General features: G+C 38.1%; 2 protein-coding genes across 2 annotated transcripts; one reads left to right on the top strand and one right to left on the bottom strand.

Annotated features, from left to right (window-relative positions):
• Nucleotides 1–28,869: 28,869 nt before the first annotated feature.
• LOC102594928 (clathrin heavy chain 1) lies at nucleotides 28,870–40,874 on the bottom strand. The gene is made up of 30 exons (XM_006338762.2): nucleotides 40,568–40,874; nucleotides 40,162–40,366; nucleotides 39,086–39,174; nucleotides 38,900–38,978; nucleotides 38,622–38,749; nucleotides 38,049–38,147; nucleotides 37,849–37,957; nucleotides 37,644–37,723; nucleotides 37,314–37,541; nucleotides 37,168–37,233; nucleotides 36,789–36,905; nucleotides 36,442–36,639; nucleotides 36,211–36,327; nucleotides 35,955–36,014; nucleotides 35,547–35,633; nucleotides 35,334–35,417; nucleotides 35,119–35,253; nucleotides 34,973–35,035; nucleotides 34,789–34,893; nucleotides 34,527–34,639; nucleotides 34,190–34,442; nucleotides 33,969–34,105; nucleotides 33,604–33,882; nucleotides 32,515–33,517; nucleotides 31,902–32,387; nucleotides 31,622–31,792; nucleotides 31,348–31,533; nucleotides 30,659–30,781; nucleotides 29,631–29,741; nucleotides 28,870–29,419 (listed from the first exon to the last, which is right to left on the bottom strand). Exons 1-30 carry the CDS (start codon nucleotides 40,610–40,612, stop codon nucleotides 29,270–29,272), a joined length of 5,106 nt encoding a protein of 1,701 aa, XP_006338824.1. The 5' UTR covers nucleotides 40,613–40,874; the 3' UTR covers nucleotides 28,870–29,269.
• On the top strand, nucleotides 40,614–60,640 carry LOC107060538 (uncharacterized). Its single transcript, XM_015308540.1, has 3 exons — nucleotides 40,614–40,812; nucleotides 46,501–46,559; nucleotides 60,436–60,640. Exons 1-3 carry the CDS (start codon nucleotides 40,614–40,616, stop codon nucleotides 60,619–60,621), a joined length of 444 nt encoding a protein of 147 aa, XP_015164026.1. The 3' UTR covers nucleotides 60,622–60,640.
• The last annotated feature ends 422 nt before the right edge of the window (nucleotides 60,641–61,062 follow it).

Here is a 61,062-nt window from a genome sequence, read left to right as displayed (position 1 = left end):
TAGAAGAAGAAATCATGAACTTATGTAATGAGAATGATAAACCCAGAATTTCAACTTGAATTTCCAAACCAAAATCTTCACAACAAACTTAGGAAATTAAGAATTGCTAAAGTTGCCAGTGAATCTCCAAAGTCAAGAACTAGAATAAAAGAAATAAAGTCTAACCCCCAAAAATGAGGTTTACATACCCCTATATATAAAAAAACAAGTCCTAACTAAAAAGGAAATGAAATAAGGAAATAATGTATCAGGACGTGTCTTTGATCTATGACACTGACCTACGGACCGTGGATTGATCTACGGTCCGTAGGTCCCTTCCGTGCCTTAGGACTTAGGCAATTTTCCAATCTTCAAAATCTCCACTTCTCTGAATTAATCGACGGATCCACAGTACGGATTGTGGATTGATCTACGGTCCGTGGATCCTCCTCTGTAGCTCCTTACTTAGAATCTTCAAAATCAGGTACTGGAACCCCTCTCTGAATGATTTGACGGAACAATAGTACAGCCTGTAGGTCGATCTACGGTCCGTGGTTCCACACTTGGAAAAGAATTCCCTGATTTTCCTTCAAGCCTTGCCTGCCCATCTATGGAGTGTGAATAGACCTACGGTCCGTAGATCATCTCCATAGATGCCCTTTTCTGGACATCCTTCAGCTGTATCTCTCAATTTCCACGTCTGAACATATTTTGTGCAAACATGATAAAAATGCATTAAAACTAATAAAAAATGGCCCTAGACACACACAACTCTTTAAGTGAAATGTATTAAAAATACCGTTAACTTACGGTATATCAGGGTCTTATCAAGGAAACTTCATCCACCTCAAATTAACCTATAGGAGATCTACACCTCCTACCATAAAGAGCCTCAAATGGAGCCATACCAATACTCAAGTGATAGCTATTACTATAAGCAAACTCAATCAAAAGCAGGTGATCATCCCAATTTCCCTAGAAATCGATGACACGTGCTCTCAACATATCTTCCAAATTTTGGATAGTACGCTCCACTTTCCCATCGATTTGTGGATGAAAAGTTGTGCTAAGCTTAACTTTAGTGCCAAGACCCTTTTGGAAAGATCTTCAAAACTGAAAAGTAAACTGAGTACCTCGATCGGAGGTAATGCACAAGGGCACTCCATGAAACCTTACCATTTCCCTCAAATACAACTTAGCATAATCTTTCACCAAATAAGAAACCTTGACTGGAATGAAATGGGCCAATTTCGTCATTCTGTCTACTATAACCCAAATTGAATCATATTGACGCTGAGTTCGTGGCAACCCTACTATGAAGTCCATATTCAAATCTTCCCACTTCCAAATAGGAATACTAATGTTTTGGGAGTCAAATGGAGCCATACCAATACTCAAGTGATAGCTATTACTATAAGCAAACTCAATCAAAAGCAGGTGATCATCCCAATTTCCCTAGAAATCGATGACACGTGCTCTCAACATATCTTCCAAATTTTGGATAGTACGCTCCACTTTCCCATCGATTTGTGGATGAAAAGTTGTGCTAAGCTTAACTTTAGTGCCAAGACCCTTTTGGAAAGATCTTCAAAACTGAAAAGTAAACTGAGTACCTCGATCGGAGGTAATGCACAAGGGCACTCCATGAAACCTTACCATTTCCCTCAAATACAACTTAGCATAATCTTTCACCAAATAAGAAACCTTGACTGGAATGAAATGGGCCAATTTCGTCATTCTGTCTACTATAACCCAAATTGAATCATATTGACGCTGAGTTCGTGGCAACCCTACTATGAAGTCCATATTCAAATCTTCCCACTTCCAAATAGGAATACTAATGTTTTGGGAGAAACCTCTCGGTTTCTGATGCTCAACCTTCACTTGTTGGCAATTAGGACACTTAGCGACAAACTCCACAATATCCTTCTTCATCCCATTCCACCAATAGATCTCCCACAAATCACAGTACATCTTGGTGGCTCCTGAGTGAATGAAATACTGAGAACTATGGGCTTCTAAAAAGATATGTTTCCTCAAGTCATCAACCTTAGGAATACACAAACGACCTTGATATCTAAGTACACCATCTCCCCCTTGGGAGAAAACCTCTACGGACTTTCTAAGCACCACTTCTTTCAATTTAATTAAGGTCGGATCAAGACATTGCTTGGATTTCACATCTGTCACAGAAGATGATTTTGAACCATGGTGAACCAATCGAGCCAATCTATGAACGTCTCAAACCAACTTTTTTCTATCATCATCAACATGAGCAACTTTACCATAACCAACTAAGAGCATCGCTACTACATTCGCCTTACCGGGGTGATAGAGAATACTCATATCATAATCTTTCAATAACTTCTGCCACCTTCTTTGGTCAATATTCAAATCCTTTTGATTAAACACATATTGCAAACTCTTATGGTCGGTAAAAACATCAACATGAACACCATACAAATAATGGCTCTGAATCTTTAAGGCAAATATCACCGCTGCTAATTCAAGGTCATGGGCAGGATAATTCTTTTCATGATTCTTAAGTTTCCTTGAAGCATAGGCAGTAACTTTACCACTCTGCATAAGCACACATCCTAACCCAATTCTAGAGGCATCACAATACACCACAAAACCATCCGTACCTTTTGGTAAAGTCAACACCGGAGAGGAAGTAAGTCTATCCTTTAATTCTTGAAAACTCTTTTAACAAGCTTCAAACCATATGAAGTTAGCTTTTGTTTGAGTTAATGTTGTCAATGGAGAGGCAATAGTAGAAAACCCCTCAACAAACCTTCTATAGTAATCAGCCATACCCAAGAATTTTTAATATCCAAAGGTGATAGAGGCCTAGGCCAACTCTTGACCGCATCCATCTTAATAGGATCTACCTCAATACCCTTACTTGAAACAATGTGTCCTAGAAAAGCCACGGACCTTAGCCAAACCTCACATTTGCTAAACTTTGCAAAGAGTTGTTGTTCCTTAAGTATTTGCAACAGAATCCTCAAATGATTGATGTGATCATCCTCACTTCTTGAATAAATCAATATATCATCAATGAACACAATTACGAACATGTCAAGGTATTGTCTAAACACCCTATTCATCAAATCCATAAATGCCGCCGGAACATTAGTCAAACCAAAGGACATCACTAAAAATTCAAAATGACCATATCATGTTCTAAAAGCCATTTTCGGAATATCATCTTCCTTCACCCTCAATTAGTGATAGCCTGATCGGAGATCAATCTTTAAGAAGTAACTTTCCCCTTGAAGTTGGTAAAACAAATAATCTATCCTTGGGAGAGGATATTTATTCATAATGGTGACCTTTTTCAATTGGCGATAGTCAATACACATACAAAGAGAAGCATCTTTCTTTCTAACAAACAAAACTGGAGCACCCTATGGTGAGATACTCGGTCGGATGAAACCCTTGTCCAACAAATCTTTCAATTGCTCTTTCAACTCCATTAGTTCTACCGGAGCCATTCTATAAGGAGGAATAGAAATAGGTTGTGTATCTGGTAGAAGGTCAATATCGAAGTCTATTTTCCTTTCAGGTGGAATGTCGGGTAGATCATCTAGGAATACTTCCAGAAACGCATTCCTAACGGGAACCGACTGAAGAGTAGGGGTTTCAGAATCCATATCCCTCACCCTAACAAGATGGTAAACACAACCCTTAGAAATCATCTTCCTGGCTTTTAGGAAAGAAACAAACTGACCCTTAGGCATAGAATTTCCCCCATTCCATTCTAGGATAGGCTCAATAAGAAACTGAAACCTGACTACACAGGTTTCACAATCAATAGAAGCATAACAAGAGAGCAGTCAATACATACCAATGATAACATCAAAATCTATCATATCAAGCTCTACCAAATCAACAAGAGTAACTCTATGGGATAACGAAACGAGACATCTTCGATAGACCCTCTTAAACACAACAGAATCACCAACAGGGATAGAGACAGAAAAAGTTTCTAACAACACATCCGGAAGAATATCAAACCTCATAGCCACATAAGGCATCACAAAAGACAAAGTAGCATCGGGATCTAGTAAAGCATAAACATCAAGTTGGAAAACTTTCAACACACTGGTAACCACATCGGGAGAACCCTCTTGCTCCCACGAGTCTGAAGTGTATAGAACCTATTTTGCTTTGGAGCATTCGCACCTAACCACTTGGATCGGATTAAGGATAGGGTTGATCCCTACGACAACTATCTCCTTCAACCATAAGAACTGAAGGACAATTCCTTATCTTGTGATTTGTCTTACCATAACCAAAGAGAGCATTTGAACCCGCTAGACACTTGCCCTCATGCTTTCTTCCACACTTAGAACAACCTAGAAATGAAGACCCATCACCACCACCTTGAGGCTTAGGATTAGACACTCTCTCATTGTTAAACCTTGGGGGAGCCTTAGAAGAATCTTGCCCAGAAAACCTTTATCGAAAGTTTGAACGACCACGTCCACCAGACCTAGAGTATGAAGAGTTACCATCATCAGTTCTTGCCCTCTTTAGCTTCCTAGACCTCTCCTAAAGTTTCTCCTCTTCAATCTATTGGGCATGCACCATGAGATGAGAGATATCCATGTCATGGATAAGCATAGTTGTACCATATTCTTTCACCACCAAATCAGAAACTCGCAAAACGAACTTACTCATTCTTGACCTAGGGTCGGCCACTATAGATGGAGCATATTTCGACAACTGTGTGAACCTCAAAGTGTATTCCTTAACACTCATATTTACTTGCCGAAGGTTAATAAACTCAAGAACCTTAGCCTCTCTCATCTCAAGAGGAAAGAACCTATCTAGAAAAGCAGACTTGAACCCTTCCCATTCTATGGGACCCTCTTTTACCAGTCTTGCTTCTTTCCATTGGTTTAACCAAATCTGAGCAAAACCCTTAAGTTGTTAAGCGGCCAATTCTGCCTTCGCCACTGGAGTCACCCCTATAATAGCCAACACCTTATAGACCTCATCAATGAACTCTTGAGAATCTTCCTCAACCATAGAACCATATAATTCCGGAGGATTCATCCTTGTGAAGTCCCTCACTCTAGATGTTGTCGTACCCATATTTGGGTTCACGGGGACTACAACCTATTGGCTTGGGCCTTCATGGATTGAGCCAATACTTGAAAAGCAGTCCTAAACTCTGCATTAGTCACTTGCTCAGCCAAAGGGTCGACTAGATCTTAAGGAGGAGCTTCTTGATCCACATTGTGTCCCTCATTCCTTCTAGCCAAAGCTCTTCGAGTAGTTGATACGCTCAAATTACACCTCCCTAAAGAAGTATAAGCGATATTTATCAAGTAAAGAACCTAACTTGAAGGTTAGGGTCGATCCTACGAGGAATATGGTTTAGACTTAAGCTAACTTACAATTATCTATGTTTAGTCAAACTATTTCCGAGAAAAGTAACAAAGGGGGGATTTTGTAAATCAAATAACAGATTGTTGATTTGTATCAGTATGTAACAAGTAAACAGGATTTGCAATTTGAGATATCAATATGATATTGAAACTAAGGTATAAGTGTTCCCCACAAGCTTTTAATGCAGTATTCCTAATAATAGTAACTTTATCCTAGTGTTTGACATGCGAGGTTGATAAGTAGGATATCCCTAAGTGATTAGTCCTCCAAGTAGGGAATTTCACATCGAAACTTGGTAAGTCTACGGGTGTCTACTTTACTAACCCATACCTTTAACCCTGGATTAGCCCTCATGTTAATTGAGTTGGGAATACACCCTTACACCAATTGATTAAGGTCAAACTATTATATAGAGCGATTCCTTAACTAAATCCCCGTTGTTTAATCCTTTCCTCATTCATTACCCCTTTGGTAAGGCAAGTAGGAATGAGGCGAGTTCTAACGTTGCGCACCGTTAAAAATCATTCAAAACGAAAGGACTAACAACACATGCATAAACACTATTTAAGAATTACTTATTTATTAGTTATACTTTGTTAATTGTTCATGGTTCCCACAACCCTAGTTGTGGATTAAGCTACTCATGCTTGAGAATTAACAATTCATATTGTTGTTAAGAAGAATCATGAACTTACAATAAAAGTAGATGAATACCAAAATCTTGGATTGAAAATCAAAAGCAAAATTTCATAAACGATCTTCAAGAATTAAATTGCTAAATTGTTTGCAAAATAATTCCAAAAGACAAAAATAGTAGTCTCCAATAATGTCTAACCTATAAAAACATAAATTACAACCTATAGTTATAGTACCCAAGTCCTAAACAAAGTAGGAAACAAAATAAGGAAATAATGGCTCATACGAGGTTTTGATCGATGACAGGACCTACGGATCGTGGATCAACCTACAATCTGTGGGTTAGCACTTGGAAAGAATATCAGGCTCTTCAAATGACGGATGTCACCTATGGTCCGTCTTGTTCCTCTGTGGTTCAAGTACTGGAACTCAACTTTCTGATAACAAACGACGGACGTGCAGGACGGTCCGTCATTCACTCTATGGGGAGTCGTTTACCTCTGTGGTTCCACACTTAGTCGGACTTCCTTGAACTCACATCCAGGACTCTTCATCTACGGCCCGTCACTGGAACGACAGTCTATGGTTGACTACGTCAACTGCTACTGCTGCCATTTCAGTTCTTTTCTTTCTCAACTGCTCCGAACCTATTTCCTGCAAAAATCATATTAAAACCATCATATCTACTAACAAAATGCTCAAGACTCACACAAAACTACAAGTGAAATGCATCAAAAATACTGTAAACTCACGGTATATCAACACCCTCAACTTAAAATTGTTGTTTGTCCTCAAACGACACACTAAAACTCTAAACGACACTCATGTAGAAGTAAACATACAAACTCAAGCAATCACATGGCTTTCTCAATCAATTATTTCACTTAATGCAAATCTTTTCATTTAGACTCAACAAGCTAACTCATGCGGATCAAAACATGACATAGACAGACCACTAGATATCACCACATACACTTTCAACAATCACCAAGGTACCAACTATCCAACAATGTAACTAGTGCCCTCACCACAAAGAAATCCTTTTTCACACAAAAATCTCATATTTAAGCTTAAGGATTCGGTAAACACTCACACTCAGAAGTAAATTCAAATACAGTTTGTGCTCAATACCATAGACTTGCCCTTATTTTCACTGCATAGACTCTCCAGACTTGTCACTAGGATCACTATAGGACTTTCTTAGCTTGTAACGTAAGCTCAGGGTCATATAGGATACATTTGGGTATTTTTAGTGACTTTTCTGCCCTTCTTGACATTACATTGGCTATTTACCTCTTTTCTCAACCAATTTGGACATCTTTTTGTTTTCTGCTCTTTTCCTTGACTTATTTCAGCACAGATGTGGCTTTGACTTTTCATCCTTCTTTTTCGCTTGTTTTTCTCTTTTACTTCTTCTTTCTTTGTTATTCAGCATCATTATCACTCTCTCTTTTTTTCTTTTGAATTTAGTCACACCTTTTTCTATCCTTTTTCTTCTTCTACATACAAATTTTTTCATACCCTTTTTTTAGTTTCCTTTTTTATATCTACCCTCAACTTATATATTTTTCATGAGTTGAGGTGCACGATGTCCTAGGTTGGACTAGGGCTGAGATTAAGGTAACTTCTGAATTATCCACCCTCAACTTAAGCTTTTGGCCTAAGTTAAGGTGCACATGTCCAAGGAGGGACCAGGGCCAAAATAGTCTTTTAGGGAAGGTGAGTGAGGTGTATTGAAAGAAGTGGTATTCATTAGACTGAAACATTTGGATCAAAGGGAGCATTTATTTCTTTTGGTTGGATTCTTTTCAGGCTTAAGTGGACTTCTTTGAACAAAGACCTATGATCATTTCCCAATTCCCAGCCTATATTATCTTAACAGGACCAACGAGGCAAGTTCTAGATTGGCACATATTGCATGAACATACAAAATCACGTCACACACATTTGGCACATTGTTTCATTATCAGATTATTGAAGCACCTAGTTCCAGTTTTAGCTTATGTCATACTATCATATCGGTTCCTATCATGTCACATGAAGATCCAACACATTCAACTCATTAAGCCTATAGATCTAGCACATTTCAAAAAATTTAGACAGGTATCAATTTCATGCTTTTATGCCATCATTCTTTAATTCTTTCTATTTACTTCTACACACATACGATCCTACACATACCGGTTCAACAGAAAAGTAGAACAGTCCCTTGGGGAAAAAGAACACATGCAAAAAAAAACCCAAGGGAGGGATATGAGTTGGGTTACTCAGACTTCACCCTATCACTCATAATCCATTCACCCCACCCCCAAAAAAAATTGATGCAATTACCCTCAATGGAGAGAAATCAAAAACAAAGGGTGAAGCAAACCTGTGGCGCATAAGCGTCGAAGACCCATCAAGAAGCGGGTGGGTCTGGTTTCCCGGAGCCCGCTGGATCAATAAAAATGACGCTCTAATAGCGCCCTCATCAATAGTGGGAACACCATCAGTAGTGCTCTTAGAACAATATGCACCAACACCTATCTCACGGATCCTCTTCTGCCATAGCCCCTCATCAATAATGGACTATTTCTGGGTTGCCTTGACCTACTGCTTCTCTGTCTTCTTAATTCAGCCGACCTTTTCAGCATCTGAAGTTTCCTCAGAAGAGCGGTGGCGCTTCCCAGCTGCACGAGAAGGGTAGGGTGGTGGCATAGTATCGCCAAAGAGTGCAAACATCACAACTTAATCCTCCTCAACCTCAGGTGTGGGATCGAGACAGCATCGGCAAGAGCAAGTAGGGCATCAACATCTGACTAGAGCCTAACCAACTCTGTTTGGAAAGTAGTAACATCAATAGTGGATCACGGCCTCTCCAGTACTCGAAGCTCAAATGCATCTAAACGCTTGTGTACATCCTGAAACTTAGTGTCCATCATACGCTCCATGCGTGCCTCAAACTCCTCAATGGATCTCTGCATCCACGACCTCAGGTGTTGCAGCAAGGTGGCCATCTGTGTCTCCAAATTTTGGACTTGAGCTAGAGCAAATAAAGTGGTCCCCGAAGGGGGATTAACTCGTGACGAGCTCACAACATGACTAATGGTGGTGGAAGGGGGAGCCTTTGCATCAACTGTAGTGGCGGGTATAGAAGTGTCAACAGCCTGAATCTGCTCCACATCACCGGTTAGATTAGCACCCAGAGGAGGTGGGCCAACTTGTGGTCCCTTCCGCGGTGCCGCGGGATTACCATCATATTTAATAAGGCCAACTTCTATAGTCTTCGTCGCCTCGGTCAACCTGTCACAATGCCAAATAGGCATTGAAGCCTCCCTGCACAATGCCAAATAGGCACTGAAGCCTACCTGCACAGATGGAAGATAAGACAAGGGAAGGGCAGAGTAGTGGTGGTCTTGAACGCCCTTTCATGAATCTCAGCAATCAAGATGCCGGATAAATCCAGCTCTAGTCCCACCATAATCGTTTCTAACATCACAGCCCTATTCCAATTAACAACAGTGTCCGCCTGTGTAGGGGACAATCTAGTACGAACAATGGACCAAAAGAGCTTCGTGGTGAAGATCAGGGTTGTCTTTCTGATAGGCAGTATAGTATTTTGCACCTACTCGGTGCTCTCTCCATCCTCGGCTATATGATGAGCCATCCATCTCAGTAAGACCTCTCACTGCTCGGCATCTCTCTGAAATGCCCCACTCTGAACCACCCCCATCTTGTAGTCATACTCCTCTATATTAATCGGCAGAGTATGGGCTGGGCCATACATAAAATGGAAAGTAGTAGTTTCAGAGATGTCAATGGAGAAATTCCACACCAGTGTGGCCTGTAGTGGAGGTTAAGCTAGTGGCTTGGCCAGTTTGGGCATAGTGTTATGGATGATGGCGGCATAGGAGGCGTAGAACTCAGGCTCGCTAAAATTGCCTCGGCTCCATGCCATCCAATCATACTTGTGCCTCTTGAACATCTCCTCAATGGCGGGCACAGTATGAAGGCTCCCTGTCAGTACCCGACGCTCCTTAGTAATGGTCCTGGCCACCTTTCGGTGTTCTGTTAACGTCTTCTCGTCATCATATATTTGATACTTCCCCTCAACACACCACCTATTCGGCTTGGTGGTAGGGTAAACCGACTCAACTTTAACACCGAGAGGGTCTTGAGCATCCCCAGTGCTAGTGGCATCAGAGGCAGAATTAGAATCACCGTTGGAATTAGAGCTGAAATACAACTCAGAGCAGGACTGTGACTCTTTTGCATAGAGCCCCCTCCTCAGACTGGGGCAGTGACCTCGAACTCGTAACTCGATGAAATAACCTACCTAGTTCTGTTCCTCATAGTCACAAAGACAATGGGAGAGTCTCTAGTGGTCTTCGAGACGTACTCATCCTCATTGGACTCATTGATCAGGTGTTTGGATGGGGAAACAAACTTTAACTTCCCATTCCTTGAGTACACGGGAGCTTGTTTCGATGCCATGGTACCTGTGGAAGACTAGTTAGTACTTAAACAACAAGAAAATACCTAAGAAAAATTTTTAGAGCAAGATTCGGACTCAGATAAAAAAAATCCAGGCAGAAGATGTTTATGTGACCTACGGTGTGTACCTATGGACCATCGATTGAACGACAGACCGTGGATCCCCACCATAGGTCAGAGAGTCCATTTTTAGGTCTCTAATGTTTGAACCGCGGTTGTGCAGAATGGTCCATCGACGGAACTACAGATCGTAGTCCATGTTGTGGTTCAAAACTTAGCAAATATTTGTGTGCATTCCATTGACGGGCCAAGACCTACGGCCCGTGGGTTGAGGTCGTCGACCAATGTTGTGCAGACTTATGATTGTACTTTTCATTCAACACAACAAACAACAACATAGATGGTTTTGTTTTATATTGTGATACCTCAAAAATTGGGTTAGGATGTGTGCTTATGCAAAATGGGAAAGTTATTGCCTATTCTTCAAGGCAACTTAAAACTCATGAGAAGAATTATCCTACCCATGACCTTGAACTAGAGGCGGTTGTTTTTGCCTTAAAGATTTGGAGGCATCATTTGAATGGTGTTCATGTGGATGTTTTTACCGAACACAAGAGTTTGCAATATGTGTTTAATTAGAAGAATCTAAATCTTCGCCAAAGAAGGTGGCTTGAGTTATTGAAGGATTATGATATGAGTGTTATTTACCATATCGGTAAGGCGAATGTGGTGGCGGATGCTCTTAGTCGGTTGTCTATGGGTAATGTTGCTCAAATTGAGGACGATAGAAAAGATTTGGTTCGAGATGTTCATAGATTGGCCCGGTTAGGTGTTTAGTTAGTGGACTCTACTAAGGGTGGGGTTATGGTTCACAATGTATCTGAATCGTCTTTTGTGGCGGATGTGAAAGCCAAGCAAGATCTTGATCCAACTTTGGTTGAATTGAGAGAAGTGGTACTTAAGAAGTCCGTTGAGACTTTCTCCCAAGGGGGAGATGGTGTACCCAGATATCAAGGTATTTTGTGTGTTCCTAATGTTGATGACTTGAGGGAACATATATTGTCAGAAGCACATAGTTCTCGATATTCCATTCACTCGGGAGCCACTAAGATGTACTGTGATTTGCGGGAGATCTATTGGTAGGAATGGAATGAAGAAGGCTATTGCGGGATTTGTGGCTAAGTGTCCTAATTGTCAACAAGTGAAAGTTAAGCATCATAAACTGGGAGGTTTATCCCAATATATTAGCATTCCTACTTGGAAGTGAGAAGATTTGAATATGGACTTTGTTGTTGGTTTGTCTCGCACTCGGCGACAACATGACTTTATTTGGGTTATAGTAGATCGAATGATGAAATCGTCTCATTTTGTCCCTATTAAGGTTTCTTATTTGGTAAAGGACTATGCTAAGTTGTACTTGAGGGAAATGGTAAAGTTGCATGGAATGCCTTTATCCATTATCTCCAATCGTGGTACTCAATTCACTTCTCAATTTTGGAAATCTTTTAAAAAGGGCCTTGGTACTCAAGTTAAGCTTAGTACGGCCTTTCACCCCCAAACCTATGGGAATGCGGAGCATACTATCCAAAATTTGGAAGATATGTTGAGAGCTTGTGTGATAGATTTCAAGAGTAATTGTGATGATCATTTGCCTTTGATTAAGTTTGCATATAACAATAGTTATCAATCAAGTATTTGTATGGATCCATTTGAGGTGTTGTATGGCAGGAGGTGTAGATATCCTATTGGTTGGTTGAGGTGGATGAAGTTTCCCTAATAGGTATCGAGTTGGTCCATCAGGCTATGGAGAAAGTTTGACTTATTAGAGAACGGTTGAAAATGGCTCAGAGTCGGCAAAAGTCATATGTCGATGTTAGGAGAAGAGATCTTGAGTTTGATGTTTATGATTGGGTTTACTTGAAAATTTCACCCATGAAAGGTGTAATGAGGTTTGGAAAAAAAGGGAAGCTTAGACCCCGTTATGTAGGCCCATATCAGCTTTTGAGTCATATTGGTAGGGTTGCTTATCAACTTGAATTGCCTATTTTATTGGCATCGGTACATCTAGTTTTCCATGTCTCTATGTTGAAGAAATGTGTTGGTGATCCGACATCTATAGTTCCCTTAGAATGTTTGGGAGTTAAGGAGAATCTTTCCTATGAAGAAGCTCCGGTTGAGATTTTAGACCGGCAAGTCAAGAAGTTGCTTCCGTGAAAGTGTTGCGTAGGAATCAGTTAGTTGAGGGTACTACTTGGGAGGCCGAGGCCGATATGATGTCCCGATATCCTCATCTCTTTCCTTCTACTCCTATTCTAGCTTGAGGTATTTGAATTCCTCTTGATTTACTCTTTCGGTGACATGTATCTTAGATATTCCCATCATTTCCTCATTTATGCATGTTCATGAAAAAGCTTAAGTTTGAGAAAATGAGAACTTAATTGAGTTCTACATGTTTATGTTCATTTGAGTATGAGTTGCATAGAGACTTCATGATCTGATGTTTTGAGCATGCTCTAGCTTGGAGTTGCTGTTTCTTCCTTGGATATGTTCATTTATGTGATTGCATCCATGATGGGCCATTAGTTTTGAGTTCTTATCCTTCATGTGATGTCTATATTCCCATTCGAGGATGAATGTTCCCAAGGGGGGATAATGTAACACCTTGGAATTTAAAAGTCTATAAAAATGAGTTAAGAGGGAGGTCACCAACCCTCCATTGAGCCATGGCACCCTTCATGGTGCCCCTCACGGGCCGGGAAGGGCACCATGGCTCGTGGTTAAGTGAACAGTGTCCTCCCCAAGGCAGGCACCTCTCACAAGCACCCAGATAATGCGTGAAGAGCCAAACGAGTTGTGGTGGTAGCCGTGGAGGAGAGATAGAACAAACCCCAAGGAAAGCCTCTTCCCACGAGCCCCTAGACGGCTCTTGAAGGGCCAGAAGGCCCGTGAAGGTGGTGTGACGGGAGGGAAGGACTTCCCTAGACACTGGTCTAGGGACTACGACTGCCCAGACGGCTCGTGTGGGCCTCTATCTGGAGGTTCTCATGTCACGACCCAGGGGTACACCCTAGAAGTGTACTTGACCCCAAAGGGGTCTCATACAAGCCCTTAGCATATCATAACATAAGATAATAGAAAATTACGGAAATTTAAAAACTTTTATCCATACAATCGAAGTCTTTCATAAAAGCAAGAGGAAGTCTTTATTGCACTTTTGTCTCAAAACCATCTAAACTCAACTTGAATTAAAACCTTTGGGACACATCACTTTTATCCATACAATCGAAGTCTTTCATAAAAGCAAGAGGAAGTCTTTATTGCACTTTTGTCTCAAAACCATCTAAACTCAACTTGAATTAAAACCTTTGGGACACATCACATAAAATAGTCTCAACATGAAAATAAAAGACATAAAGGAAATAGTGGGATTTTTCCTCGAAGCTACAAGGACTCACCAAATCTTCAACTCATTTGCTCATTAGAAACCTAGCCTTAAAATTGGAACTCAAATCTCCAAACCCTACATTTGATGAGAATGTAGGCAAAGTATGCGTTAGTACAAAATGTACTAAGTATGTTAGCTAGCATAACATCATAAGAGCATGAGATAAGGGTTAGTCAACATAAGACATAATCCATAAGCATATGAAAGTACTTCATGAAACATCAATTATAAGCATAAGAGACAATATCATAATCATAAGTAAATCTTCAATATAGACATAATGTAAGCATTAGTCAACTCTTAGTCATTCATATCATAATAAGACCATTCTCAAGTAACCTTAAAGCATACTTGTGCAATGCAAGAATATCATCCCATAATACCATCCAAGCCAAGTATCCCTTTTTGGTCATCTTAATCATTGTCAATATCACTTATGAGTCCACAATTTGAACTCGTTTAGGGCTTTATTTTGATCGATTTAGTGTCCTTAAATGCATATTTTGTCTCAATAATTGATGTAAATCCTTAAGTTTCAAGTATTTGAGTTGAGAGACAAAGCATGGACGCTATCAAGCAAAAAAAGAACAAGGTGGCTGAAAGAACGAAGAAATAAAGGCCTGAGGATCGCCTAATTCATTAGGTGAGTCGCCGAATGGCCTTAACCTCGCCCAAAGTTCCAGTATGCTGAGCTTTAAAGGAAAAGATCAAGTTGGGGGTGAAAGGGAGCAGTCGGCGGATAACCGAATAGTTCCGCGAAGCAACACCATATCGCCAAATGATTAAAAACGCGAAGATGCTAAAGGCAAAATCTGAAAAGGGCGGATCGCCGAATGCATCGGAGATCCCGACTAACTACACCGAGTGATCCTTCGCAACACAAATTTTTGAAAACTATAAATACCCATTTAAATCTGTAGCTTAGAATCAATTTGTAGCGAATTATTACTGATTTTTTAGAATATTTCAGTTTGAATTCTTAGAGTTTTTGGGAGACATTGTTCTTAAGCTTTGAAGATTTGAAGGTTAACAATTCCAAGAAATTGGAAGTGGGTCTTGAATAATCTTCATCCTTGAAGTGTTTAAAGACATTTTCTATTGTACCCATTTGATGGAAACACTTTTTGGTATCGATTTCTATCTTTTTTTCATGTCTAGCTAAAACCCCAATTCTTGGGGTGTGATTATGTGAATATGGGTTAAATTTACTGTTGGGTATTGCTCATTGATAGTCTATTTGTTGTTTAAATGTGATTTCATTAAGTAGTTTTGTTTGAACTTAATGGGATTATAGTTGCAAATACGATTTCATCTTCGTGTTTTTAGCCTACTCAAGAGAGAGGTTTTAAAACCAAAACTACTAAATCGATAGTCTGTGGTTATTGGGTCATCGTGGGTTCAGCTCGAGAGAGTGAACCCTAGACCTTATCCCACACATTCAGCTTGAGACAGTTAATGGGCTAAGGCGAAGATTGTGCTTAATTGCTGCAACTCGGTGTTCAAGAGAAATTGAGTTGATTCGGGGTAAGTTATTCGAGAGAAAATTTACCCCCACTAAAGTCAAGCTTAGTAACAAATGCTCAGTAATTTACTAACAATAGCATTTACCTGGTGGTTTATTTTGTCCCATATTCCTATCACATCCCAAGAATCTCGTCTCCCTATCTCGCATCTTTATATTTTTTCTATTTTTGGTTTATTAGGTGAATATAAACCCCCTATTGATAATTGACATTCGTGTCACTATTTGATTTAATAAGTTTGTTTTTGTTAATGTTTGTAGCTATGATTGATTAGAACATAATTTTACTTTTCTATTTAATTCTCGGTTACTAACCATTCCCTTGGGACTCGACCCCAATCCATTCGATTGGGTTATATTACTACACGCGATCGTTAATACTTGAATTAGAAGTCGTATCTTTGATTACATCAAACATCAAAATGGCGCCGCTGCCGAGGAGTGGTGTTAATTGAGAATTTTTAGTTAAGTTGAATTTTGTTCTTGTTAGTTATAGTTCTACTTAATTTTTAGCTTTGTTTTACTTGTTTGTGTTGAAAACATGAAGTATGAGCATGAACGGCAGCAATGGCAGCCAAGTAGGTCATCAAGACAACATCAGAAATCTCTACGATGTCAACGAACCTCATGCTAATTACCCCCATCTCATGGACGGTATTTGTGTCATTCGCTTACCTCCGGCCGAAGGGAATGCGGTGTTCCACATCACGAGTACCATGTTGCAACTCTTGCAACAAAAATGGGTTTTTCAGTGGTTTGGCTCATGAGGATCCCCATAAGCACATTAGAAACTTTGTGCATGTATGCGAACCATTCTCCTTCAAGAATATCTCCCAAGAATCGGTCTGGTTGAGGTTGTTCCCGTTCTCATTGTTGGGTGAGGCATGCAAGTGGTTGGCTGAATTGCCACATGAATCAATCACTTCATGGGAGGAGTTGACCACCGCATTTCAAGTGCGATTTTTCCATCCCTCGAAGATGACGACTCTTCGGGACAGCATTCAGAGCTTCAAGCATCTAGAAGGCGAGCCTATCCATGAAACTTGACTGCGATTCAAAAAGTTGGTGCTTCAATGCCCAACCCATGGCTTGCCTGTGACGTGTTGTTGCAGTATTTTTACCGGAGTCTGGATTCGATAAATAAGGGTGTTGCTGACCAACTCCCTCCGAGAGGTTTGATGCAACAACCTTATGTGATAGCTGCTCAGCTCTTGGATGGCATGACTACCATAAACAGGGTGTGGTATACCCATGAAAATCAGGTCTTACCTCTCACGTTCAAGTTAACTAAGGAACCAATGGAGAAAGACCAAGAGAGGGACCAAAACATGGCCAAGATCATGACACAACTTGATATTTTGTCTAAAAGTGTCATAGGAGCTGGTGCTCAAGTGTCAATGCCGTGGGTGTCGAGTGTGCTAACCCAGATGAGTCCAAGTTTGAAGCCCTGTCTAATGAAGAGGTAAATTTCCTAGCCAACCAAGGTGGTGGCTATCATTCAAACTACCCGGGGCAGGGTGGTAACCAAGGTTAGGCTAGGGATGAAGGTTGGAAAGATCGAGATCATGAATGGAGGGACCGTAATCCGAATTGGAAGGATAGGGAGAATGATAGGTATGTGCCTCCCCACAAACGCCAAAAGCCAAAAGATCCAGAAGGTGGTCGGTCTGAGGATATGCTCTCTCGTATCCTCAACAAATTTAAAGGTTTAGACAAGATTTTAAAGGAAATGAAAGAAGATGTGTCTACCCTTAGCCAGACCGTCACCTCACATTCAGTGTCGATCAAGCAGTTGGAGACCCAAATGGGTCATATATCATTTCATCTCAACCCGAGACAGCAGAGGGGTTTGCCTAGTGATACTAAGGCTAACCCCAAGAATGAGGTTTGAAGGTGGACTTGCGACATGCTGCGACGTTAGCTAAGGCGCTGCTTAGGAGGCAACCCAAGACCCTTCTTTGCTTTATTTTGTTTTGATAAAATAATGGTGTGTTGATTGTGTAGGTGGAAGTGTGGAAAGTGTTCGAAAAGTGCAGATTGGCGAGCATCATGTCCATTTAGCGAATCACTGAAGAGGTCAGCGACCCCGACCTAAACCGCCGATAGACTCAAGACAATTTTACATTGGAGTCCGTAAAACTCAGTGAGCCAAGGAAATTATTGGCAATTTGCCGATTATGTCGGCGATCCCAACGGAGACCGCCGTTTAAACTACCACAATAACTGGAGGTCTTGTAATGATCGGCGAGGTGAATGACTACTCACCGTGTCACCGAGTAGCTCGATGAGCACAACTAGTGTCATCGAATGGGCATGAACTGGACGGTTTTTCAAGCCAAAGGTTTAAAAATCTCAAATTCATTCACTTTCCCTCACTTTTTATCCTCCCAAACTCACACCTGCACTCTAGTTTCTATATTTCTTGCATTTTTAGAGTATTTTATTTGTTGATTGGTGCTCGGATTGTGGATTACTTTGCCGCCTAGCATTTCAATTTTCACTAATCGGAATCAAAGGTTGGTTTTCCGAACTCCGAGATTATTTTATCGAAGTTGTACTCATTTTCTATGATCTTATCATGTAGTCATGTGATGGGCCTCTCTGATTGAATTAGTTTGTTTGAATGTCTGATTTATTTTGATAATCTTGCCCGCAATGTTTTAATTGTCGCAATTCCGTAGTCTTGTGCTTAAAATAAAGTAATTTCGTGGGTTTATGCTTGGGTGTTATGGGTCTGAGCTTAATTTAACTAGTGCATGCTTTGATTTTGTTTTCGGGGGTGCGGGGTTGAATTCGAGAAGTTAAGTTGAAAATAGGCACGTTGGGCCGTTTGGTGAGCTGGGTCGAGCTCGTCGAACCACTCGGCGGTTCGCTTAATGTCCCCATCTCGTCTATAATGTCATGCTAAATGTGTTGTTGGAGTCTGTAACTTTCGGCAAGAAGCCTGAGGTCGCCGAAGGAACTCAGCGACTCGCCGAAAGTCTTCATGATCGCCCTTTGTCTGCACCCTTGAACCCCTCTTACACAGTAACTTTTGGCGGGCTAACCCAGTTCACCGAAGCAATTCAGCGACCCGCCAACTGTTTCGGCAGTCTGTCTACACCTAATTCTCTGTGTGTTCGTTTGGATATTTTCTAACTTCTCCTCGAGGTTTTGCAGACACGACTAGATCAAAAGCAGCTGAAAGAATAATACCAGAGCAAGAGAATGCTAAAGGGATTACAATAAATGAGGATGTAGCTATATCCAAAGGCAAAGCTACGAAACTTCCCACAACGGGTGGGAAAGGCAAGGGCAAAAAGTCCATTTATAATAGGAAGATCACTATCAGAGACCCTAATATTCCTTCATGAGCTCGGGGATTTTGTGCAGCTATGCATGTCTTTCTAGAGGACTCACACGTGACAGCCCCTAGTGGATCTGGCACTACCGTTCCTCCTGAGGTAATCTCGAGCACTGATGCTCAGACTCAAAGTGATGCATCGGGCACTGATGCCCAAACGGATGGAGCGACTGTGTAGACAGGACCCTCTCTTTACCTCCATCTCTGCCTTACTTTATTTCGACATGTGGATGTTTATATTTGCATTTGAGGACAAATGTTATTATTTGTGGTGGGGTGAGGCCCCTCTTTTGTGACTCCGTTTTGTTTAGATATTTAGGCTATGAGCTAAATTCGTGTTATACACTACTTTTTGCGGAAGGTTTGAGCTTGTAGCTCCTTGCTTTTAATTGTAAATGATTTTTTACCCTTCCGAAAAAAAATTTCCACCTCTTGTATGTGTTGAATGTGGTTGTTCTCTTGCAAATTTGAGTACCGGTTTTGATCAATACCAATGACTCGAATAGTGCTCATAATCGAACATAAATGAATGCGCGGCTACAACGAGGCCAATTGAAGTTGCATAGACAATATGTGAACTCTTTGCATCTCGTTGTGACTAGCCAATTATCAAATCGAGTCTCTTGTGATGAACATTGCACACTAGCGAAAGTGCGGAGTCTTATTTGACTCTGGTGTCAATGCCTTGTGTGATGAGCTTATCGTGAACCATGCATGATGACACCTAGAATTTGCCCCGTTGGTCCGTTTTACTAAGTGATGCAATTTCTTGAGATGATGTTAGGCAACTTTAAAGAGTGTGAACCAATTTAAAAGTCTACCTCTTTTGCGGCTTACCTTGTGAGTGTGTGAACCTCTTTTGAGCACCCTTTGAACCTTAACCTTTTCTTGAAAGAAACTTGATAACATTGCTACATTTTATTGACCAATTACCCATAATCCTCATGATCTGTGGTTTGTTTGAATAGCCAACTTAGGCCAAAAACCTAAGTTAGGGGTGTGGCGAAAAGAGAAGGCAAATCAAGTAAATGCAAAGAAGTCGCTTGTGCCCATGTTTTGAGAAAAATGGAACCCCTCCATATAAATAAAAAAGAGAGAGAGAAAAAAGAAGAAAAGATTGAACAAGAAAAAGTTGTGAAATACAAAGAAAATGGGGTTTCCAATGACTCATGGAAGATGAATAAGAGGTGACTTTTGAGCTTGAATGAAATTGATAAAGAAAAGGAAGGTGTTGTTCACATCACATTTCATGAGGATTTTTAGCCTATAAGCCTAAATGATCATACCATTACACGCAGCCCCGTTTCAAGCCTTGAAAATACCTTTTTGATCTTGAATGAGCTGAAGCAAAATTCGATGGGAAAATAAGGGCAAACCTATGGGTGAAATCATGCATTATGTTCATCTTTCTGAGTGAGCGTTGCATTTGATTCCGAAACTTTAATTGATTGAACCATTGAGTGAATATGGAATCATTCTTTTTGTGAGGGCATTTGAATACCTTTGTTGAGCTTGAACTTGCATTTGAAGCAAGTATAGTGGGCTTGAGATTCTTTGGTAATGGTGAGTCACAACTTGAATCTTTGAAGTGCACAATTGATCCTTGCACAAGTAAGTTGAGACTTTTTGTGTGCATTCATGATTGAGTCTTATGTAGCACTGTTTGAGACATCCTTTTTGAACTACTGAACTTGAGTTTTACTTGAGGACAAGCAAAACTTTAAGTTGGGGGGTGTTGGATGACTCCACAATTTGGACTCATTCAGGGCTTTATTTTGATCGATTTAGTGTCCTTAAATGAATATTTTGTCTCAATAATTGATGTAAATCCTTAAGTTTCAAGTATTTTAGTTGAGAGACAAAGGATGGACACTATCAAGCAAAAAAAGAACAAGGCGACTGAAAGAACAAAGAAATGAAGGCCTGAGGATCGCCTAATGCATTAGGCGAGTCACCGAATGGCCTTAACCTCGCCCAAAGTTCTAGTGTGTTGAGCCTTGAAGGAAAAGATCAAGTTGGCGATGAAAGGGAGCAGTCAGCTCGTCGCCGAACAGTTTCGCGAAGCAACACCATATCGCCCAATGATTCAAAATGTGAAGATGCTAAAGGCAAAATCTGAAAGGCGATGAACCAGACCAAAGGGCGGATCGCCGAGTGCATCATTGGGACCACTCGATGTACAAATTTTCGAAAACTATAAATACCCATTTAAATTTGTAGCTTTAGTATCAAGTTGTAGCGAATTATTACTGATTTTTTAGAATATTCAGCTTGAGTTCTTAGAGTTTTTGGGAGACATTGTTCTTGAGCTTGAAGGTTTTGAAGGTTTTCAACTCCAAGAAATTGGAAGTGGGTCTTGAAGAATCTTTATCCTTGACGTGTTTAAAGACATTTTCTATAATACCCATTTGATGGAAACACTTTTTGGTATCGATTTCTATCTTTTTTTCATGTCTAGCTAAAACCCCAATTCTTGGGGTGTGATTATGTGAATATGGGTTAAAGCTTGCTCGAGAGAGAGGTTTTAAAACCAAAACTATTAAATCGATAGCATGTGGTTATTGGGTCGTCGTGGGTTTAGCTCGAGAGAGTGAACCTTAGACCTTCTCCCACACATTCAGCTCGAGAGAGTGAATGGGCGAAGGCGAAGGTTGTGCTTAATTACTGCAACTCGGTGTTCGAGAGAAACTGAGTTGATTTGGGGTAAGTTGTTCGAGAGAAAATTTACCCCCACTAAAGTCTAGCTTAGTTACAAATGTTCAGCAATTTACTATCAATAGCATTTACCCGGTGGTTTATTTTGGCCCATATTCCTATCACATCCCAAGAATCTCGTCTCCCTATCTCGCATCTTTAAATTTTTGCAATTTTTGGTTTATTAGGTGAATACAAACCCCCTATTGATAATTGACATTCGTGTCACTTTTTGATTTAATAAGTTTGTTTTCGTTAATGTTTATAGCTATGATTGATTAGAACATAATTTTACTTTTCTATTTAATTCTTGATTACTAACCGCTCCCTTAGGACTCGACCCCAACCCACTTCGGTTGGGTTATATTACTACATGCAATCGTTGACACTTGAATTGGAAGTTGTGTCTTTGATTACGTCAAACATCAATCACTAGTCTAGCCTTAGACTCTCATAAGTAGCTTCAAGTCATACTTGTGCAATGTATGAGTAAGACCCCATAATCCTACTCACACTAAGTACCACCTTAGGCCATCACACTAATCACCTTAGGATCTCATCCTTTAGCTTAACTCTCATAACCAAGGGAATCTCTCACCTTTAGTCAATACTAACAAGGAAGGCAACTATAGCACAATCCTATCTAAGCATACATCATATAAGAGAACACTTTCTTTAATAACCTTAAGTCATACTTGTGCAATGCACGAATGGCATCCCATAATACCATTCATACTAAGTACCACTTTTAGGTCCTCATACTCATACTTCTTAGTTGGAAACTAGTCCCTCTCTTTAACCCTTAGAACCCTATGAGGTACTTCCTTAAGCACATCTTAGCTCATTATTAGGTTGAACCCTATGAGATACTTCTTTAAGCATGTCGAAGTTCATTATTAATATGGATCCTATGAGATACTTCTTTAAGCATATCTAAGTCTATTTATGCTTTTAAACAGTATGAGGTACTTCTTTAAGTAAGTCTTAGTTCATTGGATACGGAGATTGCAACCCTAACACCACTAGGTGAAGGCTTACACCTCATGAGACCTAACTTTGGGAAAACCCACACTCTACTATGTAAGAGTTCCCCCTTTAACTTGGATAGTCCTCACATCAACTAGGTGTGGTTATCCTTTCAACTTGGAGTCCGGACCCTATCTTGTGTGACACTCCATCTCATTGTCAGTATCCACTTGGGGCCAAGCATACACCCCAAGATTTACTATTAAGCCTTGCTTAACATTCATGTCTCATGGAAGAATGTCCTTGACAATCCATCCATGTTCAAGTGATCTTATCACTTTATACATTCAAGCACATATAAGGTACGTTAGGTGAGTATAGGTCTTTCACCACAATTCTACCTACTAGACTTCTATGCATCACATTAACTTTACTCTCAAAGCCCTAGTGATTCAAAATTCATGACTACAAGGCCTACTCTCAAAGCTTTCCTTCTTACTCTGTTCATTCATCCCTAAATTTCAAGGTATTATTATCACATTCTTCATTACTAAGTGATTCTAGTCAAAAATTCATCATAAAGGTTCATTATCAAGCTTTACTAGTCCTAATCCATCATATATACTAAAATCTAGTTCAATTCATGTTTACATGTTTCTATTCTTGAACAATTACTACTCATAACATCAATTCTAGAAGATCACCTATGAATCCTCAATTTCACCTCTCATGGCATAAACCCACATAATTCAAATTCATCAATTAGACTACGGTTAACCATGGAAAACATGTAATATTATCAAATTATCATGAATCAATACTAAAACAATCATAATCAAGTACTATCCACTCAATTGGAATCATACTTCAACACTGCCCACATTGTAGGAAGAAACCCTAGCTAGAATTGGGTTTTGTCTTCACAATTGGGGGAAATCTAGGGGGCTATATGGATGGAAGGATCCATAGATGAATAAGCTAACATACCTTTATTAAAATCCCTCACCAAGCTTGCATCAATGAAAGAATTCTGCCCTAGCTTCGTTCTCTTCTTCTTCTTCTTTACTTCTAGAGAGAAAATTTCTTGGAGGGAATTGGGTTTGTTTTGGGTCTTGAAATTATGTCTAGGATCCATGTATTTAGGGGTCTATTAGGTTTATATAGGTTTTATAATAACTAATTAACCGACCTCACTTAACCCCTAACTAATAATGAATTAACCCCTCAGTCCCAACTTAAAATAATTACACTTCAAATCTGCCCCCACCCACGAGACCACGCCCACTGACCGTGGGTTGGTCCACGGACCATACTAGTCATTCATGGGTGATGTTGTAGGGCTCAATCATGTAGGGGAAGCAAGGCCTTGACCCACGACCCCTTCCCATGAGGCATGGGTCCATCTACTGGCCACAGATGCCCTTCATGGGAGACTGCTTTTTGACAGCTTTTGGGGGTGTTTTTTGGGTACTCCTCAAGGACCCTTTGGTTGGTCCTTGGGGTATCATACCTTGACGTCCTATTCCAAAAACCCTCACATAACGTTCTAGAACTCTCTAGTTTAACTTACTAGTTTTCGGGGTATTACATCGCATCAGTTGTATGTCAGGGGCAGTTGGGTCTTTTCATAATTATTTTATATTGATACTATGTCGTCTTACCCTTACCTAGAAACCCTATATAAGTGATTTTAACCCCAAATTCAACCCATTCAAGTCATTCTCTTAAATTTACCAAAGAAGATCAAGTTCTTCATCTCCAAAATATTTTTCTCTCTAGAAAACTTAAAGAAAAAGGGTTCAACCTAGGGTTTCAAGGCAAGTCTCCAATTCCACCATTGAAGGCAAGCTTTTGGTATTAAGGTATGATAGTTTTCATCCATGGGTTCTGTGGCTCCCAATTGCACACGCAAGTGTACGTAGTCGCGCAAGTAATATATTAGCTCTTAAAAGAACCGGATTATCGAACCCAAAGGACTTGTCAATTAACTATTTACTAAATTATACTAGTCTAATTATTTATTTAAGAGTGCAAAAAGTATTTGATTTTTATTTATAAAGAAAAGAATGCATGAATTAAATAATAAAATTACTTACAATGGTTGGAAAATTCCAGGGCTGCAGCATGCACTGAATCTCATGTATCATATTCTTGGCTTAGAACTAATTTTAGTTGTCAAGTTACTGGTTTACAGGGTTAATTGTATGAGTAGGGTCTCTCGACCTCTAGTCGCCTACTCCAGTTAGTTGTATAACTACATCTATGAGCGGGGATAAACAGGCCTAACTGGTGAGTATTTATATTTTATCATGTTTTGTAACCAAGCAAGTTGTTCGTCCTGGCGTCACTCTTAAACACAAATCAACTCAACTCAATGGATGATTGAGCTTTCTATATTCTCTGGTCTATCTACCCTCTCCTCTCTCGATTTTAAGAATAGACAATAGTTTATCTTATGGTGATCAAGCATAAAATACTAAAACAAGAATATAGAAGTAACTTATAATGACAACCAAGAATTAATTCAAGAACCTTAAATAATCAACATTCAATCTATAACTACATCCCAGAACAAAGGCGTTTAGCCACTAATTTCTAAGAAAAGAAAAGAACCCTAAAAAGTATTGACAACTTTATACTTTGATGCCCTCTGATTGATCTCCCCATATGATTGATCCCCCAAAATAATTATTTTTATGGACTAGTTATAGAGGTAGAAAACCCTAAAAAAAAAAATGAGTCCATAACAAATTGGGGGATCAAAACCAAAAGGAATTAGAATTATGTACGCCGAACCGCCTCAAAATTTGAGGGCGCCTTGATTAATTGCCACGTGGCAGCATGCATCCTTTGCCGTTCGCAATTGCACTTCTTATATATTCTATATATTATTTTATTGAATTTAATTTATTAAGTTGTCTGCTTGATTTCCTTCTTCAACTTTTCATCTTTAATTCGTTTTAGCTCCGAACTTCTTCAACTTTACACCAATTTACTCATACAAATAAAATACACTATTTAGCACAATCCATAAAATTCATGCTAATAAAGGGAAGATATAAATAATAAATGTGAGGCAAATAATGATTAAAAATATATATTTTTGGCCTCACATCAACACCCACACTTAAACTTTTGTTCGTCCTCGAGTAAGCATTAAAGTTCATCTCAAATAAATCATACTAGAAATGTCATCACTTTGGTTAATACAAACAATTAGGTCATATATCAATTCCAAAACATCAAGTACAATTCTCAATCATTATGTAAGACATCCAAATAAACAACAAACCTCTAACCTCCTAACCTCAAGGAAAGACTTTGAACTCATCAAATTTAAGCTTGCTCAACTACTCTCATCAAAGAAAGTTAATAAAATCACATATCCATCATGAAACAAGTACCCTCACAAAAAGAAATAGTCCACACACTCAATTCAAAAGATTGAATATAAATTAAAGACTTAGCATCAAAGAACAACTCTCACACTTACAACTAAAATTCACATGTATGCACAAAGAACCATAGGCTTGCCCATTATGTACATATCCACTAATTAAGCATGCTTGAATAGAATCAAATAGGACTTTAACGGGTTGTAATGTAGGCTAGGGGACACGCAGGAAAACTATATAATAGTGACTGACACTTCCTTAAGCACTTTGCACTTTAAGACTTCATCACCCATTATTTTCTTCTCTTTATTTTTCAACCCTCTCTTCAACAATTATTTCACAAGTAATTCTCATCATCTCAAGAATGCTTCAATCTTTTTTTTTAAAAAGTTTTCCTTTATAATAGTCACCCTCAACTTACGTATTATACATGCGCTAAGGTGCACGATGTCCTTGGAAGGACCAAGTCCATCATCAAGGTAACTTCTTTTGTTCATGTCACATTCTTTTGTTCTTCTCTTTATTTTTATGACACATTTTTTGCAAAGAGGGCTTTTTAAACACTTTGTAGCTATCATTGATTACCTTTTTACTCAACCATCCCTTTTTCTTCAGAATTAACAATTAGAATAAGTCTATGTTATACTGCTCAAGGAAACAAGGTGCAAAAACTAGGGATTCAACAAAAGAGTTAAGGGCAAAATATGGCTACCAACAAAAGGCTACAGGCTCAAAAGGGTTAACTAGTGATAAAATATCTGAAAAGGCTAAAATTTATCAGACAAATAAAAAAAAACTTATTATCATCTCCTAAACAAAGCAACATTTTTTTATTTCGCTTCAATAACATACAGGGCAAGTTCTAAAGGCTATAGTGACTTTTAGAAAAAATCTTCACTTCTTGAATCTCTATCGTGTGTCCTTGGTTCAATTTGATTCTTATCACTTTATCCATTCACTCTCACTCATCGGATAATGTAATAACTCATGGGTCCCGGACTGAGAGACAGCGGGTGTGTATCGTTAGGTCAGACATGTATCACTATACTTGACATTGCATTTCATTGCATTGCATATCTTTATCATTTTTTAACTTGTGAGTGCCTTTTTGTGGAACTTGTGATTGGTGAACCTGATCTTGTGTGTTGCTGACCTGTATTGTTGGAGTGAAGTGGTTGAACTATATGCTATGTAAATTACGAACTATTGGTTGGACTGGTTTTTATGCAGTGGAGGTTCGGTTGGGGTGTAAGGAGTACCTGTATTCTATATCCTTAGCTTGTGTTTAGGAGTTTGCTTGTTGAGTACCGTGTGGTTTGGTACTCACCCCTTGCTTCTACATTTTTTTAGGTTACTTGCTCGGATCTTCGTAATACTCTTTATTCTCTCCTTATCTGAGGTTTCCTGTGGAGATTTGTGAGGTAATTGTTTATCATCTCAGTGGACTTTCTCAATCATATTTATGATGTTGTTCTATTCTAGAAACAATGTTATGTGAGACTTGTATCTTTCTTTCGATTCAATTGTAATACTTTAGAGGCTTGTGCACGTGACAATCAGGTTTTTGGGATTTAGCTAAGTTGACTTGCTATTCGTATTAATACTTGTTATTAAACTTTCAATTATAGCTTATTTCCGCACTTTACCGTATTAGTTGGGTATTAGGCTGACTTGTCTTGGTGGGATAAGACGAGTGTCATCACGTTTATTTTTGGGTCGTGACATAAATCAGTATATATTGATTTAGTATCAGTTAAGCGAAAATTATCAGCCTCAATGAATGGGCGGTATGGGCTGTAAATTTTTTTGAAAGAATGGGTATTTCTTGAATTACTTTGGATTGATGTATGATGAACATATAATTATTTTGGGTTTTATGGCCCATTTATGTAGTTTCCCAAAAAAAAAAAAGGAAAAGTTATGCAGAATATTCATTTATAAATTTTATTTACCATGTGTTTAGCCCCATTTTCAATAATTACTTAATATGGTCATTCGGCCTTATTGATTTCCAAAAAAACAGTCACCCGCTTCTGGGTCGTCTTCTTCAGCAGTGTTCTTCATATTCTTCTTTGTTGTTCTTCATCATCTTCTTCTTTTGCTCCTTTCTCCTCCTCATTCTCCTTCCGCCTTCTGCTTCACCATTTTTCTTAGTCTTCTCTATCTTTTTTTAGCAAATTATATATCAAAAATTGAAATATTGAAAGGATCGTATATCTAAAATCTGAAACTATTTCGAGGTGATTTTGAGTTGATCGAAATTAAATAATCAATTGTATACTTCATTTATAGTCGAACGATATTCAATTTTTTGAGTGTATCATAATATATTATCAATGTATAGTTCATTATAATTAAACGATTTCAGTTTTTTTAAGTGTATCATAATGTGTAGTCAGTATATAGCTCATCTATATGTAACTATATTGTATAGTCTATGCATAGTTTCGATAACTTTTGACAAACTATATTGTATAGTCAATATATACTTTCTATGACTTTTAGCTATTTTTTATGTAAATAAAACATGATTATATTTATTGTAAACTAATTACTTTATTGTATATATTTGAAATTGTCCCAAAAAAACTGGACTCTACAAATAGCTGATTTTATATTCTTATTCGTTACTGTCACGAAAATACTACAGATAAATGTAAAAAATTTAAACCGGCTCCTGTAAAAAAGCACTACTTTCCTTGCGTCAACCCAACCCCACAGCGCCTCGTTACCGTCACTAAAAGAAATATCCCAACTATTACGAAATTTTACTGAAAACAGAATACATCTGCTATGTTCGATTACAAATTCAACAATTACGTTTTACATGAGAAGAGAAAACACTAAAATTCCCAAAAGGAACAGAAAAGACACCCCATGAAACCTGAAAAGTTCTACGTCAACAGTTATCATAAAGCTCGAAACGAAGAATAAACCAGATTAGCTATGATTGTGCCTGCTAAAAAGAATGATAAAAATTCCAACCAAGAAATAACAGCAACTGCATACAACAACATATCATGAAGACAATCGCATAGGAACCACAAAAAAAAAAAAAAAAAGTATGTAACATAATTATACCCTCAGGGAAATGAACCTAGAAACAATTACAAAACTGGAGATAAAGCACCTTAACCGACCCCAGCAAATCAATGCAAGATGCAAAATTAATGCATCTCTTTGGTCCTGAATAATAAAAATTTCCCCCTTTCTGCCTAACTACAAAAAAAATGCCTCTTCTAAAAGAATATTACAAAGGAGATATCAACACCCTATGACACACAACAGAACAATTATTTTATCAAAGCCTCCACTTGTGTCCATGAGTCAACAACTGCATGGTAAGTGACAAAAATACAAGGGCAACAACCCTAAACAAAAAGCAAAAGAACACCAGTATATTGAACACCATCATATTAGTAAGGACCCATGGGTGGCATGCCAAATGGAGGCATGGGAGGCATTCCCATCCCACCCATTTGAGGAGGTGCCGCAGCAAAACCTCCTCCCATACCTGGCATTGGTGGGGCAGGCAAAGCCAATGGCAGCAGCTGTGCATACATATTCTGCAATGAACCAGTAAATATTATTAGCAAAGCGTTTGTTGGACATCAACAGATTGAAGAGATTGTCAATTTTACCACAAGAAGGGTGTATGTACGTGTCAATTGTTAATATATTACAAAGATCCATGCAATTTCAGTAATAAATTCCAGGTCAATATAAGGAAATAAATACATCTAGTTGTAACCATGGTTAGGTTCGCTATGTACGTACCTGTTGCTTCATAACATCCTTCTCTTCATTCTCTCTGGCTTTTGCTTCACTTTGAGCTTCAATCTTATCTTTTACTAGCTCATCAACCTTGCCAGTGTATTCACGGATAAACTGAGAGAGAGAAAGCCAAGTTAAACAGTGACTGCTGATGGCAGCATGGAATAAGACTATTAAGAAGCATCCCGATGGACGAAACCAAAAATGACATGATTAAAAGAGAAGTAAAACAGAGAAGAAATGATGAAAAAACACGAGCAAAGAGCTGTAAGCCGCATACACAAATAAAAAAGGTTAATGCAAAGTTATCTTAATTTTATGAAATTTCATAGAGCAACAGAAAAATGGGAAAAAAAATAAGAATTATCTTGTCCCAGATAGGCAAATCTTCAAACAGCAGCAGACTCTCAACATTGAGGGTGTACTGGATTAAGATTTTTCTGTTATGGTCTAACAGTTCATTTTGGAAAAACCTTTCTTGCAATAAACACAGATAGACCAAAATGGCCTCATCAGAACCTTGCGGAGAAGTTATGCTTTAAAGAGCATAGCAAATATCACAAGGCAATATGAATTGCATATGGAAGAGACAACATGAGTGCTTTAACCACACTGCCTAAACGGGAAAAAAAGACTTCGTGAGAAGCTGGACTATAGCAATAAAAGGTTCACGATAAATAGGTCTACCAGAGGAAAGGACACAACAAATCCAACTGACAAGGGTGTCTTTTTTATTACTTCATCCCATTTTATGTTGCACCCTTTCCTTTTTAGTCCATCCCAAAAAGAATGTCACATTACTATAAGTAGAAACAATTTAACTTTAAATACCCCTTTACCCTTAGTGAAATCATTCTCAACCACACAAATATCTAATAATTGTTTTAGACCACAAGTTCCAAAAGTCTTCCTTTTTTTCTTCAACACCATGTTATGTCAAATCGCGCCACATTAAATGGGATGGAGCGAGTAGCAGATATGCAAAAGCGCACACATACAGAATCAGGGTGGAGGTTCAGATAGTTGGTTACCTGTAACAGGTAAGGGAATGCAAAGTCAATCATATTATTCATCCAGGCAAGCTCAAGGGCAACATCTGGCCGGACCAAATCATAACAAACAAACAGGCATGATGCGAAGCATTCTTTCTTTCCCTGCAAAAACAAGCATCAACGGTTAGCAGCTCAATTCCATTTCCCCCTAAAGCTTTAACAACGATAAAAAGTAAAAAATCAAATAAAAGGTTAAAAGTAAGATTCAGAAAATTTTAGATGTCACTGTATTAGAAGTTCACTAGCATTTAACAATGCACAGATAAACAGGGCAATCCACCTCGGACTTTGTCAGACCAACAAATATCATTTCCAGCCAAATTATTTTGTAGCCTCCTTACAACCCCCATCCATAAAACAAATTATGCATATAGTAACAAAAAACTTTCAGTCGTATCTGTCAATGCTTTAAAGTGTACCAACTTTTTTACTTTTTTTCTTGGGTATGTTGCATTTAATCTTAGAGAGTGTGGGTGTTCTCTGACACCCACAAATACTCAGAAAACCAAGACAACCCATTCCTACTCGCATGTCACAATAATTTAATTATGAAGCCGACATATGACGGAGCAAGTATTAACTTATTTTCCACAATCACTGAGTTTACCTCTTTAAGAGCTTGTAAAAAGGAAGAAACATAGATGATTCTTAAAATTAAAGCCATATACCTGTTCGATGAAGTAAACAAGCAACTCCTCTGCAAGTTCGCGATCTCCAGATTGTGAGGCTGTCTCCATAGCATCTTTGTAGAGATTATCTTTCTTTGACAAAGCAATAGATTGCTTCCACCTACCAGCTTTCTTATAGATAGAAGCAGCAACACGTCTCATCTCAAGAAGCTCATGCTTCTCTATCTGCTCGGAAAACAAGAAAAGTGGAAATAGTTATGAGACATTATAAACACAGAAAGATAACTTTAGAAGAACAAGAACTAGCCTCCACCTTCTGAGCAAGGCCTATCTGATCGAAGTTATCATGCAACTCAATTGATTCACGTAGTCTATCATAGTCTTCTTCCTCAACATAAATTTCGTTAAGTGCCTCATTCACCGCAGAAACATTGTTGCTCTGAACAGCAATCATGTAAGGCTTGACTAGGCGAATGTGACCAGCCTGATGTCAGTCCAACAAAGAAACCAAATGGTTTAGAAAGAAGAATATTTATCACAAAATATAATCCAAACAATTTCTCAAGCCAAGAGGTTTGATAATAAGTATAGACCTTTCTCATTATGTCCACAACACGTGTGTGATCTACTCTAAGTGCAAGAACATTTAGAAGGTCATTAATGAGATCAGGATGCTCTTGCAAATAAAAGTGGACGGCCTTGTAATAAAGCTCCACATTAGCAACTTTGACAACAATGTCTTTGAACTGCATATGATCCCAGGCATCTGGAGAATGATTCATAACAGTGGTGGCAGCATTATCAAATTCATCATATTGGATGTACAAATATGTGAGTTCCTTCCAGTGTTGCTGCTCATCACAGGCACGAATAAGCTTGGGAATGTTGAGTCTGGTGGAGAATAATTTAATGTGCTCCATGAGCTTCTCGTGACGATATCTGGCATATAAAACACCAAGTTCTGTGAAGATACCCATATGTGCACGCTCCAAACCCAACCCACTCTCCATAAGAGAGATTAATTCATTAAAACATCCTCTATTTTGGTAATATTCACTAACTTCCTCCAAGTCATCCACCTACAAAAGTAAAAAGAGATGATGCAAATCAAGAGTAGCCCAGAAGATCAACTTAGATGCAAATGAAGACAATAGAAGTACCAACAATATCTGCTCAATAATAACTCGTAAAACACAGAGTAGATACCTGCACTATAATGTTAAGCCCACAAATTTGAGCCAAACGGAACTCCTCAGCATCGACGCAAGCAAAGCAGACGTCTTTCCATGTCTTCGCACTATTTGCCTTGCGTGCTGCATCAACAGCACCTTGAAATTGATTTAACTTCACAAGTGTGCTGGCCAACTTGGCCCAGTTAGAAATGAAAGCAAATATGATCTTTGCAGCCTCATATAAGCCTTCATCAAACAACTTGTCACCAACATTAGGTAGATTAGCAACATTGGGCATGAGAATAAACTCTTCAATGTCACCCAATCGATCAATTTTAGCATATGCATAAATGAGTTCACTGTCAACTTTGGGCTCCTTTGTCTTCTGCCTTACCATCAGGAGATACTTCACCAGGTCATGGTAAACATCTGCATCCTCTGCAGCACTAATAACATCCAAAAAGTGGGTGGCGTCATCTGCACGAATAAACGACTCAATAGCATCACTCACTAATCCTTCTCTTAGTTGAGTTTTAGCCACTTGACTCCAAACAGCATCTTCTTCAACTCGGAACGCAAACTCCACAGCCCGGTTAATATCACGAATGTTGTCAAGCAGAACATTAACAGCCTGGACATTCAAGTTGAACTTCTTGAAGATTGCAAAAGCTTCTTCATAAAGTTGCGCTTCGACAGCAACCTCCCCTACTGCAGGTCCATCAAAATTATCAAGTCTATTGATATAGTCCATTACTCTGGATGGATCAGCTTTGATGGCCGTCAGAATAAGCAAATTCTGCAGATTAAAGTTCCCACTGAATGCAGAATTCTGGAGCACAATCTTTTCAAGAAGTTCAATCAGTTCATGGGGAAGATCAGCAGTCATGAAAGCTTTAACAGCTGCAGAAACTTGCTCAGGGCTCTTGCTTTCAGGCAGAGCAGTGGAAACAACTTGATCAATAAGCTGCCTTCTAAACTCATTTTCAGGGTTAAGAACTTTCTCCCAAATATCACCATCCATCCTCTCAACCACATACCTGAAAACAATTATAACATGACAGTTTACTCCACTGATAGACATCTGATGAACTAGTTATTATCACAAACCCAGTGAATAACTAACCTTGCTTGAAGTTTGAACAAAGAGTTCTTGTTTGTCACATTAATAAGTTCATCATCACATTGACCTCTCCTATATGCAACAACAGCAAGGGTAGGATCACGCTTTTCACAATATTTACCAACAACGCGTGAGTCATAGTATGGATTGGTTGTGAGGAAATGCTCTGGGTTGTTATTGCTATCTATGATGATCTTTCCCAGAGCATTGTGTACATGCACATCTTGACTTCCTTCACTTACAAGATGCTCCAAAAACTGTGTCAGCAAGCGGAGTCGATTCCTGAGAACCAATTGGGTTAAAGGCTTAACACACTAAAAGTTGGTAACAAACACTTTTGAAGCAATTCTACAAGGATAAACAAAGACCTTTTTTCACATTCTTCCACTAGGGGCTCAACTGGAAGCAGAGAACGCACAGATAGGATCAATCCCTTAATAAAATCCTCGGGACACTCATCATCTAAAAGCTGCCCTACGACTAAAGGTGCATTTCCTGGATTGACCTGTTCCATAGAAGATAAAAGGCTTGTCATTTCCCACTTGCAAATACTTCCATAAAACAAGTACTACACAGAAACCATACAAACCTTTTGGACATAACCTTCAATATACCGTAGCATATTGTTGGTATAGAGGTAGTGTGTGAGGTCAGGAACAAAATCAAAGCGGTCACAAACATTAATTAGAGGTCGAGCATCGGGAAGTTTGGCTTCCATTAAGAAGTTCTTCGTCTTTTCCGCATCATAGAAGTTTGATTCTCTTGTGACACGCTCAACCTCCTTGATTTGACCAGTTCTGGCAGCTGACTCGATATATTTAAAGTGGATATCAGGATCCTCACTGCACAAGACCCAAAAAGACAGATTAATTAACAATTACAATTAGCCTGCCAAAATGGCAAAAAGTGTCTCCTCTAGTATGTACCTGGAACTCAAATACGATCCCAGGAAGAAATATAACCCCTCATAGGACTTAAATTGCTCAAAAATCTTTATGCAAGCATCAACACCCAACTGCTCACAGTACTCTTTTGCAACCTGCAAAACTCATAATCAGCCAAGATGCCATTACTGTGGAGTATTCCCAAGAAATGCCTCTGCTTGAGTGTATGCATACTTTATAGGTGCAGGTACATGATAAATTCCAGAAGAAAATCTCTTCTGCAGTATGACAACATAACCAGTACCTGAACAATTATTTGAAGGTTTCCTTTGATATTGATAACAAGGAGGTCCTTCATGCACTCAAGTGCCCATTCACGTGAAAGGGTCCCAAAAAACTCAACCAAGGCCTAAGAGGAACAGCATCAATCAGGTTAAGTCAGACAAACTCCTATAGAAAAGGAATATACTATCTATGAAGATTCCAACCTGAGGCTCAATTGCATGTGTATTAACAATGACACGCTTGATATCAGGCAGTTCGGAATAGTGCTGCAGAAACAAAACATGATTATTCTGACTTAGCAGAGGTTTCTCAAGGAAAGTTAAGGCAGAAATGCTGATAATGATTCAACCTGCAGAGCCCGCACGTAAAGACCAGCTTTCTCACAAAGTTGAGCAATCCGAGGTCGATCATAATGACTGAACATTCCATTTGCTAATATAGCATCAGCAACATTCGGGAAAGTCACGAGGTTGATTTCCAAGACCTGTAAAGAAGAGGTAAGTTACAATTCAGAAGCAGAATGTACTAACAGACAAAGTTCCCTAATGAAAAAAGTAAAGAAACCTTGGTCTGCAGAAAGCCATGCTCTGGAAGGTTAGGTTTCAGAACATCCAATAAAAATGCTGTTGCCTCACGGATCATATTCCTCTATTAACAAAAAGCAGAAAGAAAGAGAATATGTTGTCAGCTATGCACTGCATCCCATAGAAAAACATAGCAAACATTGTAAAGCGCTTAAGAAAAGGATAAAATTGTAATAATTGTAAGTCGATTAACCTGCAGAAATAGATCGGTGATAGTGTTGTAATCAACAGGACAACCACCCTCCATTTGGGACATCATGAGCGCAAAGTTAACAGCTCCCTGCATAAACAGAGCAATTGTTCAACTTCATCGAAACTAGCACTGTGTCAGATTTACAAGTGCTCATTTTCTCTTCATCACAGACAAGGCAACTTTCCAAATTGAGTACAATATCTTGAAATGACATCATTAAATACACAATTCTAGTTGCACTTTTATCCTCAAAAAAGAAAGCACAAGTTGAGCAGTACCATATGGTCAAAAATATTAACATTCAAATATCACGGAGTAAATCCCGTAAAATCTACTAAATGAAGCTAGCAGATAAGGATGGGAAATAGAAAACATTATGACTTGAGTAACTAACTATTCACATCATACCTGAGGATCAGATCGAAGAATTGTTTGAAGAAGGAACAAATAGTCAGGTGTATATCCAACCTGTACCAACCAAAAAATCATTTTTAATATCCAACCCAGAATTAATTTATACTAGAGAGGGTTGAACCATCTTAGATATAGCCAGCTCAGACAAGCACCAAAAAAGAAGAAAACAGAACTAATCAAAAAACAGAAAAGAGGGGGAAAAGACAATAAAAAGTAGTCAGCCAGACGAACACAAATGGAAATCACTTACCTGCTTGGAATATATCAGAATCTTGTCAAACTCCCTGCGTTCAGCAAAAGCAGCAACAACTTTCGGAGTTGCTCTTGCTTTGATATATATCTTTAGGGCAAGGTCATTATCAACAGTCTACAAAAGAATTATGACTGCAATCAATAACAAGAACAATAGACTACTTGCAAAAACAAAATCAAATAACGTGATGAGCAATGAAAATAATGAATTTCAACTTCAAAATTTGACCTTCACAAGATCCCCAAGTTCCTCACTGCACTCCAGCTTATCCTCAGCCAACCAGTTCTCCAACAGGTTTTTCTTATTCTGGTTGACAACAAGGCGCGACAGTTCCAATGATTCAAAAGCATTTAGCTTTCCTTTCGTTAAAAGTGTCCCAAAGTACTGCAATAAGGGAGGTGTTTGCCCTGCTTGAACAGGAACACTCTGCAAAGAAGACCAATTACAAAACTAAATAAATTAATATATGTATCACCTTTTGCAGAATAACAAATGAATTCCAGAAACTCTTCCGAGACCAGTAAGGCAATGAAATCCTGCGAAAAAAAACATAATTTCCATATCATAACCAATACCTGAAATTTGGCAACAGTGTCAGGCGTACGGAGTATGCCTTGAGGTGATTCCGCTGCAAGCTCTGCAGCTTCTTTGTACTTTGTCTGGGCAAACAACTCTTGGAACCGCTGGACAACCTGAGGACATATAACAGTGATACACTAAGATCATTGTAGAGAAAGACATCCTCAGATTATCAACATGTTGAATCAATAAGATCAAAAGCTTTTGATAAGACTGCTAACTGCTGATGATATCTACGACAAGCAATAATTCATTTTACTATATTGTTCTCAGAGAAGGAAACGATGATAGGATAGCAAAAATCATGGTGCACCATATAATGGGTAAAGATCCAGTAGATTTCCAATAGAAGTTGACAATATGATATCAACTTACTAAATTCTCAGCCCCAGGAAGGTTTCCTCTTTTGGCAAGATTGACAGCAAGCTCCAGATTATTCAACTGGAATATTATGTGTACAAAGTTTATGGTTAGGTTAAATAAAATGCTAATGATACAATATAATAATAGAATACACGTACTTGGCCACTGACAAAAGGTACTAGAGTTGCTTCATTAACTGTGGCAAGCAAAACTTGGCCTCGCCTGTTGATGGCATAGAAACCACCAATAGATGAAGCTTCTGCTGTCAGAAAAATAGGATCTGGGCTGATCCTATTTCTGTACACTGCAGTAGCTGTTTCGAGGTCATAGACAAAGAGAAGCCCAAGCTTTGTGATGACATAAATTAAACTGTATTTATGAGATATCTGCCAGAATAACAAAGAGCCGTGTTATAAGAAACTGAATTCATAAAATGCAGAAAGACAAATAAAGTGACAACAGCTCCACACAGGGAAGGCAAGAGATACCTGCATGGCAACTGGGAAATCGTCAGTAAAATCTGGAGGAAAGAAGAGATCTGCCTGTTTCTTCGTAAAAGACGGTTTCCCTGCAAACATTTAACATATTAAGAGAACTGATGACAACCATATGAGGCAGATTTGCCCCACAATTTTACTAAATAAATTCACAATTGAACTACAGGTTGTAGTAATAAGAGAGCAGTGTTCTGACCTGGCTGGGCTCCAAGCTCAATGACATGCAACTTTGATGTGATTTGTCCAGCATTGGAGGACTTCGTGGCAAAGGAAATGAGTATGGAATCCCTTTCATTTCCAGGAACCTGAATAAAGCAAGAAACAGTCAGGCAGGAAAACATAAAATCAACAATGGCTGAACACATTAAAAGAAGAATTATGGAGGATCTTTCTCACCCTGAATGAGGCAAATGCTGCAGCATGTGCCTCGAGAGCTTGACTGCGTTGCTGATCCACTGAAAATAATTGCATGTTTCCTTTGACCAGTTGAGGCCTCTATTAACACAAGTCACAGCAGAATAGTCAAAAAAGGAAGTGCACGTTCCTTCTATATTCAATAAATATGAGAATCTTAACAAATACAAACGTGTTTCTCCCAGATTTTTAAAAATCCCACTCTTTTGAGCTCAAAATTTTTAATCAATATCATCAAACATCTAAGTAGCAAAAAGTAATTGCAGTATACTGGCATTTTGATGCAACTAACCACTATCATAGCATGTTACACAGTCCAAATACAAAAAAAAAAAAAAAACATGCAAAAGCAAGTTACAATGATGGGACGTAGACGGAGCAATCACAGAGACTAAAAAATCAGACAATTTAGAAAAGCTGGCAAGCCCTACACAAACGTCTTAGTGTCTGCATCACCGATGACAGTGACAAGGCTGATTGGGAAGTTAAGTAGGTCTGCTTTCAGGAATAAGACATCAAGATTAAGTTTTCCACTAACATGTAAGCATTACACACCTCTGGTGAACCTGGGGCAATACCAATTAAAACCAACCATTTCTCAGAAGGATCACATCGGTAGTTGATTATTTGGTTGTTGGCTAAATTGGCTGTTCTATCAAACATCTTTACAGGCTCAGAATCCCCTGCACAAAGATAAGAGGGAATTATTAAGGACACAACCATCTACCATTTTCAAAATGTGTAAAACAAATCATTACCAACAGAAAAAAGAGCTTCACCAGGCAAACAGGACCCAAAAAAATGTTGTAATGTGAAAAGAAAAACTGCCTTACCTTCAATTGGCCAATGATAGACTGACGTTTGTGTAACAAGACCTAACATCTTCGGTGTAATCCATTTCCAGAAAACAACCTGTAGTACACATTTGGTCGTTATATGGCAGAACTCATCACATGATTGATGACCATGGGCAGTAAATAATGCATAAACCAAATCAAGTAAATACGTAAAGCAAGCACCTGCTCAGGCATCTGATATGATTTTATTTTCTGTTTTGCCTCAATATTGAAAATCTGCAAGTGATCTTGACTGGTTCCAGGAACTTGAGCTTCAAGAGATAAGAGAGGATTGCATCATGCCATCATCAAGAAACAGAGGAAGAGTAGTCTTCCCATTTTTCAAAAAAGAATAACGTGAGGAAGGGCAGTTTTTCAAGCTTAAAAAAAATTAACTCATTTAAAACAGATTTCTCCTGTATATACTCCATCTCTTAAATTAACAATTGTTTGATTGAAATAATAATCTTAATTCATGCAAGAAAACAATAGAAGGGTTGGCTTGGCTTGGCCAAACTACAAAGTGCTGGTTCTAATTAGAATTCCAAAAACATACACCAGGATGTCAGTGGGAAGAGGGACTCTGTAAGCAATATAACAGCTGACATGTAGCAGCAACACTGATAAGTTCCACTATTGTAGAAAATATAATGAAGATCCAACTAGAAACTACACGTTCTAGATTAGCCAAGAAATGCATCAACCATTAGCATCAAGTTAACACCACTCGGGTGAAATAAGGTGCTGTGAGAAAAAGGAACTAAAATGTATGGCGCAATTTCTTCAATTTACAACTTCCTCTGTAAAATTAAGAGTGGTCACCATTTAGGTTCTTATGTTTCACTCACTCCAATCAAAAAGTGTGTCATCCACACGAGGAGGAGATCACGACACACAGCAAAGTCAAACCTAATCAACCTCCTTGATCTATGCCATAATTATTACATAGCTTGCTTAAAGCTTCACATGTGCACTTTGCACTATTATGATTATTGATGTCCCCTTTTTTTCTAGTTTCAAAATTCTTTTGCTATCCCTATTTACTTCTTTCTAGTCTCAAAGTTCTTTAGCACATCAAGATAATGGTGAAGAGAGACTTTTCTTTTGCTCAAAGGTGAATTATCCAACAAACTATGAAGTCAGTAATTACAAATTACCTGCAGTTCAGGTGTTCCTATCAAACCCGTTCAGAAGCCAGTAACTTTGAACCAGTACAAAAACCATCCATGAGAATCTAACACTTGTCAAAGATTACATACCTTTTAGAGCCAAAATTCTAGAATTAGGATTCATAAGAGCAGAATCAGCCGTAATTGGACGCCTCAAAGGTTGCATTGGCATGTTCATATCAATAATCACCACACTATTCTGAGGCGACGTCTCTCTTACACATATATACTTATCCGATTCCATGGTAACATTGGTGAATGTGATGAACTGCGGGTTCACCCCTATACTTTGCAACTGCAAGAGCCATCAACATAATTTGAAATTCAATGCCAAAAGTAAAAACAATATCAAATCACAGATCTGGCAATAGAACTACATATGACAGATCTAACTAAGAGTCCATACATGCTAAGCTACCAATACAAAAATACTAATGAGTCAAAAAGTACATATGAAGGCTGAATTACTCATGGAAATAGAGTGAAATTAATTTACCGTAAGGGTCTCTTTCATGGTGATCGGAGCATTGGCAGCCGCCATGATGGCGAGATCAAAGATAATGGATCAGAGCTCCGGATCTATGAGAAATTGCAAACAGCAAGGGCGGATGAAATGGGCAATTTGGTGCGAAGCCCAACCGCCAGAGATCGATCTCAAACGAAGAAGAATCCTCGGAGTCTCCCAGAGACGAAAGGAAGTGGGAGAAAGAGATCCAGACAGAGAGAGGGGGGAAGGACAGGGTTCTTCAAGAAGAGAGAGGACTGATGCTTGAAATGAATTTTGTAAGCAGTAAGTACTGGGTAATGTCTAATTAATATTAATAATTAAGATTAATATTAATATTAATATACTGGCGAGGAGAATACATAATAATACTTAACAAAAGATGGGAGTATAGGCGAAATATGGAATTTTTGGATTAGAGAAAACCAAATTGGGCAAGTCCTTTGAGTTGTATACAGGTTGTTTCTCTCAGATCCGAACAAATGAAAAGTTAGGGATTGTTTGGTTGGGTATTAGTAAAAATAAGGAAAAATTACTGAAAAACACGTTTTATGTTTCTCTTATTTCTAATATCTCCTTCTATTTTTAAAAACCTCTAAAATTCCTTATCTCTTTAATGTATTCGAGCTACATATTAATGTATCTGAGCCAGTAGTTAATATATCCGAGCTACATATTATGTATCCAAGCTAATTTTTAATGTATCCGAGCTACATATTATGTATCCGGTTGATGTTATAATGTATCCGAGATACTCTTTCATGTATCCGAGCTACATATTATGTATCCGGTTTGTGTTACTTTTTAAGGGATTAATGTAATTACAAACTAATGAGGGATAGATTGTAATTTCATATTAAAACTATGGGATTTATGTAAGTTATACAAATAATAATGCATGCATTAATTTTGTGTATTAATAGTATTTTGTTTGGTACATTTTTTCATGTTATGTATAACTAATGCACTCTATTGTATATTGACGAGTATATTACTTATATTTTGAATTTCTAAGTATTAGTAATGCAAATGGATTTAAAAGTTGCTCAAACTTATTTTTAAGTCATTCTAGCTTTTTGAAAGTGTTAGGCAAAGTTAAAAATAGATTAAAATAAATTTAAAATAACTTTTTAAAAAATTAAAAACTAAAAGTAGGTCTCCCCCTACTTTTTATTTTTTTATTTGAAGCTATTTTTATAAGTCAATCCAAACGGGCTCTTAATACATGCATTAGCATAATTAAGACTCAATTACCCCTTAAAACACCTTTTACATCTTTTTCACCATAATTGTGAAGAATATTTTTGTAAATATATATTTTTATGTAATGCATGTATTTTTTAATTCACCTAATCAAACAATGCATAAAAAATAATCTATATATAATTAATACAAGCATTACTAATAAACTCTATTTAGCATTATATTTATACGCCCTGCCAAATGACCCCTTTCCTTTTCATGTCTTGTTAAAAACTCGAGAATTGGAAGACTTTCTCCTTATTTTAACTTTTTTTTTATTTAAAAAAATAGTTTTATTTGAATGTGTTTTAAAAGGGTGTGGATGCAAGTTAAGACTTTTTCTTTTGTTTTTCTCAGAGTCCACATTGGAGTTCCGATTAAATTCAGATGTGCACTGCATGGCCTATTTGGGGATGGCGCTCCAAATAGGATTTTCTTCACACCAGGGCTCGAATCTGAGACCTCTGATTAAGGGTGAAACAGTTCCACCACTGCACCACAACTCATCACTACACCACAACCCGAGACATTTTACTTATATGGAATGAGGCACCGGGTGTAAGTCTAGTATATCGTTAATTTTAAATATTTTATAAATTAATATAATTAAAACTAGAGCTACGTATCAAAAACACACTTAAACTATTTTATTTTTTTAGTTTCATACTTAAACTATTAGGAGTGTGAGAATCACAACTAAACTATCACTTATAAATTTAACAAAAACACCACACATAATATGTCAGGTATGTGTATTACACTCTCTTTTAAAAAAACTATCACATGAATTGTCACATGGAAAATAGTTCCACCATGGCAAAAAGTTAAAATAAAATAAAATAATTTACCTAGGTAAATCAAAATCAAGAATTGGGTATATCAATCTAATGTAATCTAAACAAAGAACATTGTAAGAAGTTAAGCTACAAACAACACTAAGTAATTTTCAAGAGCCCATTAAAGAACACCCAAAACCAAAAGTTTTCTCAGCTCAAATGACAAAATTCCCAACCTAAGAAAGGTGTGACAACTTCAGCCGTGACAAAAACTTCAGAAACACTTTAAGAAGGTGATTAAAACAAAAGTGAAGAAATGAACAAAAATGATTGAGAATTAATGAAGAAGAAGGGAAGAGTTTAAGTTTTTAAAAATTAAATGAAAAATATTTTTTTTGAAAAAAATATGCCAGCAAAAAAGAAAAGTTACGTGGACGAAATTTCTCATGAGATATCATATTCTCTTAGCAACTATTTGACCTAAACTAGTTCACAAGTTGCTACAACCATTGTTTGATATTCTGCTACTACACTCGAGAGAGCAACCACACTTTGTTTCTTACTCTTCCAGGACATCAAATTACCTCCTAATAAAATACAATATTCTGATGCAAAACGTCTATGAATAGGTAATTATGTTCAATCCATGTTTGCATATCCAAGTATCTGCCTGAAGTTGACTTTACATATTGTAAAATACGGACAACTGCATTTCAATGACATAACTTATAAACACTCATTTGAAAAGAAATGTATAGTCTAGTCAACTTTATCTTTATAAACAAAATTGTATTCTCTAGTCAATGTGAGATAATTCAGTTTACCAACCAACTGTTTTTATCTTCTAAAGACATTGAGTGGATCCCTCTATTCTCGCAAGAGTTTAACATTAGAATCTGTAGGAGTGTCAATGAGCCTACATACCATCGTTCCCATATCTTCAAGAATGTATAAGGCCTTTCATATAACAACACATTATCTGACTTAGCAACCTCAATATCTAGAAAATACTTAAATCTGTTGAAGTCTTTAGTCTGAAAATATTGAAAGAGATAATATTTTAAATAAGTGATACCCATTTTGATCATTATAGGTGATAACAATATCGACAACATAAACCATCAAATAAATAAACAGATATGGAGTAGAATGCTAATTAATCAAAGAGTGATCAACTTCACTACGATTCATGCCAAAATCTTGAATTACTATGTTGAACTTCCAAATCATGCTCCAAGAGATTACTTCCGACCATATAGTGACCGACAAAATCGACATACAAGACTACTAGACTCTCCCCTTCCCCCCGAGAAACAAAACTACGTGGTTTCTCCCCATAGATTTTTTTCCTCAAGGTCACCATGGACTAACACATTCTTAATGTCTAACTGTTGAAGAGGTTAATGGTGAACAACAACCATAGCCCAAAGATAGAAAAAGGCGAACAAATGATATTTTAGCCATAAGAAAAAATGTATCATCGTAATTAACCTCAATATCTAAGTATACCTTTGGCAATAGGGTGAGCCTTAAGACTATTAACTTGGCTGTCTGGATCAACTTTGTCTGCATAAATTCAACACTAACCAACACTAGATTTACCTGAAGGAAGAGAAACATGTAAAGAAGACATCTCATCAATCGGAATATGTTGCCATCCGAAATGAGGAAGTTTTTCACATGTAAACTTGTGGATGGAAATAAAGGGAAAATATGATACAAAGGATTATGGGTGATGACAAACAATGATTACTTAAAAAGGTATAATAGGGTCTAGTATTACAAGTGAATTGCATACCTTTTCGAAGCAATTGGTTGACTAGGAGGAGTCAAGTCCTCAGTAGGTGCAAGATATATTGTAGGTCATGACTCATCTAGGCTTGATGTTGGTTGTACACAATATGATAATAAAGTTAGGAGTATGCGTATGCGATTGTAGTACATCTTTTTTATTGTTAGAAGTTTCCTTCTCTTATTGTCTTTGTGGCGGGAAATAAGATAAGGGGAAGCTCACATATGCGATAAAGACTTATACTAAAGTTTGAAAACTCATGTCTTCTCGATTGCTTTCTTGATTGTTGCATTGGTTTAGTCAATCCGACTGGCACACCTACTTTTATTGTAGTTTATTCGTCTTCTTTGATTCGTAAACCAATCGGTGGATGAAGATATCGAAGGAACCATCGAATAGTAAGCACAAAATTAAGAGAACAAAATTTTATGGTAGAATCCATATTAACACTCTATATATAAACTATGATGTTCATATTATGGCCATAACCCTATATAGAAAGCTTTTAGCCACTAATAATCTGAAGCCATAATTCGTGTAGCAATAAGAAATAAAGTTAAGTAAAGAGATAAAGTAACCTTACGAGAATTGCGATTACCCTACGAGAATTGCGACTTTATTCTTACCCTATGCTTCTAAATATTCTTCCTCCTCCAAAATGACTAAGGATATATATTTATAATATTTAAAAACACCTAGAAGGTCCCTCCAAGTCGGACTTGGAATAGGGGAATTTTCCCTTGTCTTTGGCACCTGCAGTGCGAGGCAGTAGCCTTCGCTTTGGACCTCGCGCCACAAGCTTTTCTTGCTCGCTCTATGAGGACCTAATGTAGGGTATGAAAAACTTTAAAGCGGGTGAAAATTGTCCCCCCCCCCCCCTTCACTTTAGACCTTGCACTGCGAGCCCCTAAGCTTCGCTTTAGGCTTTGCTCGACGAAATTCAGCTATTTTGTTTCATACATTGTAAATTTTTGCTTAGTAATATATAGGGTAGGGGTAGGGGTCTAAGTCAAATCCTCTACCACTTGGGAAGCTTGCATTATGGGTGATTGTGTTACGATCCAAAGTATACCCTAGGTGTAACATGTCTATAGGAACCCAAAAGGCCCTACACAAGTCACTTAGCATACATCATACAAGATAATGAAATTTAAAGAATTCAAAAAACAGTCTTATATCATAAAGAGTTTGACAAAAGCAGAAGTCTAAAATAAGTCTCAAGCTATCTAGTGCATCATAAGGAAAGTGACTGGGACGTAACTCATACATCACATACAAGTCTGAAAAAAATGACATAAAGCTGTAAAAAAGTCTCGGTCCTGGAAACATGATGACTCACCAATCTTCAACTGAAGAAACAAAGGAATGTCTATCCATGAGTGTGTGGAATAGAAGCGTCGGACCCTACATTAGTGAAACAATATAGGCACAAGTATGCATTAGTACATGGAATGTACTAAGTATGATAACAATGCATAAGAGTTCTGAAATCATGCTAAAAGGGACTTTACATGACATGTAATGACAAAGATAAACCATAAAATAACATGTTAGAAAATATAAGTCATAATCATGGTCAAATGCAAGCTAAACTATCTTTAGAACACATGTGATATACTTTTAGAAAGTAACCTTAGTTCGTTATTGTGGGAAGTTTGCCATTAACCAGCATAGACCATGTGAGATATAATATGGAATCCGTTGACTATCCCATACCGAAAAGAGATGTCCTTACTTGCCAAGGTAAAAACCATAAACTTGAGCTAAAGTTGATCCACTAGCTAATGTCAATCTAAACCAAACCTATGGTGGCACATAGTTATGGGACATGGATAATCGTTGCTAGTCCACCTAGTGCTAAGCATAAATTTCACTGAATGGTCATTAATCATATTCATCTTATTATCCATGAAAAGGCACAATTAAGTTGTAATGACCCGGACCCGAAAGGTCATTTTTGATAATTTTGAATAGTCATTTAGCTATAGTTAATTCATTTGTGGGTAATTTGTTTATTGTTAATAATAATGGGCCAAGTCTGATATATTAAAGTAGGTTAGTAGAAACTATTACTTTTAATACATAATTAATTTAGAAAAGAAAATAAAGAGAAGAAAGAAATTCATTTGTGCTTGCGGCGAGCACAAACACAGAGATCTGCGCCACCATTCAAGTAAGCAATTTTGTGTAATTGAGTTCAGTTCTATGCTTACAACCATTAATTTCCAACTGTTGATTATATTATTAAAGTCAATTTTTATATGAAATTAATTATAGTGGGTAGTGGTGATTCATGGGGTTTTGGAACTTAGTGGAGGTAACCAATATTTAATATTATTATATTAGTATAATGGTTGTAATAAATTGAAGGTGGGCAGTGGTAAAGTCATATGGTGCTGCTGCATCATTTCTGGCGGTTTTGAAAATATAGGGGACAAGAAACAGTGCTAACACTATTATTATTATATTCTTTTTTGATATCTTTTTTTGGTGATTATTAAGAGGTGATAATTGACAATGATTGTCATTGAAAAATTAATACAATATCATTTTAGTGGGTTAAGGAATTGAATTGTTAGGAGTTTATATATATATAAATATATATATTCAATACATGCTACGCTACAGTTTCAAGTTAGTTTAGGTCACGAAATTTTTGAGGAATTATTATATGTTGTCAATGGTTATGGGTTAAGCATAGGATGTAAATTGAGGGTCGGAATATAATATAATTGTCTTTTGAGACAAAATGGTATTATAATTATTATTTTTGTATAAATATTGAGTATATTGTATTACATGAATACCGTTAGAATTGTGATATTGGTGAAGTTGAAGCTTAACCCTTGCCTTGAAACTTAGAAACTTGATTGTAAATTTGGGTGAGTTTTTGAGTCTAGGCTAAACCTATAGTAATATGGGTGTTGTTGGGTTAGAAATCTTACTGTGATTATTGACGTGAATAGATTGCATTGATTTGAAAGCTCAACGAAAGGAGAAGGCTCAAGTCCCAGAGTAATTATTCGATTGTTTGAGGCAAGTAGATTTCTAAATCCTTGTTAAGTGTATAGAATCATGTATTTCCTTGTGGTATGTTTTGGGGAGTAATGGGACTTGGTGATGGGTTGACTTGTCCATATTGAATAATTCTAATGATGAAAAAGGGGTGATAAAAAATAATGTGATTAATTGTTGGTGTCTAATGTGTTGAGAATGGTTTGAAAGACTTATTGACTTGAGGTTACAGGATTTCTATTCCTCCCTACCGTATGGCTCCAGCAGAGTTGAAAGAGTTGAAGGACCAGTTACAGGATTTGTTAAGTAAGGGGTTTATTTGCCTTAGTGTGTCACATTGTGGTGCCTCTGTGTTGTTTGTGAAGAAGAATGATGGGACTATGAGGATGTGCATTGATTACAGACAGTTGAACAAGGTAACAGTGTAGAATAAGTATCCTCTTCCGCATATTGATGACTTATTTGATCAGCTACAGGGAGCATCGTTGTTTTCTAAGATTGATTTGAGGTCGGGGTATCATCAGTTGAAGATTAAGGCATCAGATATCCCTAAGACGACTTTTCGGACTCTGTATGGGCATTATGAGTTCCTAGTGATGTCATTTGGGTTGACTAAGGTCCTTGCATCATTCATGGAGTTGATGAGCGGGGTGTTTCGACCATACCTTGATTCTTTTGTGATTGTCTTTATCGATGATATTTTGGTTTACTCCAGGACTGAGGAGGACCATGTCTGACACTTGAGGATTGTACTTCAGAGGTTGAGGGAACATAAATTGTATGCCAAGTTCTCAAACTATGAGTTCTGGCTTAATTTTGTGGCATTATTGGGACATGTGGTGTCCAATGAGGGTATTAGAGTAGATCCGGCCAAGATTGAGGTAGTTAGAGACTGGACGCGACCTACTTCTCCTATCGAGATTCAAAGTTTTGTGGGATTAGCAGGCTATTACCGAATATTTGTTAAGAGTTTCTCTACTATTGCAGCTCCGTTGACTAGATTGACTCGACAGGGTGTGGGTTTCCAATGGTCTGATGAGTGTGAGGAGATATTTTAAAAGCTCAAGACTTTGTTGACTTCGGCTCCTATATTGGCTCTACCTGAGGAAGGTGTGGACTTTACTGTGTATCGTGATGCTTCAAGAGTCGGGTTGGGTGGTGTATTGATGCAGAAGGGGAAGGTGATTGCTTATGCTTCTAGGCAGTTGAAGTCCCATGAGAAAAACTACCCTACTCATGATTTGGAGTTGGTGGTCATGGTCTTTGTACTTAAGTTATGGCGTCACTATTTGTATGGCGTGCATTGTGAGATCTTCACTAATCATCAGAGTCTTCAGTACATCTTCAGTCAGAGGGATCTGAACTTGAGGCAGCGGAGATGGGTTAAGTTGCTAAAGTCTATGATGTGACCATTTTATACCATCCGAGGTAGGCCAATGTGGTAGCCGATGCTTTGAGTAGGAAGACTCCTACCATGGGGAGTCTTGCCGTGCTTAGTATTGAGGAGAGACCGTTGGCTAGAGATGTTCAGATGTTAGCAAACAGTTTTGTGCGGTTGCAAATTTCAAAGGATAGTGGTGGTATGATTGCTTTTATTGAGGCTCGGTCTTCTTTAGTCGAGCAAATCCATGAGCACCAGTTTGATGATGAGAAATTATGTCTGATTCGAGACAAAGTGTTGAGATGGTAAGACAAGGAAGTTGTCCTTGATTTTAATAGTGTCTTGAGGATCAGAGGTAGGATTTATGTGCCTAAGACGGGTGAATTGATTAGATTGATTCTTGAGGAGGCCCATTATTCTCGCTATTACATCCATCCGAGAGCGGCGAAGATGTATCATGATCTGAGTCAGTATTACTGGTAGTGTGGCATGAATAGAGATATTGCACGACTTTGTTTCTAGGTGTTTGACTTGCCAACAATTCAAGTGTGAACACCAGAGGCCCGGGGGTATATCTCAGAGGATGCCTATTCCTACTTGGAAGTGGGAGCGGATCACTATGGACTTTATTATGGGTTTGCCTACCACAGTGGGTGGTTATGACTCCATTTGGGTTGTTGTTGACAGGGTGACCAAGTCTGCCCACTTCATTTCAGTTCGGGTGAAGTATACGGCGGAGAAGCTAGCCGAGCTTTTATATCAGTCAGATTGTGTGACTACATGGAGTTCCGGTTTCTATTGTATCTGATCGAGGTTCATTGTTCACTTCCCATTCCTGGAAGGCATTACAACATGGTTTGGGTACTCAGTTAGATATGAGTACAACTTTTCATCCTCAGATTAGTCTGAGCGAACGATTCAGATATTGGAGGACATGCTCCGAGTATGTGTGATCGATTTTGGTGCTAGATGGGATCAACATTTGCCCTTATCATAGTTTGCCTACAATAATAGTTATCACTCTAGTATTCAGATGGCCCTATTTGAGGCTTTGTATGGCAGACGGTATAGGTCTCCGATCGGTTAGTTTGATTTGGCGGAGATGGACTCTTTGGATACAAACTTGCTTAGAGATGCTATGGAGCAAGTCCGTATGATTCAGTATGGACAGTTGACAGCTCAGAGTCGACAAAAGAGTTATGCAGACCGGAGAGTTAGAGCCTTAGAGTTTATGGAGGGCGATCATGTTTGGCTTAGAGTGTCACCCATGAAGGGTGTGATGCGGTTTGAAAAGAAGGGCAAGCTTAGCCTTAGATTCATTGGACCTTTTGAGATTTTGAGCCGAGTGGGAGAGGTGGCCTATAAGTTGGTCTTGCCACCTAGTTTGTCGACGGTTCATCCTGTTTTCCATGTTTCTAGGCTTCGGAAGTATATTCTGGATGAGTCTCATGTGCTTTCAATCGATTCAGTGGAGTTCGATCCATACTTGACATTTGAGGAGGAACCTATAGCTATATTGGATAGGCAGGTTCGAAAGCTTAGAACCAAGGAGATTTCTTTAGTGAAGGTGTAGTGGAAGCATCGTTCAGTTGATGAGACGACTTGGGAGACAGAGTCTGACATGCGTGCCAGATATCCTCAGCTTTTCGAAACTTCAGGTACTTGCTTTTAATTTATGTTCAAGGAGGAACATAGTTTTTAGTGGTGGATAATGTAATGACCCGGACCCGAAAGGTTATTTTTGATAATTTTGAATAATCATTTAGCTATAATTAATTAATTTATCGGTAATTTGTTTATTGTTAATAATAATGGGCCAAGTCTGAAATATTAATATAGGTTAGTAAAAATTATTACTTTTAATACATAATTAAGCTTGCGGCGAGCACAAACATAGAGTTCGGCACCACCATTCAAGTAAGCAATTTTGTTGTAATTGAGTTCAATTCTACGCTTACAAACATTAATTTCCAACAGTTGATTATATTATTAAATTCAATTTTTATATGAAATTAATTAGAGTGGGTAGTGGTGATTTGTGGGGTTTTGGAACTTAGTGGAGGTAACCAATATTTAATATTATTATATTAGTATAATGATTGTAATAAATTGAAGGGGTGCAGTAGTGAAGTCATATGATGCTGCTGCATCGTTTCAGGCGGCTTTGAAAATATAGTGGACAAGAAACAGTGCTAACACTATTATTACAATATTCTTTTTTTTTGTTATCAATTTTTGGTGATAATTAAGAGGTGATGATTGGCAATGATTGCCATTGAAAAATTAATACAATATAATTTTAATGGGTTAAGGAATTGAATTGTTAGGAGTTTTATATTTATATATATACATATATATATATATATATGTATGTATGTATATATATATTCAATACATGCTACACTACAATTTCAAGTTAGTTTAGGTCACGAAATTTTTAAGGAATTATTATATGTTGTCAGTGGTTATGGGTTAAGCATAGGATGTAAATTGAGGGTCGCAATACAATATATTTGTCTTTTGAGACAAAATGGTGTTAGAATTATTATTTTTGTATAAAATTAAATATTGAGTATATTGTATTACATGAATACCGTTAGAATTGTTATATTGGAGAAGTTGAAGCTTAACCCTAGGTTTGAAACTTAGAAACTTGATTGCAAATTTGGGTGAGTTTTTGGGTCTAGGCTAAACCTATAGTAATATGGGTGTTGTTGGGTTAGAAATCTTACTGTGATTATTTACGTGCATAGATTGGATTGATTTGGAAGCTCAACGAAAGGGGAATGCTCAAGTCCCGGAGTAATTATTCAATTGTTTGAGGCAAGTGGATTTCTAAACCCTTGTTAAGTGTATAGAATCATGTATTTCCTTGTGGTATGTGTTGGGGCGTAATGGGACTTGGTGATGGGTTGACTTGTCCATATTGAATAATTCTAATTATGAAAAAGGGGTAATAAAAAGCAATGTGATTAATTGTTGGTGTGTGATGTGTTGAGAATGACTTGAAAAATTTATTGATTGCTGATGTTGTATTGCGATTGTGTTGTTGTGAATTGTGCATTATTATGAAAATTGTCATCTTCTCACTATTTATGTGAACATGTCATTTGCATTGGTTCCGAGACATGATTGTGATAAGTGTTATGTGAATTGTGAAAGAATAAGAAATTAAAGAGGATGTACCATTTTGAGGAACGTGTCGCGCACCGTGATGTATACTATTATCAAGGGACGTGTCGCACGCTGCGATGGATTCTATTATCGAGGGATGTGTCTCACGTTGCAACGTATTTTATTATTGAGGGTTGTGTCGCACGCCGAGATGGATGTATGGACATAAATGTCCCTTATGGGTCCCGGACTGAGAGACAGCGGGTGTGTATCGTTAGGTCAGACATGCATCACTATACTTGACATTGCATTTCATTGCATTACACATCTTTATCATTGGTGAACTTTATCTTTTGTGTTGTTGATCTTGTGAGTGCCATTTTGTGGAACTTGTGATTGATGAATATTGAGTTTGTTGTTGAGGATATGTAATTGTTAGAGTGTTGTTGTTGAGTTGTGTGCTATGTAAATTGTGAATTGTTAGGTTGAGCTTGTTTCATGCAGGTTGTAGTTGTGGAGGTTCGGTTAGGGTGGTAGAAGTACCCGTATTCTATTCTCTTAGCTTGTGTTTAGAAGTTTACTTGCTGAGTACCGTGTGGTTTGGTACTCATCCCATGCTTCTACAATCTTTTATAGGTTACGAGCTCGGATCTTCGTGATACCTTCTACTCTCTTCTTTTTAGAGGCTTCTTGTGGAGATTTGTGAGGTTGATGTTTGTCTTCTCAGCAAACCTTCTTACTCTTATTTATGATTTTATTTTATTTGAGAGACAATGTCATTTGAGACTTGTGTATTTTCTTTCAATTCTAGTATTTACATAAGCACATGACAACAGGTTTTGGGGATTTAATTAAATTAACTTGTTATCCGTAGTAGTAGTTGTTATTAAACTTCTATTTTTATTTTATTTTCGTAATTTATCGAAATGGTTAGGTTGTAGGCTGACTTGTCTTGGTGGAATAAGACGAGTGTCATCACATCTATATTTGGGTTGTGACGTAAGTAGCCAATTTAAGCTAGAGTTCATTTAGAATAGCTTCTAAATCTTGATTCAAATTTAGTTGAGAAAACCTTTCAACCCTATGAATCCTTCATGTGAAAATAACTTTTCACAACAATAACATGATACTTTACTCTCAAAGCAACCTCAAATCATTCATATCAATTCCATAGAAAAGACATGCATATCTTCATAAATTTATAATTCGTAGTTCATAAACATAATCAAGTGCTCATTGTCTAAAATTCACGTGGTAATCATGGGTTCATATGAATTTAACTAAAAACATGTAATTACTTCAATTCATGCATAAATAGATGGAGAACAATTAATTTGATCAAGAACCCATGAACATTGAATAAAATCCTAACTTTGATTGGGTATTCTAGCTTTGTAAAATTGGAGAATTTAAGAACCCAATGGAGGAAGGGCTTCATGGGTGAATACTAACATACCTTAGATTCTCTAGGCCCAAGAAAATGGTGAATTTGGAGACTTGAATGGAACCCAAGCTCTTCCGCTTCTTCCTTAGACTTGAGAGAATTTTGGAGGATGAATTTGGTCAAGTTTTGGGAATTTAGGAGAATGAGTTCAAATAGGTAATTTTAGGGTTTAAAACGCTTGTATAGGGCCTAGGGTAAAAGATAAAACGACGTAGTATTGGGTTAAAATGATTAGGAAAAGACCCAAAAAACCCTTTAAAATAACTGACGAACCCCATCTACGGTTTGGACCTACGGTTCGTCGGTCCTTCTATGGACCGTACTGGTCAACTGTAGATAGGCTACTGGTACCTTAAAATTCCCCCATCTTTGACGGATCCCATGTACGGATCGTAGGTCTTCCTACAGTCCGTACATGCCATCCGTAGAACCCAACTTTCACCCTCAAAATTTCACTAAGTCTGGGACTCACATACGAGCCCTATCTATGACTCGTACAAAGGTTGACAGACCGTCCCAGTGAACTGTAAAAAGGGTACTGGGACTTTTTTTGAAAAATTATTTTTCCACTACCTACGGTTTCCATCTACGGGTCGTAGAAGCTTTTACGATCCATAGATAGGACCCGTAGACACAGACACCCGTCCAAATCTTAATTTTTCCTTCTTTTCCAAATCCAAGGTGTTACAATATCTCCCCTTTGGGAAAATTCGTCCTCGATAGAAATTCAAGTCATCATAAGGAGGGTAGGAAAAAGATCTAACATCTTAACATGAATGCAATCACAGAAATGCACATATCTAAAGAGGAAAATCGACTCCAAGCTAAAGCATATCTGAAACATCATTTCGTAAGGCATGTATGCAACTCATACTCAAATGCACATAAACATGGAGAAATCAATCAATCTAACTCAATTTCTCAAAAGCAAGTTGTCATGAGCATGCATGAGGAATCATGGAAATAACTAAGACACATGAATCAAAAGAGGGAACCATGAGGAATTAAATACCTCAAGCTAGAGTAGGGATGGAGGGAAATAGATGAGGGTATCGAGACATCATGTTGGCCTCGGCCTCCCAAGTAGCACCATCAACTAACTGATTCCTCCAAAAACCTTCACAGAAGAAACTTTTTTGTTTCTCAACTTTCGTACTTGCCAGTCTAAAATCTCAACTGAAACTTCTTCATAAGAAAGACTATCCTTTATACCAAGGCTCTCCAATGGTACTATATAAATGTCGGATCACCAACACATTTCTTCAACAAGGAGACATGGAAAATCGGATGCACCGATGCTAAGTCATTAGGCAAATCAGGTTCATAAGCTACTTTACCAATACACCTCAAAACCTGATATGGGCCCACATAACAGGGACTAAGCTTCCCTCTCTTCCCAAATCTCATTACACCCTTTATGGGTGAAATTTTCGAATAGACCCAATCATCTACATCAAATTCAAGATCTTTTCTCCTAACATTAGCATAGGACTTTTGTCGACTTTGAGCCATTCTCAACCTTTCTCTAATAAGCAAAACTTTCTCCATAGCCTCATGTACCAACTCGGGACATATCAAAGCAACCTCGCCAACTTCAAACCAACCAATAGGAGATGTACACCTCCTACCATAAAGAGCCTCAAATGGAGCCATACCAATGCTTGAATGATAGGTATTATTATACGCAAACTCAAGCAAAGGCAAATGATCATCCCAATTACCCTTGAAGTCAATCACACAAGCTCTCAACATTTCTTCCAAAGTTTGGATAGTACACTCTGCTTACTCATCGGTTTTAGGATTAAAGGTCGTACTAAGCTTAATACGAGTACCAAGCCCTTTTGGGAAAGATTTCTAAAACTGAGAAGTGCAATGGGTACCATGATCAGAGATAATGGATAGGGGCACTCCATGCAACTTAACCATCTCCTTCAAATATAACTTAGCAAGTCATGTTGCCGCCAGGTGCGGGGTAAACCAACAATGAAGGTCATATTCAAATCTTCCCACTTCCAAGTAGGAATACTAATATCTTGGGACAAACCTCCCGAATTTTGATGCTCGACTTTTACTTGTTGAAAATAGGGACATTTAGTCACAAATTCCACAATATTCTTCTTCATCCCATTCTACCAATCGACCTCTCGCAAGTCACGGTACATCTTGGTGGCTCTCGGGTCGATGGAATATCAAGAACTTTGGGCTTCTGATAAGATTTGATCTCTCAAGTCATCTACATTGGGAACACATAGACGACCTTGATATCAAAACACTCTATCTCCCCCTTGGGAGAAAGCCTCAACGAAGTTTTTAAGTACCACTTTCTTCAACTCAATCAGAATTGGATCAAGACTCTACTTTGCATTTATATCTGACACAAAAGACAATTTTGAATCATTATAAACCGTAACACCACCTTTGGTGAAGTCAACCAACTGAACACCCAATCACGTCAATCTATGAACATCATGAACCAACTCATTTTTATCTTCTTCCACATGGGTAACACTACCCATTGATAGCCGACTAAGAGCATCCGCCACTACATTCGCTTTGTCAGGGTGATAGAGGACACTCATTTCGTAATCTTTTAGTAACTCAAGCCACCTCCTTTGGTGAAGATTTAGATCATTTTGCTTAAACACGTGTTGTAAACACTTGTGGTCAGTGAAGACATCAACATGGACACCATATAAGTAATGCCTCCAAATCATTAAAGCAAACACAATTGCCTCTTGTTCCAAATCATGGATAGGATAGTTCTTTTCATGAATTTTAAGTTGCCTTGAAGTATAGGCAATGAACTTCCTATTTTGCATAAGGACACATCTTAACCCAATTCTTGAGGTGTCACAATAAAAAACAATCCCATCTGACCCTTCTCGTAAAGTCAACACTGTAGCGGAGGTAAGTCTATCTTTCAATTTCTGAAAACTCTTCTCACAAGCTTCCGACCATAAGATCTTAACTTTCTTTTGGGTCAATGCCGTCAATGGAGAGGCAATCAATGAAAACCCTTCCATAAACCTTATATAGTAACCATCCAAACCCAAAAACCTTCTAATATACGAAGGGAATAGAGGTCTAGGCCAACTATTAACCGCATCTGTCTTATTAGGAACTACCTCAATACCCTTGTCGGAGACAATGTGACCTAGAAAATCCACAGATCTTAACCAAAACTCGCATTTACTAAAATTTTCAAAGAGTTGTTGGTCCTTGAGGACTTGCAACACAATCCTTAATTGATCGTTATGCTCATCTTCACTCCTTGAGTAAATCAAGATATTATCAATAAACACATTCACAACATATCAAGGTATTTTCTAAATAGATTTCGTCACTTACCAAACACTACCCAGCTCAGAAACAGATTTCGTCACTTACCAAAAAGAAGTGTGTGTCTCGAATTCCAGCCAAAAGGGCCAGGTTTTTCTCTTATGATTTTGAAGAACAATCTGTTAGATATGTTTCTAAGGATCTAAGACTTGAGGAAAATGAATTTACTAAAGAAGGTGTGAAAATATATAGTCAAACAAGTGATGTTTATCACTTGGGCAGCTGTCCTTCAAAGGTGCAGCCCAAAAAAATTATGTGTTGCCCAAAAAGAATACATATACACATATATATATATATCCTTCACCTCATTTTAAAGTTATACATAATTCTAATTAGAATATTACCTAAACACTCCATCACAATCCCTTAAATTACGATCACAATTTATGTTAAGCAAGTTAGCAATTATCACAGCATTTCAAGTTCTCAAAATGAGACTAAAACATATTCTAGTAATTAAGCAACGGTAAATCGACATGCGACTCTTGGTTAGTATTTAGGGGTGTTACAAGACCGGGATCAAGCAAGGCATAAACATCCAGATGAAAGACTTTCAACATACTGGTAACTACATCGAGAGAACCCTCTTGCTCATGACGAGTTTAAAGTGCATAAAATTTGTTTGCTTCTAACTTCCACTAGAACCTGACGAAGGGTAAGGTTGAGCTCATCGACGATTATATCATTCATCCTTAACAACTAAAGGACAGTCCCTTGCCTTATGATCTATCTTTCCACAACCAAAACATGTATTGGTACTGACTAGACATATACCCTCATGCTTTCTTTCACATCTAGCACAAATAGACAATGAAGATCCACCACCATTTCCTCTCTAAGGCTTAAGGTCAGACACCCTATCTTTGTTGAATTTAGGAGGCGGAGCATTGGAGGAATCTTAACCAGAAAACCTTTGTCGGAACTTAGAACAACCATGTCTATCAGACCTTGAATGTGAAAAGTCACCATCACCGGTCCTTGCCTTCTTTTCCTCCCTAGATCCTTCCTTAAGTTTCTCTTATTCTATTTGTTGAGCAAGAACTATTAGACAAGAAATGTCCATATCATGGATGAGCATGGCGGTACGACATTTTTTAACCACCATCTCGGACACTTCCAAAATAAACTTACTTATCCTTGCCCTAGGATTGACAACCATAGTAGGAGCATATCTAGATAATTGCGTGAACTTCAAGGACTACTCATTCGCACTCATATTTCCTTGAAGAAGGTTGATGAATTCAAGTACCTTAGCCTTCCTCATCTCAAGGGAAAAAAACCTATCAAGGAAAGTAACCTTGAACTTTTCCCAATCAAGAGGACCCGCATCAACCACCCTCTCTTCCTTTTATTGGTTGAATCAAACTTGAGCAACACCCTTAAGTTGATAAGCGGCCAATTCTACCTTTTCCACCAGCGCTAGTCCCTTGATCATCAACACCTTATACACCTCATCAATGAACTCTTGAGGATTTTCCTCAACCCTGGAACCATGAAACTCCGGAGGATTCATTTTAGTGAACTTTCTCACTCTAGTTATCAGCGTACCCACATTTGGGTTCACGGGGACCATACCTCCCTTGTAATGACCTTTATGTCATTTCTATATTTGTGCCTCCTTTTTGTAATTTAGAGCTTTCTTATAGTGACCCTAAGTCATTTATGACTTGTTGGGAGTGATAGTTCGACCACCTGGTCGTTCATTTGGTTTTTATGCAAGTTTTAGTGTTTTGGGAGCTTTTGAACCTTGAATGGTAACTTTTTATCAAAAATTTAGGAAGATGACTTTAGAATCTTATTCTGACAATTCCATAAGGTCCCAGAAAGGTCATTATAGGCTAGTATCATGGTCATCATGACTCTTGAGGTTTTCAGTGTGACTCAGTGCGATTAGGTGTTTTAACTTTAAAGTGTAAGCATAAGTTTGACTTTAGTCAACATTCTGAGTAAATGCACTCAGATAAGAATTTTGTCAGCATGGTTAACTCCAGAATATTGAGTTTGGTCTAGATTGACCCTTCGTTCATATCCCAAGGATTCCGAACTAATCCACAGTCCCTTCCTAGATTTTGACTTAAAATGGTGGTTGGATGTGGAACTCACTTTTTGTCAAGATGACCTCGTATTGAAATTTCAATTGCACCATTGAGTCCGGTATATCAAATTTGATGTGGTTTCATATCTCGTTTTTATACAGCGGGCTCTGAATGAGTTTGAAACACCCCGTCAGAGTTTTTAAGTTTTCAAAAAAATGTTGAACGCTGGTGCATATATAGTAGAAATATCAGCTCATTTTGGAAACTTCAAAACCCCATATCTCTCTCATTTCTTCGCCAAATAAGGTGATTCGAAGTGTGTAAGCTTCATTTTTTGCGGTGGCTTCGCTGTATAATGATCGAAAGTTGCTGAATGCACATCGTTTGAGCTTAGTTTTGGGTGATTCGAAGTCCTATATATCGAGAATTATCGAGGCTACATCTTAGAGTGTTCAAGGAGTGTTGGACATTCTTCAATTTTGCGTGGCAGCATTCAAAGGCCGTTCGGAAAGGAAAAGCTCTGGTGAAGTGATTTGGAGCATGCGCGGTCGGTCTAAAGTTAGGCTACGATTTCCTTTCTATTGAGATTTAGCCTTAATGTGTGAACTCATGTTGATTAGTGTGAATTGGGGTGGGAACCTAATACTCTTACCTCTCTTCTTAGATACCATGTTTTAGATTTGATCGACATTACTTCGGGGATAGTACCTTGCTAATTGGGTGATTAGGGTTTGTGTATGCTATGTGAATTACTTGAATTTACTTGTTTAATGATGCTTGTCTAGCCTTTCCTAGGATAGATCAGTGTTGCCTTAGACTCTCAAACTTTGTTGCTTTGCTTCGTCTCCGACGTCATTTCGTACAAACTAGATCCTTGTAAATCGGAATAGCAAACTTGAGTCTGATAGTACGAGCCTTAGCTTAGGTGAATTTGTGGCTTATTAGATCTTTTATCCTCTCTCTCCCTATTTTTGCGGTTATGAGGTATTATCGGAGGTTTATGCTATTGCGACGATTGGAGATTGATATCTACTAGGATGAGAGCCTTTTATTGATACCTTTAGGTGGGCGACGTCCCACGGTGACTTGACTTGACATGGGATTCTCCTGGGAATTGACACACCTTTTGCACTCTTGTTAGATAGGTTATGAGTTGATTGGTTGCAGTGATTATTTACGGTTCAAGGGCGTTATTTCCAGTTTGAGGCTGATGTTTTATGGTTTGAGGCAGTTATTTCCAAATTGAGACTGATGCTTTGGGTTTGAGGCCCAGATTCTATCACATTGGATTCGAGGCCCAGATTCTATTATTCTGGGTTCAAGGCCCAGATTCTACCACTTTAGGTTCGAGGCCCAGATCCTATCACTATGGATTCGAGCCCGATTGACTTTTTTTGGATTTGGGTTTGAGTATCTTATTCTTGTAGTCCGAGATATTCTCCGTACCTTTCGGGCTTATGGGGGTCTGTTCGGGTTTTATTTTAACTTGCGCATGAGTGTACCTTTTGAGCTTATGAAGATCAGTTAGGTTTAGTTTATCTATACTTAGATTTACTTTCGGTACGCCCGTGTGCTTCTTTTCATATTCTCTTTGACCTCTATTTTTGTCTAGATTCTATCTTTTCAGATTGTTTTACCTTTCTTGCTCAGTCATCATGTAATGCCTACTAGTACCTTGTTTTTGTACTTATGCTACACTCTGCATCTTTTCGCGATGCAGGTTCTGGTACCAGCTACCAACGGTGATCGTTCGTGCCGTCTTTTGCAACTTGTGGATATCGGAGATGAGAGTGAGCACTTGGCGTTCTGGGTCAGCCTGTCTCCTCCTGTACTTATGTTAGCTTGTCTTTTGCCTTCTAGACGGCTTATTGTGGCCCATTTTTGGGACTTGTATTTATCTCATTAAACAACTTTGTCCTCATGACTTCCAGGTTCTAGGAAGGTTCCTGTAACACCCCGACTTTTCAAAACGTCTAAATTAACTCGTATCTTCATGGAAAGACAAAGAGGGTGAGTAATAAATTAAAAATGATGTGTTATGTGATATTTTAAGTGTTCAAGTGTTGTATCTCAAGGTTTGAAGCTAGGTAAGTGGCAAAATAAAAGTTGGCGAAAGTTACCGTAAATTCCTTCTTAAAGATTTCTCTGAAATCTGGGTCAAATGTCTTGGAGGTTTTCTCCCAATCTATAAAGATTTATGGGTCCACAAACTATCGAATCGAAGGTCTACGAGTCTAGTTTCCAACGCATCAAACCGTTCATTCATACGACTTCAGAATAGAGAGATATTCGCATTTTCGTGGGACTGCGCAAGCAGGCACGTGAGGTGGGGCCCTAAGTCGGTGGA

The sequence above is a fragment of the Solanum tuberosum genome, unplaced genomic scaffold, assembly GCF_000226075.1.
Source record: "Solanum tuberosum cultivar DM 1-3 516 R44 unplaced genomic scaffold, SolTub_3.0 scf00005, whole genome shotgun sequence".
Lineage (NCBI taxonomy): Eukaryota > Viridiplantae > Streptophyta > Magnoliopsida > Solanales > Solanaceae > Solanum > Solanum tuberosum.
Note: the sequence above shows the minus strand (reverse complement) of the source record. Positions and strands in the feature narration are given on the sequence as shown.

What these genes read in the sequence shown, in the direction of transcription:
- LOC102594928 (XM_006338762.2), bottom strand. Translation starts at nt 40,612, where the DNA reads ATGGCGGCTGCCAATGCTCCGATCACCATGAAAGAGACCCTTACG. An exon ending in TTGTGGACATAATGAGAAAG is followed by an intron (nt 31,793 to 31,901) that starts GTCTATACTTAT and finishes GACTGACATCAG; the next exon opens with GCTGGTCACATTCGCCTAGT. An exon ending in CATTCCCTTACCTGTTACAG is followed by an intron (nt 29,742 to 30,658) that starts GTAACCAACTAT and finishes TCTCTCTCTCAG; the next exon opens with TTTATCCGTGAATACACTGG.
- LOC107060538 (XM_015308540.1), top strand. Translation starts at nt 40,614, where the DNA reads ATGGCGAGATCAAAGATAATGGATCAGAGCTCCGGATCTATGAGAAAT. An exon ending in AGAGAGGGGGGAAGGACAGG is followed by an intron (nt 40,813 to 46,500) that starts GTTCTTCAAGAA and finishes AATAAAGAGAAG; the next exon opens with AAAGAAATTCATTTGTGCTT. An exon ending in AGATCTGCGCCACCATTCAA is followed by an intron (nt 46,560 to 60,435) that starts GTAAGCAATTTT and finishes TTCGCGATGCAG; the next exon opens with GTTCTGGTACCAGCTACCAA.